This window comes from Zingiber officinale, chromosome 8A, assembly GCF_018446385.1.
Source record: "Zingiber officinale cultivar Zhangliang chromosome 8A, Zo_v1.1, whole genome shotgun sequence".
Taxonomy (NCBI): Eukaryota; Viridiplantae; Streptophyta; class Magnoliopsida; order Zingiberales; family Zingiberaceae; genus Zingiber; species Zingiber officinale.
The window spans coordinates 137,036,414-137,108,502 of NC_056000.1; the positions used below are offsets into that span (position 1 = coordinate 137,036,414).

Consider the following 72,089-nt stretch of genomic DNA (forward strand, 5'->3'; position numbering starts at 1 on the left):
TGCTTCGTCTTGATAATGTGCAGCGGAAATAAACACAAGACACACACAACGCTAACACTACAGATTTACTTGGTATCTACCTCAAGAAGAGGTGTCTAATCCAAGGATTCACACGACACACTCACTCCACTAATGAAAACCTCCTTCTCGGTCACAGCCGGAGGCGGAGAAGCCTCGTACAGTACTCACACACAAACACAAACACGAACACAAGAAGAAGAAACAAAAATACAATGTAATACACCCTTCTTCTTGCTTACTTGTGCTTGTCGTCACCTCTTGAATCTTAGAAAAACTCCCCAAGTGCCTTCAAGAACTGGCGTGAGTAGATCAGAGAAGCTCGCGAAGAATTGCTGACGAACGACGCAAAAGATCGCAAGAGATCTACTGAGAAAAGGCTCCGCCGGGACTTTATACAGTGGCTATAATCGATTGAATTCATCCCCAATCGATTGTCATGTCACATCCGGACAATCCCAGTTGTCCACCATCTGCAAACTGCGCAACGGTCACTTCCCAATCGATCGACCGATCGATTGGAAACATCTGGATCGATCGGTGGATCGATCCAGAAGTCTTCTGTGCTTCTCGCGATCACGCGAGAACACTCCTGCCCAATCGATCGACCGATCGATTGGCAGCTCCCAATCGATCGCACGATCGATTAGGAAGGGTTCTGTGCTCACGAAATATGGTCCCAATCGATTGACCAATAGATTGGGCCACTCCTTCCTTCGCAGCACACTACAATCGATCCACTGATCAATTGGACCCTGGTTCAATCGATCGCCCGATCGATTGACCAGCCTGGACTTGACTCAAACTCAAGTCCAAACTCCCAAACCGAACTCCCGGTCAACCGTGACCTGTTGGGTCTCCGTGCCTAGCATTTGGCCTCACCCGACCAACCTCGAACTAGCCTTCTAGCCTCCTCCATCAGCCTTGCGTCCCTCGGATATCTCCTATATATCCTTCACGCCTTGCCTTCAGGAGCTTCCTTCAGCTTATCCTAGTTGTCGAGTTCTCCTGCCAAGTCACACTAGGACTTACCTTGCCAAGACCACATGCTTGGACTTACAACCTTTGCCAAGATCACACTTGGACTTTCCATTGTCTGGCTCCTTACCAGGACTTTCTCCTTTGCCAAGATCACCTTTCCAATTGCCTGTTCTCACTTATCAAGACTTTCTCCTTTGCCAAGATCACACTTAGACTTTTCAATTGTCTTATCTCACTTATCAGGACTTTCACCACCAAGTCTGGTCAATACTGACCTACTTAGATTTTCACTCTTGTCAACTCTCTTGTTGGACTTACCTTTGCCTAATCTCCAAATAAGACTTTCCCAGTCAAGTCTCCTGTCAACCTTGACCTACTTGACTTCTCTCTTGCCTAATCTCCAATTAGGACTTTCCCAGTCAAGTCTCCTGTCAACCTTGACCTACTTGACTTCCCTCTTGCCTAATCTCTAGTTAGGACTTTCCCAGATGCCTAAACTCCATTTAGGACTTTCCCATTGCCTAAACTCCAGTTAGGACTTATCCGGTCAAGTCTTCGGTCAACACTGACCTACTTGACTTGTCATCTCCACAATCAGACGATTGCTCCAGCAATCTCTATATATTGTCAACCGGACGATTGTCCTAGCAATCTCCATATATTGTCAAACATCAAAACTCAAATCCTAACTCAAGCTTGACCCAACTCAAGCTTAGTCAAACTGGTCAAAATTGACCTAGGGAAATTGCCCCAACAATCTTTCCCTTTTTGATGTTTGACAATTCCTCTAAGTTAGGCTAAATCCCATAGCCTAACCTCTTCATAATTACAAAGTTAAAACTCATAGCCTTAATCTCTTCATGACAAGGCATGAATGAATGTTTCATTCATTCTCTCCATTTCCTAGAGGGCAAACTCCCCCTGCTTGAGATGAAGGTCTAACTTAACCTTCTATTCTCCCCCTTTGTCACACATCAAAACTGAACACAAACTCTTCTCCATAAGAGTTAACTCCACGTTGTTTACAACCTCATATGTTGTTAACAACCCCACAATGAAGATCTCATATTCTTCATTGTTGCCAAAGCTCCCCCTTGAGCTCTACTGCACTTCACAATGCTCATCCAAGAGCATTTTTCACTTTACCAATGAAGGTCTGATCCCCTTCATTAACCCAATGCTCCCCCTTGAGCCGTAATGTACTCCATAATGCTCATCCAAGAGCATTTATCATTTTAGCAATGAAGATAACCAATCTTCCATTGCTCCCCAATACTCGACCTTGAGTATTAATTCATCACGAAGGTTTAACCCCCTTCCAAGGTCTTTAAAAAGATTTTTATGTTTTCAAAGAGTAACTCCCCCTAAAAACATGGTCAAACTCCTATCATTGCACCAACAATGACTTGAGATTCCTAAATAATTAGGAAAACTAAAACTCGAAGTTTTGAGGTTCAAAATTTAATAATGAAACGAAACCTCAACCTAACCTTCACCTAAGTCTACATTAATCAAACCATGCTTGTTTTCATCATGAAAACTCCCCCTAAGTGTATACAAATATATTCCAAAGGGTTAATGACCCTTGAAAACCAAAACTTGAAGTTTTAATGTTCCAAAATTTAGAATTGAAATTAAACCTTATCCTAATTTCACTTTGGTTTCTCTTAACTAATCCATACTTGTTTTCAACAAGAAAACTCCCCCTAAATGTCTACAAATGTATTCCAAAAGGGTTTGGAATGGTTATTGGGACTTGAAGTGACTTAAAGTGTTGAAATTAGACTTTTCAGGCCAAAATCAGACTACCCAATCGATTGAAGTTGGGACTCAATCGATTGAAATCACTTCAATCGATCCATTGATTGATTCCACAAGCTACTGCTCGTAGAAATACCCTCTGAATCGATCCATTGATCGATCCATCCTGGGACAATCGATCGGCTGATCGATTCACTACCCTTCTGTTCACGGGAATTGGCTTCCCAATCGATCGACTGATCGATCGAACCCATCCCCATCGATCGGCTGATCGATTGGGTTTCTGATTCCCTAAAATTCAATTTCAGTGAAATTCAGAAGCTCCCCAAAAATTCTACAAAATTTTAAAAATCATGAAAATTCATGTAGACATTATTTAGGGTATACTTTATCAAGGAAAAATAGTTTTCTATGAAAATACTTTTTATTTTCAAGGATTGACACAAATTTGAAAACTTGTAAAAACTTTAGTGTTTTCTTCAAGTTTGTGTAACTATTCAATGATGATCACTATCAAAAGATAATCTTCACCAAGGTTTTCAAAAAGCATTTTGAAATGAACTTTAAAACCAATATCCAACCATGTTCTTTGGGCTCAATGCATATGACTTGTATATTAGCTTTCTCAATGATTGGAAGACACATAACTATGTGTTTTGATGAACCTAAAACTCAACAAGATGCACTAAATCAACATCTTGAGTTTTGTTCACCATCCTAACATCTCACTTGTATCTAATGTGTACTAAAACACATACAAGTCTCCTTATGGTTCTTTGTAAGATGTAGATTTGATTTTTTTTTTTTTTGCCCTAAACTAAGGGATCATGCATATCTATCCAGGCATTAGAAACTTATGATCATCCACCTAGGATGTCATTTGGTATAATCCCACTTGTTGGGATATTTATCATTCATAATAGATGTCATTTGTTCTTAATAGCAAGGAAATTAAAATAATGCATGATGCTATATGACATACATCAACATAAGCAATTTTCAAAATGAAAAGCAAGCTATAGCTACATGATGTATGTATGGCATGACATGGTATTTTTATATTTTTCATAATAAAATATGAATGCTAAATATAAATATGATGTCATGACATATGATAGGCAAACAAAGCATGACAAATTAGCAAAAATAAAATACCTAGATTACCTATCTAAGTGTCCTTAAACCTTAGCTAATCTTAAGATTAAATCCTAAATTGCCCATTTCTTGAAGAATGTCAAAACCCAACTTGACATTTCTTTTACCCTTTTCTATTTGTGCCAATTGAAATTAGAAATTCAATCCTCAAATATTTGTTTGGCACCTTTTACCCTTTCAAAGAGTAAATGAAATCAAATTAAGGCTTAAATTCGCCTTTAACCTTCTAAGAAAATGTCAAAATCCCAACTTAGCATTTCTTATCCTTTTCTAAATATGTCAATTTAACTTAAGTTCAAATCATCAAAGTTTGACACATTTTTCTCTTCCAAAGAGTAAACATCTTACATTAGGAACTAGATTTTCCTTTAATTACCCTAGGAAAATACCAACACCCCAATTTGGTATTTCTTATGTTTTCACAATTATGCCAAGTTAAATTAAATCCAATTTTCTTAGGTCTTGGCACATGTTACTCTTTTCAAGAGTGACAATTTGGATTAAGGTTTACATTTCCCTTAATTCAAAAAAAATGCTGAATTCTAAATTTGGCATTACTTTTACTTCTTTCAAGTGTGTCAATTTAAATTAGATTTAACTCCTCAAATTTTGACACATTATACTCTTTCAAAGAGTAATACAATAATCCTTGTCATTTTCAAAGGTTAACAATAACCTTGAAAATGCTCTCAAGTGTCAACCTTAACAAGGTTGGGTTAACTACCCTTCCAAATAGAGTTGACACTCTCTAAATCCATTTAGGGTGTAGAGAATATGCTCCTAGGAACCTAAAACCTATTGGTGCTCCTTGGATGCTCTAGGTATTTCCTAGGGATGACTTCCCTAGATACCTTCCTAAGGACCTTTCTAGGCTTCTTAGAAGCCTTGGTCACTTCCACTAGGTCACTTCTAGGGCTAACTCCCCTTGTGACCTTATTTGTGACTTTGTTTGGCCTTTTTGGAGCCTTAGTCACCTTTACTAGGTCGACTCTAGGGATGATCTCCCTTGTGACCTTCTTTGTGACTTTGTTAGACTTCTTAGAAGTCTTAGCCACATTGGTCTTCCCAAAAGAACCTTTAGGGATTTCTTCCCTAGTATCCTTGACTTGACATCTAATCCTAGGGTTGGTTCCATAACTATATGGAACCCTATGAAAGGAAGTTACATCCTTCTTGGCTTTAGGTTTGTATCCCAAACCTCTATAGCCATTAGATGACTCTTGCCTAGTTCTCCCTAGAGTTTTCTCATTTTAACCGTTAAGAATATTTTCCATTCTTGCTAGGGTCCTTTCTAAGTTATCAAGTCTTGACCTCAAGACTTGGTTTTCGCTCTATAAATCCCTAGATTTTAGTTTTTCATTGAATCCTTGAGCATTTCTATATTTAGGCATGTATCTGAAATCCTTAGAGTTATTGCCTAAATTGTTATCTACCTTCCTAACCTTAGGTATGGTAGTTCTAGCATGAGGAGGAATGTATTTTCCCTTAACACTATCATGCTTCCTACTTTCATGATAATTTGCATTAAAATGATAAGGATTATTTCTAGCATGCATTTTATCATGACTAGGAGGAATTGCACTATTAAAGGTTATATTGGGTTTGCTCTTAAAAGCTCCCCCTAGACTTGTGCTTCCTCCTCTAACTTTGATTGACTTCTTCCCTTTAGGGCATTGACTCCGGTAATGCCCATTTTGATTGCATGAGAAGCACACAATGTGCTCCTTGCTCTTGCATTCCATGGGACCAATCTCTCCTTGGGCTTCTCCTTGCCCTTGGGTACTACTTGGCCTTTCTTTTTGGCCAATTTTGGACACTTGCTCTTATAGTGTCCATGTTCCCTACACTCAAAACAAATGATATGATTTTTATCTTTAATAATTAAAATTTTTATACCTTTGCTTGTAGGGTTGATGCTTGATCCTCCATTTGATTTTTCTTGCAATGTAGAGATGACATCATCTTCTATTTCTTCCTCTTCACTTGAGGATGTGGACTCTTCCACTTCTTCATCTCTTGAGGATGTGGAAGATCTCTCCTCTTCCACCTCTTCCTTCTCTTTCTCTTCCTCCTCTTCCTTTTCCTCCTTGAATGTTGCCCTCTCGTCAACATCGGATTGCATCTTTTCTTCCTCCTCTTCTTCAGAGGTTGACTTCGTGTCAACATCGGATTGGTCCTTCTCTTCTTGGACCAATGAGCCCTTCTCCTTGGACTCTTCCACTCCTTGGACTTGTATAGGATCTTCATGATAGGCAATGATCTTTTTCCAAAGATCACTTGCATTTGTGGTTTCACCTACACTCAACAAAATATTAGAAGGTAGCAAATTATGCAAAATTCTCGTTACCTCCTTGTTCGCCTCTGATTGCTCTTGTTGCTCTTCGGTCCAATGCCGAGGTCGAAGATGTTTACCCTTCTTGTCCGTAGGAGCTTCAAATGGGTCACTCAAGACAACCCATTGGTTCCAATCCATTTGGAACCATGTCTCCAGTCGATTCCTCCAAAAGGCGAAGTCTTCCTTGTCGTATGGCGGAGGAATCCGGATGTCCCATCTAAGTGGACCTTCCAAGTCCATCTTCTTCCTCTAGCTTCTTGCTCTCTTGGCGGTTAGTCCGTAGAAGAGCGGCCTCACTCTGATACCAATTGTTAGGACCTTGATGTCCACTAGAGGGGGGATGAATAGTATTTTGTCGCGCTTGTCGGTTGCTTCGTCTTGATAATGTGCAGCGGAAATAAACACAAGACACACACAACGCTAACACTACGGATTTACTTGGTATCCACCTCAAGAAGAGGTGACTAATCCAAGGATCCACACGGCACGCTCACTCCACTAATGAAAACCTCCTTCTCGGTCGCAGCCAGAGGCGGAGAAGCCTCGTACAGTAGTCACACACAAACACAAACATGAACACAAGAAGAAGAAACAAAAATACAATGTAATACACCCTTATTCTTGCTTACTTGTGCTTGTCGTCGCCTCTTGAACCTTGGAGAAACTCCCCAAGTGCCTTCAAGAACTGGTGTGAGTAGATCGGAGAAGCTCGTGAAGAATCGCTGAAGAACGGTGCAAAAGATCGCTAGAGATCTATTGAGAAAAGGCTCCGCTTGGGCTTTATACAGTGGCTCCAATCGATTGAATTCATCCCCAATCGATTGCCACATCACATCCGGACAATCCAAGCGGCCCACCGCCTACAACCTGCATAACGGTCACTTCCCAATCGATCGACCGATCGATTGGGAACATCTGGATCGATCGGTGAATCGATCCAAAAGCGTTCTGTGCTTCTCGCGATCGCGTGAGAACACTCCTGCCCAATCGATCGACCGATCGATTGGCAGCTCCCAATCGATTGCCCGATCGATTGGGAAGAGCTTTATGCTCACGAAATATGGTCTCAATTGATCGACCAATCGATTGGGACACTCCTTCCTTCGCAGCACACTCCAATCGATCCATTGATCGATTGGACCCTGGTTCAATCGATCGCCCGAACGATTAACTAGCCTAGCCTGGACTTAACTTCTCTTTTACCTAATCTCCAATTAGGACTTTCCCAGTCAAGTCTCCTGTCAACCTTGACCTACTTAATTTCTCTCTTGCCTAATCTCCAGTTAGGACTTTCCCATTACCTAAACTCCAGTTAGGACTTACCCGGTCAAGTCTTCGGTCAACACTGACCTACTTGACTTGTCATCTCCACAATCGGACGATTGCTCCAGCAATATCCATATATTGTCAACCGGACGATTGTCCTAACAATCTCCATATATTGTCAAACATCAAAACTCAAATCCTGACTCAAGCTTGACCCAACTCAAGCTTAGTCAAACTGGTCAAACTTGACTTAGGGAAATTGCCCCAACATCCACTTCTTTCCCCTGCCTGCTTTTGGGTCATCGGCTTCTACATGCTGTACTGCATGTGTTCTTAGCTCCTGGTGTTGCTGGCTCCTTACCGACTGGGGCCCCTTAGGAGGCTGATGGTTATCCATTGGTCGTCATTCGAGTGCTGATTGGGAATCGACAGTTGCTTCCTTTCTCCTCGCCACTTGTGGCTCCTCTACGTTGATACACTCCGTGACTCTCCTGAGTAGGTGGTCGAAGTCCTTTGGCGGTCTTCGGATGAGGAAGCAGAAGAACTCCCCTTTCACGAGCCCCTGAGTGAAGGCATTGGCCAATATCTCTGGAGGAGACTGATGGAATATCCATGGCCACATGGTTGAATCGCTTGATGTAAGCCCTCAGCGCCTCCTTGAGCCCCTGCTTCAATGAGAATAGACTTACGCTCATTTTTTGGTGGCGACGGCCGCTGCTAGTGAAGTGGTGCAAGAACGCCGCTCGAAAGTCTTTGAAACCGCGGATAGATCTAATCAGTAACTGTCTAAACCAGTGCTGCGTTGATCTCGAAAGCGTTGTGAGGAAGACTCTACACTTCACTCTATCAGTGTATTGATGGAGTGTGGTCGCATTGTCCAACTTGGCCAGATGGTCGTCCAGATCTGTTGATCCGTTGTATTCCCCGATCGTCAGCGGGGTATAATGGCGGGGTAGCGAATCGTCCAAGATCCCTTGAGAAAACTACTCATTGATTCGCTCCTTTCTGGGTGCTTTCCCCTTGCGAATGTATCACATGGGTGCCTCGTCAAAGGAAGACCCTGCTTCCCTTTTTGCTCGATGTTGTTCTTTTGACAATGTCTGGAACAACGCATGGTGAAAGGGAATCAGGGCATTGGGAGGTTCTCCCATGGTTCTGGTCGGCCTTTTATTCTACGCCCGAATGGACGCATATTCCACCATCTCCTTGTGTGCGACCTCATGTCCCGCTGCTGATGTTGCAGGCTCGTGTGCTTGGCGCTTGGCTAATTCCTGCTGTTGCTGCTGCTCCAACATTTTCGCTGCCCTGGCTTGCACTATCATCTCCAGCTCTTCTTGTGTCAACATCACGGTGTTGAGTCATCCGGCATCCTCCATCTTCGATTTCAGATGAAGGTTACGTTCCCACAGACAACACCAATATGATCATGCCTGAAAGTCGTGAGGATGGTTGCTGAGGATGTGGATGCTAGGTTGACTACACGTGGATTTCCCTCAGATATCCTATGCTATGCAACACAATAATCGTTAGTGTTGAAATGGAGAAGGGGTCTCGGCGATGACCCTTCGACGCTCAAGTCAGTCACCGGAAAGATGTAGAGAAACAAAGCAACACTAGAGCACAAGCAAGAATAATAGATCACGCGTACCTGCATCGGTGCATGGCCCCCCCCCCCCCCCTTTAGATAGAACTCCTGTAGCTTGCAGGCTCGCTTTTCAAGATGAGCATGTTTTCCCAAGTTTCCCATGAGAAGGCCAAATAGTAAAGTGGTCCTGACACCATACATTAACAAGGCGTGCATATCTTCTGACAAGACAATGGAAGCTTCCACCGTACGATCCGCCTGTTAACCTTGCTGGTGTCGGTGGCACTGACTCCCAAAAGGATGTTAAAGCGATCCGTTGTTCGGCCGAGCGGGGTAGCCGCTTGGCGAAGCTTAAGCCATCCACTAGCCGGCCGAGCGGGGTAGCCGCTCGGCCCAGTGTTGGTCCATTCTGGGAGACTTCACTGCTGGTCGATTGGGATAGTCACTGGGCTGAGTATTCTTGGTCGTAAGAATCTACTACTGGTTGAGCGGGTCAGCCGCTCGGCCGACCCTCGCTCTGATCGGGCTTCCTTGAAGAGTTCGTTGCTGACCCGTTCGTTTATCGCGGGCAGACTCGTTGATTGCCTAAGATACCCTCTTTGACTTTGACCTTCACGCTAGTGGTTTTCGTCCTCTTTGACTCGCATTGGGTGGGCCCCCTCCTTTACCATCGCATCAGACATAATTTTTGGTTTAACCAATATAAATTTTTAAAAGAATTTATTAAATTAATGGAGGATAAATTTGAAATGAGCATAGTAAATGAACTTAACTTCGTTTTAGGCTTACAAATAAAACGAACTAAAGAAAGTAATTATATTTTTCAAAGTAAATATGCTAATGAGTTAATTAAAAAATTTAGAATGGAAAATTTTAAGGAAATTAATACACCAATGACAATAAATGTAAAAATTGACAATGATTCAGAAGGTAAATCAGTTGACTTGAAACATGTTAGGAGTGCAATAGGTAGTTTACTTTACTTAACTACAAATCGACCTGGCATATTATTTGCAATAGGTATGCGTGTTAGATATTAAATATGTGCAAAAAAATCACATCTAAGTATTGTAAAAATAATACTTAGATATATTAAAGACACTTTAGACGTAGAAATTTGGTACCTTGGAGCCATCATTTTAGACCTAATAAGATATTTTGACTCAGACTATGTAGGGTGTAAACTGGACAGGAAAAATACAAGTGACGACCCAAACTAATTTGAGTGTTTCAGAATTCTGTTAGGAACTGGTGGCGACCCAAAATGTAGTACCGTAAACAAAGTAGCTAAAAATATTCATCCCTCAATCGACTAGAATCCACCATCAATGGATTGATCCATTGTATGTTTGTGCAATCTGTGTCTCTAGTCAAGGATGACTACAATATGAATTGTATTTTGACGTTTGAAAATATGTTATTGTACGATTGTTAGAGAGATTATTGATGTAATTGAATTTTGGTCCATATTGAACAAATACTTGACAATATGAAAAATTCAAGCAGTTAAGGTGAACGAAACACTTTGCAGATGAAAGTCTAATAAGTTGACAATTAGGAAGTTCAGTAGGCGTTACCATTAGTGAAAGTTCAACCGGTATTGATAATGGAAAGTCTTTCAAGCGAGTTATCAAATGATGATGTAAGTTCAAATAGGTTAAGATGGATTGAATTGTTGTAATCAATCCATGTTCACATTAATCAAGAATTATGTTTTGATATTTAAATAATATATTGGATGGGTTTAGTGGCTAACGCATGGAGTGTTATCATAATAAGGTCTGGGGTTCGAATCTCGGCAAAGCCGAGATAAATACCTCCCTTATGTGCTAGTCATTATTCCAAAGGCTACACCCCATGCGCTAGCACATAAGGGAGGTACTCGCCTTGGGACGGGTTGGCGGGGGCGCTGAGGGTGAACGTATTCACCTTTTGCCACAAAGAATTATGTTTTGATATTTAAATAATATATATGTTGATTATGTTACGATTGATGACATACTTATTATGAAAAAGACTACATGAGTGATCCTGTCTAAAAATTATAAAGATGAAATGTTAGGTACGGTGAATTAATGATTGACTGGTAACTTTTGCTCTAAGAAGAAGCTTCCCTCTAATCTTATACACACGAAAATAATTCAACAAAACGTCAGTGCTTAGAAATCAAGGGGAGTCTCTGGGGAAGGCCTTCCGACACTCAATTTAGTTCAAGTCCGAGCGGGTGGATGAAGAACAGTAACAAATGTATGCACGAGGATGAGTTGCAAATATTCAGAGAGCGTACCTTCGTCATAGAGAGGACTCCCCTTATATTTTGAGTGTTTCAGAATTCTCTATTACCAGTTGGAAAAGGCATTGTGTCCAAGATCTCATTTGAACAAAGAAATCTTCAACCAAAACACTTAGCTAAGATTCGTGTTCGTTTGACTAAGCGCCGACCTTTCGATCACTCAGCTGTATATAACCTATTAACAACCTCAGCATATGCAATTTTTTTTCTTAACTAACGAGTTAGCTAAGACTGCAAGATAGAAATGTGGCTATATATGCAGTACTACATGGCTTAAAATATGGCTCTTGCTATCTTGTGATCGATGTTCTAGGGGAAAAAAACAATTCTTTATTATAACAGCGTTTAAGTCTCATACTAATTCTTGATTATAACATTTACATCGATGATGAAGCGTTCAAATGCGAAGCTGGATGGCATACAGCTACTATGATCGAGTATCTTTTGATTTATATAAAAAAAATATGATTGGGCGTCTTCCAACTGCTATAATTAAATCTAACCTTTCATTCACCTCAAGTAATTAGTAGTGGCATTGATAGTCACCTTAGCCAAGATCGATGAACCTCAACTTGCACTCCTCTAGTTACGATCCCTCACATTTTGCCCGAGCTAACTTACTATAATAACACATTCTGCAAAGCATATTTGATGCGATATTGATATGATCATAATAGATTTAGTGTTGTCCATGTCTAATATTGTTGGGCATGGGATGAAAGAAAGGAAAAGAAGACCCTAGAGACAAGCAAGAACCGAATGCCCTAAAAGGAAGATGATAGGATCGTTGCGGTTAGATGACTTGATCGAAATAGGCTATAATATGGAACATCTATTCAAAGGAAAATCCGCACAAAATCTAACTTCCAAGTAGATGTGAAGTGTCCTAATCAAACTCTTCACACTAATACTGTTCTACAGGAAGCACAACAAAACTGCAAGTTGAGGCATTGAACTTTATGAAATCTTGGAAGGGTTGAAAATGATTAGGATGAGAAAGGAAATACTTATGAAAGAATTAAACAGTTTTAAAGTACAAATTAAAATGTACAATTATACACAGATTTTGTTCAACAAAGAACTGCAAAAGAGTTACTAAATCCAATTTCAACCCAATTTTCTTTGCAAGTTCAGGAGGCAATGATTTGAAACACAGTGACAGTTATGAAGTATGAAAAGGAGCTTCAGAAATCATACTAAGTAGAAACTTATGAAACATCAGGATTGCTCGAGTCGATATCAGAAGCTCTCATCCGATGCACAAATAGTCTCAGTCTCTCCGCTTCACCGATCGCAGTTAACCATCCTGTAAGAACATTCATTGTCACATTGTTTGGTTTGCATCCCTGCAAATTCATCTTGTCCATAAGCTCGAAGGCTTTGTGAGACATGTTATGGTCCTTAAAACCCTTGAAAATGGAGGTGTAGATCTTGACGTCGGGCAATATATCTTGTTTCTGCATCTCATTGAAGAGGTCTACCGCGTCATCAACTTTGTGATTCTTACAATAAGAATCAATGAGGATGGTATAAATAACAGTGTTAGCTGGCACCACTGACATTTCCATGCTCCTGAAGATCTTCATGGCCTGGTCAAGTTCACCAGCCTTGCAGTAACCGTTGATCAGAGTTCCATAAGTGACAACATCAGGTTTGCATCCATCATCCACCATTTCGTCGTATATCTCGAATGCCTTATCCAACCTCTTCTTCTTGCAAAACCCACTGATCAAAATGTTATAGCTCTTTATGCCTATTCGAAAACCATTCTTTCTCATCAACAACACATTCGAATAAGCATCATCCAATTTACCAACTTGAGTCAACCCCCAGATGAGAGTGGAGTATATTGTTGAATCAGGGGAAACTCCTTCCTTGATCATCTCAGCAAACAATGCCATCGCCCTTCCTACTTTGTTGGAATGAAGAAAAGCACCAATCAGGATGTTATAGGTGATAGCATTGCCTTTAACTTCCGGCCACTTGACCTTTTTCTTTCGAAAAAAATCTAGGGCACTTCCGATCATCCCATGTTTGCACATTCCATTTACAAAGGCGGTCAGCGTAAACACATCGACGGCAACCCTTTCCTTCTCCATCCTGGTAAGCAATTCATAAGCTTTGTCTAACTCTGCAGCCTTGCAGAAGGCATCAATCAAGATGGTGTAAGTCGCACTGTCAGGATCACAAGCATGGTTTGATTTCATCCTATCAAACAAGGAGAGACCATCCTGAATCCTTCCTGCCTTGCAGAGCCCATCGATGAGAGTGTTAAAAATGATTGTGCTAGGGGTGACCTCTGAATCTGGGCTTGACATTGCGTCAAGCACATTCAGTGCATCGTCGAGGCGACCTGATTTGCAGAGGTGATTGATGAGTATACCGAAGGTGGCTACGTCGGGGCGCACGCCCAAGCCCTTCAGCTCCGAAAACAGAAGATTCATCCTTGGGAAGTCTCGAATTGCAGCGAGGCCAGTGAAGAGGGCGTCGCACACAGGGGCCTCGATGGAGCCGCCAGCATCCTTTACGGCGTGGAAGAAATCCCAGGCCCCGGAGGTGGCGCCGCTGCGGCACAGCTTGCTGATGAGCTGAGTGAACACGAAGGCGTCGGGCGGAAAAAATCCCATCTTGGTCATCTTGACGAGGATGGAGAGGGACTCGTCGTTCAGGGGATGGCTATGCTTGGCCAGGCCGGAGAAAACGATCGGCCCAGTGGCGGCGTCAGGCGGGGAAGTGGAGTCAGGGGAAAGCATGCCTCGGAGAATCGACAAGGCGGTGGAGAGGCGACCGGGAGAGGCGGAGCCGAGCAGGGAGCGGAGCTGGTAGTTAAGGTAGCCAAGTGAGGCATTGTGGGAGGGTTTATCAGTTAAGAGGTGCATCAAGTAGCTCCGGGTGCCTACGCCACCATCGCAATCGACGTCGGTGGTAGCGGCAGTGGTGGAAGAGGGGGAGGCGTGGCTGCGGGGGAGAGCCGTCAAACGAAAACACGGACTCTTCGCCAAGCATCGTCTCTTCATCTTCCGTTTAGCCACTCCGCGCGACTGCGTTGCCAAGAACCTCGTTTAAGAGCATCTGCAATGGGATATGTTAAACACCCCCTGGGCATACTCACAATAGAGAGGTTAATTTTTTAATATATTTTTTTTAATTATAAAATTTTTAATATTATATAAAAAATTAATAAAAGAGATGAATAAGTGGATAGTGAAGTTCATAAATAGTGAGTGTTAATGTTAAAAATGATGTGAATGAAAGAAATATGTTGTTATAATGAGTTTGTAGCAGTGTGTCTCATACTTTTTGATAGATGATAAATGTTATAACGAATTAATATTGTGGATGCTCTTAGAGCATCGACAACGTTATAACATCACATCATGAAAAAAAGCAGGACCATTGCCTAGTGTACCCGTTATAACATCATCTTTTTTTTTTTGCCTCATATTCGTTTTAACCTAAACGACCCATCGTATATTTAATCATCCTAAAATTAATAAATATTAAATAAATATAATTTAAATATATTTTAAAATATTAAAATTAGTATTATTATTATTAATCTTACTTTTTTTAAAAAAAAATACTCTAATAGTTTATTATCTACCTCTTTTATTTAATTTTTAATTTTAAAATGTATATTTATTTAAATAAATAAAATTTAAAAAAAATGCACTAATGGGGTGGGCCAGGGCTAGACCACCCCACCACCTCTTGAACAAGTTTAAACTCTTCAATGTGTCTCCTTCACAACCCTTTTAATATTAAAGGGGTGTTATACACCCCTTTAATGAGAACATTGTAAATGTTCTTAACTTTACAAGATGTGCATATTTATGATAGGATAGTGGAAGTTTTTACTATATGATTTGCTTGTTGATCTTGTTGGGTGTCAACGGTGCTAACTCTCGAAAGGATGTGGGTGTGATCCACTGCTTGACCGGGCGAGGTAGCCGCTCGACCATATGCCTTGCTCCGTTAGTACTCAATACTCGGTCGAGTGGGGAAGCCGCTCGACAAGGTGCTCTGCTTCCGTTAATGTTTGCCGCTTGGTTGGGTGGGGGGTCGCTCGACTAGGCCTTATTCTGTTAGGGACCTCATGATTCGGAACGGACCTAGTTGCTCTCCGATCAGCCATACATGGCTTCGCTCCGCTTGGGCCTCCTGGATGGACTTGTTGAGGATCCGGTCGGCCATCCCAGACGAGGCTCATTGACTTTGCTTCGCTCTACTTGACTTTGATCTAGACATTGGCGGTCATCACCACCCTTGACCCGAACGATGGATTCCTCTTTACCACCGTATCACAAGCATCTCCCTCAAGTCTAGTCGAAGGAGGCTGCAAATCCGACTGACTGGACAGACAGGGTACCAGGTAACTCCACGCCGATCAGGCACGTTCTAACGACCGCCTCTTTTACCCTTGCTTACCGATCAGGCCCCTATTTCTGATTGTCGTTTGGCCCCTTATAAGCGTTAAGTTTCATCGTTCTCCTAGCTCACTCGTCGATCAGATTTTTATACCAATACTCACTAGAGCGGTCTGGCGATGACACTTGTACAAAAAAATTTTCAACCGCACGAGCCCCCACGGATGAGTGTTCGCCTATAAGGGCTGGCGTCACCTCAATTACTGGGAATTGTGTAAATCTCTCCTCATGATGATCGATTCCACCATCCATGCTTTTTAATTACGCTTCATTAATGCTCCTTGTGATGTGCCGTCATGTGTCCCACTTCTTGCCGTCGCACGCTTGACATGACAGACGGATATCCGATGGCGATGAGACAGGCGACTCTTCAAATTCCATGGTTGGATTTTCTCCTTGCTTTTCGCACCCTTGATCAGACGACTAGGAGCAATTTCCCGTCGAGCTTTATAAGCCCCCTCCCTCTCGTCGCCATCTTCATTGGCGTTTCCGATTTAGCTTTCGGTTCCTCGCCTACAAAACCACCTTCTCTTCTCCGGCGATCACCTTCTGTAAGCCCCCTTGTCCCTCTTGCTTAGTTTTCTGTTGTTTTTATATTTCCGATGGCTAGTTCTTCTCAAACTCCTGTTTCTGTCCCCGGTGTTTGGTACACTTTGACCGAGTCAAAGTTCGCGGGGACGACATAGAACAAATAAGATCCCTCTACCACTTTCCTTTTGGTTATGAACTTGCAATTCTATCTGCTCACGAGTTACCCCATGAGTCTCCCGAGGGTTTTGGTACCCTTTTTTAAGGACCAGTTTAGCCTCAGCCTTCGTTTTCCCATCCACTTTTTCTTTTTTGCTGTTTGTAAATACTCCCGCCTCTCCCTACATCAGCTAATGCCGAACTCCTTTCGGTTGCTGTGCGGGATTGTTGTGTTGTTTCGTCTGCATGGCATTCCCTTGGTGCCCCGGGTCTTCCACTATTTCTACTACCCCAAATTGTCCAAACCGGGGACATTCTTGCTCCAATCCCGAGTTGGCTCTGTGTTTTTTTGACAAGATTTTGACATCCAATAAGCACCGGAAGGAGTATTATTTCTTCGTCCACTTTCCCGCTCGGCCGGACTTCCCAACCTACTGGCAGACCGAATTGATGGTGCCCCCTTCCTTAAGAAAATATCGCGGCTGTTCAGATTACTTTCAAGCAGCCAGCAGTTTGGCCGATCAGAAGTATTACATCCACAAACTGTTTTTGGAGGGTGTGCTATATGTCTTCGGGTTGAGCCCGATTAGTACGCCGCTGCCATCCAGTCTAGGTATGCTCTTTCATTTCTTCATTGTTGACTCTAACTGATTTTTCTCTCTTTTTTGTAGTCAAAGTCATGTTGTGAGCGCATATGGCTGGCAAGACTAAGCTGTTAGACGTTTAGATTAATGCCACTGTCATTGCTGAACTGGTGAGTTGTGGCCTACAGTCGGTCAGCCATTCAAGCGATCTGATCGACATCGATGAGGGGACTCACGCATAGGCGAGTGAAGAGGGGATGAGCCAAATAGTGGCTGGCGAGGTTGAGCCTGCCACCCTGGGCCCACTTACCAAACGACTGCCCCTAGCACCTGTCTCGGTGCCCTCGGATTCGGCCGCTTCAGAGGAGCCGTTAATACGCTGCAAGAGGTGTCGCGGGGAGGGTTCATCCCATTCGGCAACATCTGCTATGCGCGCTCCGCTCAACAGTCCACGCTCCTCCCCCGAACGAGTAGAGGTGGCTTTGCTTGCTCCTGAACATGGAGCTGTCGCATTCTTGCCTTCGATGTCCTCCGAGCGGACACCCTCGTTGTCCGAGATACCTGTGGGGGTCATTTGTGCGCCCTCGGTCACTTTCACACCACCGCACTCGTCGAGAGCCCAGATCTCCACCATACGTCCCGCGGACAAGTTTGTAGGCAAGGCGACTTCTAAGCCTTCTGGTTTGAGCGGTCGGAGGCACATAATGATAATCATCCATCTGCCCTCTGCCGAGTGGTGCCAACCAGGCGATGCTAGGGCCTTCTCCCCTGAACATCAAATCAAGATCCAAGGACCCTTGGCGCAACTATGGTCTCACGCTAGAGCCCGAGCGACGGTTGTGGCACTAGGGGAGCTAGCAGATAGTCACACCTCGATGGCCACTGGGTTAAGTACTCTTAGCTGCATGGGCATATCTTCCTTTTGGCACTTACCATTTTTTTCTCCTTTGTAGTACTGGGTCGAGAGTTTGACCATGTGTCAAAGGCTCATTTTTTTGGAGTACGAAATTCAGTAGCTGCGAGCTCCGAGCGCCCAGTCGGAGGCTTTCCAAGCCCAAATCGAACAGCTGACTACCGAGGCGACTCAGCTAAGGGCCGACCTACAAAATGAGAAGGCACTTAGCGCCAAGCAGGCTTCACAGCTAGAGCGACTAAGGAAGCAGGCCGACTCCTTCTAATCCAAAATCAAGTATGCCACCTCCAGGAAGAACTGTGCTATTGAAAACTTGGAGCTTAAGAACAAAGAGGCCCGCGCCCTAACTGAGAGTATGAAAGAGGCAAAGGCCCTATTGATTACTGAGCGGGATAGCCGTTTAGCCAAATAAACCATGGCGATAGCCCAACTCACCTCTAAGGATGCCGAATTAACCTCTTTGAGGGTTGAGCTGGAGGCTTCCCGGTCAGCCTTCACATTTTATCAAGAGGGGGAACCTAGTCGGTTCGAGGTCTTCAAGAAGCAATATCTCTGTTCGGACCCCTTCAACGACAAACTTATAGATTGGGCGCTCCGCTATCTCCCTCACACGCTCACTGACCAGGTGATCAGCAAAAAGAAGCAAACCGAGTCACTGCCTGATGACATGCTAGATTACCTTAAGTGAGCTCCCATTTTTCTATGAGTCATCTTTTGTAACTCTTCGCTGTACTATAAAATTCAAGTATTAATGAACACCTGTGCGAACATTTTTAGTTTTACACCGATGAGGTTATTGCTGCTCGGCACAAGAGGAACCATGTGCCTTACAAAAAATTTCAAAACTTTCCAACTAGTCGAATAGTCGTAACCCGGCCGAGCATCTAATTTGGTCAAGGTCGTGCCTAAGACCGCTATTCGGCTATCTCCGTAGCTTCTAGTGTAGAGATGATGCTCGACTTTTTTTAAACTCGCGTTTAAAGTCGCCGCTCAACTTCTAGAGCCCATGACTCTAATATAACTCAAACCCGACCAATCGGCACGGGAATCTCTGACTCAAGTGTTTATAGTCGCCACTCAACTTCTAGATCATGTGGCTCTAATGTTGGGATATGCCCGGTGCGGTGTGTGATAAAACACGTTTTGTAAACATGCACGGAAAAAAATTAAAAAAATAATAATTCATAAATTATTATATAACACGCACAACATGCATACAAGGATACAACATGCCAAACATAATTGCATAATTAAATTTTTACCAAAAGTAAATTTATGTTAGATGTACCTTACGGATGACCTGTAACGAGAAGGGCATCAACCGTAGTGATGTTGTCGAACCTTGCCTCTATTAATATCCATGCCAAGCTCCTCAAGACAACTCCTTGAGTACAAGACTCTCCTTCGAAACTTACTGGTCACGAGCGAAGAAGAGAGATTAATAGGAAGAGGAAGAGAAGGACACAAGGAAGAGATTTCTTCCTTGTGGTGGTCACGGCAACAAGGGGAGGGCTTCCCTTTGTTGGCGATGGCAAAGAGAGATGGTAGAGGGAGAAGAGAAATTGAGTTAAGCTTTTCTAAAAACCTTACAAGTCAATTAATGATCTCATGTGTTTAAATTCTTTCAACCATATCAATATATAGCCCTTATTAATGAGTTGGATTAGAAAGCCCAAATCCAACCCATTATCCCTTAACCAAAAATTAACTCATTAACCCCTTGGTTTGGTTCGCAATTAAACCAAGTTTGTTCATGACTAATTCATGATTAAACCAAATATGTTCCAACTTTTCCATAAGAGATGTGGCTCATCTACGCTTCCATTGCGACAAATATTTCCATATTTATCTTATGTATGGTCCAACCAAACATTTATCTCTTGATCTAAGAATCATATTCTTTAACTTGTTTTACGTCTTTTAGAAATTTATTAGTGCGTGTGACCCAATAGGTTTTCAGTTTATCTTGGTCGTCCATAATTAACTACTTAATTATAGAACGATCATGAGTGACACCTAGTGGTACATCATGATCCCCAATTGGTCAGAAAATCATAATTGATCTTAGAATTAATTATAAACCCTTCAGCAGCTACAGTGAGTTGTGTCTCGTTCCTTTCGCTCATCTTATACCCACTTAGTTCAGGACATGGTGTATGTGTCTTGTCCCCACTAGGACACCTATCCCAAGTAATACTTCCTCATTCTGCGGATTCAAATTACTCATACATGTGTATAAGAGTCTCACACTCTTAACATGTGATGCTTTGGCCAAAGACTTTGAGTAATAATCCTAACGAGTGGCCTAGGGTATACGTCTCCTCGCAAGGAACGGTGAATCCTTTGTAAGCTATACAAATACCTTCGGACACATCAACTTATACCCAATCATCCCAAGTCCACACCTCAATGAGATGCTTACTTAAGATGTTAAAGTATAAGTTTCCATGACCAAGATGACTTGTATACCTCAAGTCGAAGGAAACTTGCACTCATGCTGCAATAAGAACTTCACAGATATATATATATATATATATATATATATATATATATATATATATATATATATATAGAGAGAGAGAGAGAGAGAGAGAGAGAGAGAGAGTGAGAGAGAGAGAGAACCATATGAAGTCTTACAGCGAGTCACTCCAATGAATTAGTTACCATAACCAGCATCCACGTTTAACTCTTGACATCTCAATGTCTCCAGTCAGTGAGAAAAGCTGCTTGGCCGAACCAAGGACTATAACCTGTGCTAGTCTTACAGAATTGATGATGTCTGAATGCATCAATTCGATGACTAGGAAAATTTCAATATATTCATAATTACCAATATAGAGATAATCACTAGTTACGATCCAATCACAAATTCTCTCATTCTATGAATTATATTACGGATATTCAGTAAATGAGTTTAAGACAATCAGACATATAAGATGCACTCAAATAATGAATCTATACTTATCAAATAAATAGAAAAAATCGTAAGGTGATTGCCTTAGGACATCTCTCAAATTTTAACACTCCCACTTGGCCTAAAATCAATCGCCATGGTGTCATAAACTATAAGTACAGACGTGACTCTCAAACTTACTTTATAGTAGATCCTTTGTCAATGGATCTGCTAGATTCCTTTCAGTGAAAATTTTCTCGAGTTGTATTTCTTTCCTACTAATGATCTCCCTGATTAGATGATAACGGCGAAGCACATGTTTTAATCGATAATGAGACCTCAATTTCTTTTCTTGTACAATAGCTCCAGTGTTGTCGCAGTAAACATGTAATGCATCAACAATGGATGGAACCACTCTAAGTTCAGTAACAAACTTCTTGATCCAAACTGCTTCCTTTGCTGCTTTCGAAGCTGCAAATTCCGTCTCACAGGTAGAATCTGCAACAATATCCTGCTTGGAACTTTTCCAACTAACTGCACCTCCATTTATATGAATATGAATCCAAACTGAGACTTGGAGTCATCCTTGTCCATCTGGAAACTAGCATATGTATATCTGCGTATGGTCATATCACTATCTCTATAAACTAAGAACATATCTTTAGTTCTTCTTAAGTACTTAAGGATCATCTTGACAGCCACCCAATGATCTATTCATGTATCAGACCAGTATCTGCTCGTACTCAGAGCATATAATACATCATGTCATGTACATAACATAACATAGCATACATTATAGATCTTATTGCGGACGCATAAGGTATTGATAACCATGATTTTGCTACACTATTTTGATTCATACATGCATGATTTGATGTTTTGTTCATAAATGAAACTCATATTTACATCACATTTCATGCATTGCATTTATTCTTGGGCCTAATTGCAAACTATCTTATTAATACGTTATTTGATGCTGATATTTGATTGTTATTTTATAGGCATCAAAGGATCTTGAACTCTGATTAATTTGAACCAAAATTGTGCTCAAATTGAAGTTTAAGCAAGATGATAAAGCTTTGGAGCAATTTGGACCGTCCATCCAAGATTAAGAGAGATATGAGCTATTCATCGAAGATTTACTCCATCCGAGCCATATGGAAGTAGATCACAGTCATTGATGAAGATCCAGAGCTTTTGATCCAAATCTGAGATGTTTGGACCATCGATCAAGATGGAAAAATTCTGGACCGTCCGATTAGATTGGAAGTTTATTTAAAAGGCGTGAGAAGCTATAGTGATCTTAGGGGCTCGGGCATTTTTCTTTCCTCATAATTTTTCCACTGTTCATCTTCTTCCTCCCGATGCTTCCATCCACATTCAAGATCTGAGAGTAAGTTCTATCACCGACGGCGATCTTTGAGCTGTCGGCGTTCATCATCCAATGTTAGAGAGCAGCAGAGGGTGGTACCCCAGTCCATGATTTAAATTTCTATTCATTGTCGCGTTCTAGATCGAGGGAGGTTCCCGATCTGTGAATTTCGCCATCCATGGAGCTTGAAAGGAGGTACCCAAGAGTTTCCGATTCCATTCCTATCTTAATTCCATAGTGATACTAGATCGATTTGATCAATCGATCTGGTTAAGCGATTCACATAGTTCATCCTCTGTTCTTTGGGTGATGTGATTACCAACCGATCGTGAGCTTGAAGGGAGGTACCCAGGAGCCGTGAACGTCATCTGATAATAGCCAGGAGCTTGGACATTCCTCGTCGGATGCTTGAAGGGAGGTTCCCAAGAGTATTTCTGTGTCATGGCAGAGTGAGTGGCTAAATCTTGGTTTTGAATGTGGAATGTGTTTTATTTTTTTATCTGCTTTGATTTCTATCCACTTGCTCAGATCTGATGATCTGATTAGCTTAGTTTGCAATGTATCTGTCTATTTTGAATTTGCCATTTCATTTACTGTAAAATTGCTTAGTTTCGGTTATTGAGTTAGCAAACCACTATTCTATTCAATTAAGCTGTTGTGACTGTGATTGAGCTTAAATGTTGAATGTTACTTGAGTTGTTAATTGTTTGCTTCTGTAATATGTTGTTGATTGTGATTGTGATTTGATGATCGGTTAATTGTTTTACTTGATTTAATGATGCATTAAAATCCAAACTTTCTTATTGCTAATCTGATAATAAGATAGTGAATCATGAGAGCTATTGCTCAAGTTTTGTGGATAGAGAGATAGGGTTCTGAATTTATTCTGTTTGATTTGTAAGATTAATTCAAAGTTGATAAGAAAACCTAAAAATAGATTTGAATATAGAATTCACACACATGTAATAGTTATTCCTGGAAAAAAATATGACTTCGGACTTCTTACTACAACTCTTCTTTTTAGTTTAATGAGTTTCCAATCTTTATTAATTTTGAAGTGCCTAGTGACATGCGAAAAGTCCAACAACAAAATTTTGGAGCTGTTGCCGAGGAACCATAACTAGTAATGTATGTTTATTTTAGATTGTGCATTCGTTGGTTTTCTTTGTTTAGCATCTTTATTTACTTTATTGCTTATCTTTTTGTATTTTCATGTTGACTTATTCTTGAATTGTCAAGTTCTTTAATGTTCATATATCCATGTGTTTGAAACTATATACTCCTGAGTTTTCTAATATTGATTGTTAGTGTTGTAGTATAAGAATAGGAGATTTCTTTTAGCATGGATCCATATTTTCAGTATTTTGGAGGTGGAATAGAGAGTCAGTATTTTCATCCTGAGCATTAATTTTATCCAACCATGGATCAACAAAATAGGTATGAGTCATTTTCTAATATTTATAATTCTAATTGGGTGGGTCATTCACATTTCAGATATGAAAATGCACAAGGACCATTTATTGAGCCAAATTCAGCCTACCAGAATTCATATAGGTTTCAGGAGGTTTCAGCATGTACTTGACCATACTCTTTTCAACAAAACGATCCTCAATATGGAGAGTCAACATGGAAAGTCGATGAGATTATGCAACAAATGAGAGAATATCAAGATCAACAATTTGCAAGGATACAGAATATACAGATTTAATTAGATCAAATTGCCTCATCCATCAACCAGCTATAAACACAAAACTCCAATGGGGAAATGGAAAGTAGAGATTGTGTCAGGTCTGACCCTACTTCCATCACTTCACAAGATTTTTCTAGTATTTTTTGTGATGATGATGTAGATGTATAGATTTTTGATTCTACTGATATTGTTACTGTAGATGTTGTGAATGATGTAGGACCTGAACTAGATGTTGATGATATAAGTGTAGGGGATTGCACATTGGAAGCAATACCTTAGGAATCACCTGAACTAGAACTTGAACCATTACTTGATGAGGAGGAGGTCACAGACACCATTTTAGAACCCACATGTACCTTTGAACATGACAAGGTTAGTGTTTCTTATGATTTTTCAGAAAATTTCTTTAAGGTACCAATTTTTGAATTTATAGAATGTGATGCTCATTTTGATACATTTAGTGTGTAAAATACCGAAAATAGGCGAATATTAATAAGGGAATTTTCTGAAATTTTTAGAAATTTTTCGGGAATTTTTCGGAGCTCGTACGGACGAGTTAACGGGGATAAAAATGGGGCTCGGAAAAACCTGTTTAGGCTACCCCGCTTTAAAGAGGAAAAGTTTTATTTTTATTTTTCTTTTTCTTATTTCCTCCGCAGTTTTCTTTCTTCCTCCCCGCGTGTGCCGAACCTGAGCCCTAACTACTCGGAACAGTTTCTCCTCCTCTTCATTTCTTCTGCTCGAGCCGCTAACCCTTCTCCCCTCACCTCGCGACAGCGTCGGTTCTTCCGCCTCCTTCCCAGCGCCAAGCGCCGCCGAGTTTCCTCCTGCCAAGGCTACGCCCTAGCTTCTCCGTCGTCCCCAGCACCGGCCGCCGTCAACTGTGCCCTAACACCGGCCTCATCTTCACTTTCTTCCCGAGCCGCCCCATGCCCTAGCCTCTCCACCTCCGCACACCCCTGAGAGCCGACCCTTTCTTCTGCCTTGGGTTCTGCCGAGCCTTCCTTTCTTCCTCTACCCTCTGCCCCAACGTCCACCGCCAAGGTCCAGCAACCTTCTGCCATGCTTTAGACTCCACTGGCGGGTCTTCCTTCTTCGCCACCAGTCGCCGACAGAGAGGAAACAGGGGGTGACGAGTAGGTAAGGCATGTTAGGTATTTGGATTGTTGATTTGGGATCTTATGTTAGATTTGTTGGCTGATAACAGTGGTATTTGTCACTGATTTCTCACAGCAGCTTCTCCGGATCTCGGCAGTAAGTTCTTCAAGATTTGAGCAGTGTTGAGGCATCGAAAAATTTGGGTAAGATTTGTGTTAAGTTAAATACTGCATTTGGTGAAGTTGGGTTTAATTGGATCAGGCTAAGTTGTGGCTTTACTGGTGGTTCTCTTGATTTCGTTTTGAGGGTATTGCCCTAATTTAGGCAGGTCGAGGAGGTTGGTTTAGGGTTTTGCCCTAAATAATTTTAAGAATTTTTGTTTAGCTATTTATGTAAATTGTAGCTAAATAAAATATATTTATTAATATGTGACTCAGGGTTGTGACGCGAGACGAGTATCTCGACGTCGGAAATTGGACCGGATACAATCCTTTCTTATTGGAGGCGAGTACTTTGACTTATGTCTTTTGATATGCATAATATTGTGTTTAACATATAGCAATAATTGTGTTATCCATTTGTTTCAGTTGGTCACTACATGATCTGTTACATGTTTACTTGTTTACTTATTGTGCACTGCATGTTATTATTTACCTGATCATACATGCTTTAGGTAGTGACCCAACCACAAGATACATTATGTTCAGGACCTAGGGTTTATTTGATACCCTATCTGTTTGTGTACCTTCCATTTGATTCATTATCTTGTAGTACACATTTTATATTTATGTATGGAGCATGCTATGCTATTCGTGATATTGCCATGTTTAGTGTCATGCATCATCTTGCATGATTGCATGCTGTGCGATTGTCTGCTCCATTATTGTTGAGCACATCGCCAGTTACATGTATCTGTACACACCACCACTCATGGGTTAGTGGTATATCAGACAGGTGTGTGGCAGTTCTGCTGTTTGGCTGGTAGCCGGCAGACAGTTCCGCTCTGTTTGGCTCCGTTGGTTTAGTGTAGCAGCGTTGTAGGCGGCAGACAGTTGGACTTTGTTTGGCTCCGTTGGTCCACTCATGGGTAGTGTGACTCAGCGTGGTAGCCGGCAGAGAGTCCTCCCCGTCATCATGTACCGGGAGATGAGAGCATTGCGCTCCCCCATTTATTATTTCGGGGTAGGAGTATGTGTATGCTCCGACAGCATCCCGTCCACTCGGTCACGCATCAGGGGCAGTGATGTCAGAGTGCACGGTTGTCACAGCTCTACCCACTCGGACTCACCATTGTGTGTGAGATGGTTGACTGGCGTCATGGGTGACCATGTCATTGGCATCTTATGCATGATTCATTTATTGTTTGTGTTTGCTGCATTTACTTGCTGCATTTATATGGATGCATATGATTGACATGCATACAGGATTATGACACCCTCGGTTTAACGACCCTGTTACCTTTATACCTTGGTCCTGGTTAGTACAGTTTTCTCCTGTTTTTGTTTCAGTTGCATTTATTTTTCTCGTATTCAGGAGACTGTTCGCATGATTAGTGTTGTCTATTATTTACTTTATTATGCATATCAGTTGTTACCCGCTGAGCGTTGGACTCACCCCCGCCTCCGTTGTTATTTTCAGGTTGATGCTGTCAGGACGCCGTTCCAGTCGCTAGTCCCCATTACACGTAGTGCTAGTCCTCTGCTGATCACGAGTCGTTATTTTAGTTTTCTCTATTAGACTATGGTTTGGTCTTGTAATGTTTTACTTATGAATCTTGTATGGATTCTTATCGTTGATGGATTTTTGTATGATTTGGATATGTTTTACTCCATGCCTGCCTGGACGGCAGAAGAGGTGAGTTTGTCGGATTTGTGTTTTATGAGTGTAGTGGATTAGGAAAAAATCAGATTTGAGCTTTACGAGTGTAGTTGAGTAGGGTTGTTTTTGTGTCATCGTATTACTGTTCTATTTGTTTACTATTAACTGCGTGGTGATTGTTTTATTATTGTTATTATTCTAGCCGCATGTGGCTGAGATATATAGTGATTGTAGAAAGTTTCAGATTGTCCGCCGTACAGGGGAGATGCTGCCGAAATTTCTTCGGACAGGGACTCCTCCGGGGAGTGACAATTTAGTGGTATCAGAGCAGGTATACGATACTTGCTATGTATTTTGGATTTTCGAGATTTAACTGATTCTAATTTATTTGTATCAGAGCGGGTTATGATACCTGCTTATGGTGTTCTGGATTTTTGGAGTTAGCCCGAGTTTACTAGTAAACTTGGGTATTTATTTGGGAGCTATGAATTTCCATTATGTTATGTTTCAGACTTCCGTTTCGGATTTATATAGATTTCCGATGATTTTCATGTTCAGAATTTTGAGGTCAGAAGTTGGGGACTGGACAGCGATGGAACATCTCCAGACGGATTATAGGTATGATGTTTAATTTTATAGTTTATGACATGTATTAGCATTCTTTATTTAATACTTGTCTGGTTGTTGTAACACATATTACATGTGATAGGTTAGCCATTGAGCATGATCGACCTTAATAGAGATCAAGGATTATAGTCTCTGGTGATTTTTCATATCATACCATCAGTAGTTTTAGCTTCTGTTACTACTAGTAGGAGATGGAGGCACATACCAGCGTCTGCTATTGTTAGCTGGGTAATGGATGATACCTACATATTCCTGTTGACTTAGCCTGTAGAGTTTTTATACTCATATCTTTTGGATATTAGGGTGCCCGATACGATGAAAATTGGTCATTGGGGAGTTATCATGTTTGATCATTGTTGAGAATGGTTTGAGGTTGAGGGATATTGTGAGATCAGATATTGTGATGTGTTGATTTCTAATGATTTATGAGAGTAAATGTTATATGGTTGTCTGATGATCTATTACTAGATATTTGTTTTGATGATCTATTAGTGGATAACTATATTGATGATCTATTATTTGGGTTCTCGTTGATGGTGACATAGTGAGTGTCATGTATGATATTCACAAGTTTGATAATTATAGCTGGTGATTGGATTATAAATCGGGTGCTAGAGAGTTTACGGTTAAGTGTGCCTATGAGATTTTAATAAATCTGGTTAGTTGTGGTTAGTTAACAGGATGATAAGATTGATATTTGCTTCCTATGATATTGGACAATGTGGATAAATAATGATTTGATGTTTTGAATGCTAACTTGCTCTTATGGGGAGTAGAGATTTATTCATCTGATATTATGTGGGCTGATATTTTTGAGGATAAAAATGAGAGTGTCTTGATGATCTTGAATTCTGACTTTTTCTTTTGGGTCGTACACATTTATACATATGATATTATGTGGGCTGGCATTTTCTAGTTTGAGTTGATGTAAGTAGTGTTGAATTGACCCATGAACTGATTTAGTTATTTGACAATTTATTTGGGGGTCAAGTTGTTACTTGCTCTGGTGTCTATAAAGATGGATCCCTTCGGATAGTTCTGTATGGATTATGGATCAATGAACTAGTAGGATTTTTGTTGTGCTGCCTTTGGTTATCATAGTTGAAAATCTTTCTGGGGCTGCTGAGTGGATACATGTATGGAACATGATATCCGGTTGATTATGATTGGATTGGTTTGTGAATCCTGGCAAAATTTTTGATCATATAACTCCATATGAATGATTAGTAATGGTTTCAGATATTGAGGATATAAATTTGATTGAAGTGTTAAATGTAACCAATTTTTCATCAATGTCAAGGCTGGATGAAAATGGTTGAGTATTGTGTCGGATTTGGATAACATAGAAGGTAAAATAGGGAATGTCAGGTTGATTGGATTAAATATGATGATTAGGTATATCTATGTGGTGTATACTTGTCCAGTTATGATTATTGTGGGTGTCTAGTAGATTATACCCTAGTGGTTAGGCATACGTGTCTGATTGTTTATTTGGAGGTATCTTATCGATTTAATATGAGTTCTGATATGTGCAGATGTGTTCGGTGTAATATTCGAGGTATTTTATTGATTATATTTGATTTGTGGATGCACTTGTGTCTATTAGGCTTTGTTGGAAGTATTACGTTGATTATACTCTTGGCATAGGTGTATATATGCCATGTGAGGTTGTTTAATGTGTATTGTCGATTATACCTATGTTGATATATGCACACGGGTTCGGTAGGTATTGTTAGAGGTATCACACTGAATTATACCTGTGTTATGAGTGTGTTTGGTGTACTAATTGGATGATTATGTCGATCATACCTATGTTGTGTGTGCACGTGTGCCAGGTGTATTGTTGGTAGCATCATGATGATTTTACCTATGTTGAATGTAAAATATTCAAGTGTCTACATTATGTTATTGGTTGTATTACCCTGTCAACTAATTCTCCTATTAGTGGGTGACCGATCCACTAGGATGATGATAGAGTTGACTATGGATTCGATTTGCTTACTAGGTTGTTATATCCTAGGCTACTCATAGTGATCTGTGGCAGAGAGATCTCGTGCAGTCTCTAGCCGGATAGTTAGGTGCCTTGGGCACTTATGTATTGTTTGTGGTAGAGCGTTGCTCCCACACATGTTATGTATTGTTTGTAGTGGAGTGTTGCTTCCACCTATTGTGGATTTCTTGTAGCGGAGTATTGCCCCCATATATATATTGTAGATACATATTACGGATTTAGCTGTGGTGGAGCGTTGCTCCCACATATTGAGGATTTCTTGTGGTAGAGCGTTGCTCCCACATATGTGGTATTTCGTGTGATGAAGCGTTGCTCTCACACTGGAGGATCTATTCTTTGGTGATTTATATCGTTGGTGATCAGATCTGTTTATTCTCGAGGATCTTATGGTTAGGAATGTTGTGATACGGACATTATGTGTCTTGGTTTTACCATTAGGGCTTGCGGAGCCTTAGATGTTTTCATGGACTCGATGATTTGGGTATCCCTAGGATATTGGATCAGAATTCGTTATCGTTATTGACGACGTGGTGTTTTATTCCTGATCTGAGGTGTATCACGTACACTATCTTCGCATAGTTCTAGAGATGTTTTGACTGAAACGTCTATATGTGAAGATCAGTAATGCATATTTTGGTTGTCTTTTGTGAGATGTTTGAGACACACGGTCACCAGTAGGAGTATACCGTGGTTCCACAGGAGATAGAGGTAGTTACCGTCAGAAATAAATATCCTCTACCACGGATCGAGGATTTATTTGATCAGCTCAGAGGTACATCAGTGTATTCTAAGATTGATCTGCAATCCGGATATCATCAGTTGAGGGTCAGAGACTCAGATATCCAGAAGACAGCTTTCCGTACGAGATACGGTCATTATGAGTTTTTGGTAATGCCATTTGGGCTTACCAATGCTCCAGCGGTGTTTATGGACTTGATGAACCGTATTTTTCTGGAGTATCTGGACTAGTTTGTTATCATTTTCATTGATGACATATTGGTCTACTCGCATTCTGAGGAGGAGCATGTACATCATCTTCGTATAGTCTTGGAGACTCTTAGACGACATCAGCTGTACGCGAAGTTCAGCAAGTGTGCATTCTAGCTATCTTCAGTCGGTTTTCTAGGACACGTGGTCTCTAGCAGAGGTATTTCAGTAGACCCTCAGAAGATCGAGGCTGTCACCAATTGGGAGCAGCCGAAGTTAGTTCAGGAGATCCGCAGTTTTCTGGGATTGGCCGGATATTACCGACGTTTTGTCGAGGGTTTCTCGCGTATTGCTATACCGCTGACACGTCTTACCAGGAAAGGCGTGAAGTTCACGTGGTCCGAGGATTGCGAGACCAGCTTTCAGGAGCTGAAGCGGAGATTAGTGTCGGCTCCAGTTTTGGTTTTACCTTCTGGAGAGGACGGATTTGTACTCTACACCGACGCTTTTCTACAGGGTTTGGGTGCTGTTCTGATGCAGCACGGCAGAGTAGTCTCTTATGCTTCTCGTCAGCTATAGGAGTATGAGAAGAACTACCCAGTTCATGACCTGGAGTTAGCCGCCATCATATATGCTTTGAAGATTTGGCGTCATCATCTATACGGTATTACATTTGAGATTCTCACTGATCATAAGAATCTCAAATACATTTTTACTCAGAAGGAGCTTAATTTCCGACAGAGGAGATGGATAGAGCTCCTGAAGGATTACGATTGTACCATTAGCTACCACCCGGGGAAAGCTAATGTGGTTGCCGATGCACTCAGCAGGAAGTCCAGAGGGACTTTGGCTTGCCACCGAGTTTCAGTTACAGACTTGGTTAAGGGTTTCTCCGAGTTAGACCTTGAGGAGCAGGGATCTACAGAGCAGGGTATTCTGGTTACCATGGTTGCTCAGTCGTCGATCAGGACGAGGATCCGAGAGGCCCAGGCTGGTGATCAGCATTTGCAGTTCATTAGCAGTCAGATAGCATCTGGGCAGCAGACCGAGTTTACATGGGACGAGGAGGGTATTATATACTTCCGAGGCAGATTATGCGTACCTCAGTCTCATCCGGTCTTACAGGAGCTACTTCAGGAGGCTCATCACTCTCGATTTGTGATCCATCCAAGCGGGACCTGTATGTATCAAGACTTGAGGCGTTCCTATTGGTGGAACGGTATGAAGAAAGACATCGCGGATTTTGTAGCTAGATGTCTTGTCTGTCAGTAGGTGAAGGCTGAACATCAGAGACCTGCCGGGTTACTTCAGCGGATTCCTATTCCTGAGTGGAAGTGGGATCACATTACCATGGACTTTGTGGTGGATTTGCCTAGGACACGACGAGGTCATGACGCGATTTGGGTAATCGTTGATCGATTAACCAAATCCGCGCACTTCTTAGCGATCCGGAGGACTGATTCCCTGGACCGATTGGCAGATCTGTATTGCTGAGAGATCATCAGATTACATGGTGTTCCGTTGAGTATCATTTCAGATAGAGATCCACGGTTTACGTCACGTTTCTGGCAGAGTCTGCAGCAGGCCTTGGGCACGCAGCTCCGTTTCAACTGATGAACAGTCAGAGCAGACCATTCAGACTTTAGAGGACCTGCTGAGGTCGTGTGTTATGGATTTCGGAGGCAGTTGGGAGGACCACTTGCCGTTAGTAGAGTTTGCTTACAACAACAGCTTTCATTCGGCTATCCAGATGGCACCGTTTGAGGCGTTGTATGGTAGACCTTGTCGGACACCCGTCCTCTGGGATGAGGTTGGAGAGGCCCAGATATTGGGACCTCATAGAGCTCAGCAGGATGCAGAGTTGGTCTGTACTATCAGACGGAGGATGTTAGAGGCGCAGGACCGCCAGAAGAGTTATGCTGATCGGAGACGCAGATCACTAGAGTTCTCTGTTGGCGACCATGTATTTCTGCGAGTTTTACCCACGAAAGGGGTGAAGAGATTTGGCCTCAGAGGTAAGCTAGCTCCGCTGTACATTGGCCCTTTCGAGATCTTGGAGAGGATCAGAGCGGTAGCTTACCGGCTAGCACTACCACCGTCCCTGTCAGGCGTCCACGATGTATTCCACGTATCTATGCTGCGGAGATACGTGCCCGACCCGACGCATGTGCTGACAGATATTCCAGTTCCAGTTTAGCCTGACATTACATATGAGGAGGTTCCAGTACGGATTCTCGACCGAAAAGAGCATCAGTTGCGGAACAAGATTATCTGGCTGGTTAAAATCGGATGGCAGCATCATTCAGACGAGGAGGCTACTTGGGAGCTCGAGGATACTATCCGAGTACGTTATCCACATCTTTTCACTTGAGGTATGTGATTTAGTTTACCGTTCAGCATTTATACTTTCTGTCTATTGTTAGTACTTGCTGATGGTAGATAATGAAATTTGGGGATCAAATTTTTATTAGTGGGGGGAGAATGAAAAATATCGAAAATAGGCGAATATTAATAAGAGAATTTTTCGGAATTTTTGGGAATTTTTCGAGAATTTTTCGGAGCTCGTACGAACGAGTTAACGGGTATAAAAACGGGGCCCGGAAAAGCCTGTTTAGGCTACCCCGCTTTAAAGAGGAAAAGTTTTATTTTTATTTTTCTTTTTCTTATTTCCTCCGCAGTTTTCTTTCTTCCTCCCCACGTGTGCCAAACCCGAGCCCTCGCTGCGCGCCCGACTCCTCCTCCTAATCGCCGCCCCACTTCTTCCTCGCCGAAACCTGAATCCTCGGCCACTACTCCTCTCCTCTGCCTTCCTCCTACCGATGCTGCGCCCTAGCTTCTCCGTCGTCCGCCGCCGTCGAACGGAGAGCGCCGGCCACCTTTCCTCTGCCCTAGACAAACCCCAGCACCGGCCGCCGTCAACTGTGCCCTAACGCCGGCCTCATCTTCACTTTCTTCCCGAGCTACCCCATGCCCTAGCCTCTCCACCTCCGCACACCGCTGAGAGCCGACCCTTTCTTCTGCCTTGGGTTCTGCCGAGCCTTCCTTTCTTCTTCTACCCTCTGCCCCAACGTCCACTGCCGACGCCAAGGTCCAGCAACCTTCTGTCGTGCTTTAGACTCCACTGGCGGGTCTTCCTTCTTCGCCATCAGTCACCGGCAGAGAGGAAACAGGGGGTGACGAGTAGGTAAGGCATGTTAGGTATTTGGATTGTTGATTTAGGATCTTATGTTGGATTTGTTGGCTGGTAACAGTGGTATTTATCACTGATTTCTCACAGCAGCTTCTCCGGATCTCGGCAGTAAGTTCTTCAAGATTTGAGCAGTGTTGAGGCATCGAAAAATTTGGGTAAGGTTTGTGTTAAGTTAAATACTGCATTTGGTGAGGTTGGGTTTAATTGGATCAGGCTAAGTTGTGGCTTTACTGGTGGTTCTCTTGATTTCGTTTTGAGGTTATTGCTCTAATTTAGGCAGGTCGAGGAGGTTGGTTTAGGGTTTTGCCCTAAATAGTTTTAAGAATTTTTGTTTAGCTATTTATGTAAATTGTAGCTAAATAAAATATATTTATTTATATGTGACTTAGGGTTGTGACGCGAGACGAGTATCTCGACGTCGGAAATTAGACCGGATACGATCCTTTCTTATTGGAGGCGGGTACTTTGACTTATGTCTTTTGATATGCATAATAATGTGTTTAACATATAGCAATAATTGTGTTATCCATTTGTTTCAGTTGGTCACTATATGATCTGTTACACGTTTACTTGTTTACTTATTGTGCACTGCATGTTATTATTTACCTGATCATACATGCTTTAGGTAGTGACCCAACCACATGATACATTATGTTCAGGACCTAGGGTTTATTTGATACCCTATCTGTTTGTGTACCTTCCATTTGATTCATTATCTTGTAGTACACATTTTATATTTATGTATGGAGCATGCTATGCTATTCGTGATATTGCCATGTTTAGTGTCATGCATCATCTTGCATGATTGCATACTGTGCGATTGTCTGCTCCATTATTGTTGAGCACATCGCTAGATATATAACTCACCAACCTCATGGGTTAGTGGTATATCGACAGGTGTGTGGCGGACTCTGCTTGGCTCCGTTGGTCCGTGACTCAACGGTAGCCGCAGACAGTTCTGCTCTGTTTGACTCCGTTGGTTTAGTGTAGCAGCGTAGCAGTGGACTTTGTTTGGCTCCGTGGTCCGCTCATGGGTAGTGTGACTCAGTGGTAGGTAGAGAGTCCTCCCGTCATCGTGTACTGGAGATGAGAGCATCAAGGCTCCCCATTTATTATTTCAAGGTAGGAGTATGTGTATACTCCGACAGCATCCCGTCCACTCGGTCACTCATCAGGGGCAGTGATGTCAGAGTGCACGGTTGTCACAGCTCTACCCACTCGGACTCACCATTGTGTGTGAGATGGCTGACTGGCGTCATGGGTGACCATGTCATTGGCATCTTATGCATGATTCATTTATTGTTTGTGTTTGCTGCATTTACTTGCTGCATTTATATGGATGCATATGATTGACATGCATACAGGATTATGACACTCTCGGTTTGACGACCCTGTTACCTTTATACCTTGGTCCTAGTTAGTACAGTTTTCTCCTGTTTTTGTTTCAGTTGCATTTATTCTTCTCGTATTCAGGAGACTGTACGCATGATTAGTGTTGTCTGTTATTTACTTTATTATGCATATCAGTTGTTACCCGCTGAGCGTTGGACTCACCCCCGCCTCCGTTGTTATTTTCAGGTTGATGCTGTCAGGAGGCCGTTCCAGTCGCTAGTCCCCATTGCACGTAGTGCTAGTCCTCTGCTGATCACGAGTCGTTATTTTAGTTTTCTCTATCAGACTATGTTTTAGTCTTGTAATGTTTTACTTATGGATCTTGTATAGATTCTTATCGTTGATGGATTTTGGTATGATTTGGATATGTTTTACTCCATGCCTGCCTGGACGGCAGAAGAGGTGAGTTTGTCGGATTTGTGTTTTATGAGTGTAGTGGAGTAGGAAAAAATCGGATTTGAGCTTTACGAGTGTAGTTGAGTAGGGTTATTTTCGAGTCATCGTATTACTGTTCTATTTGTTTACTATTAACTGCGTGGTGATTGTTTTATTATTGTTATTATTCCAGCCGCATGTGCCTGAGGTATATAGTGATTGTAGAAAGTTTCAGATTGTCCGCTGTACAGGAGAGATGCTGCCGAAATTTCTTCGGACAGGGACTCCTCCGGGGCGTGACATAGTGTAAAGACTAATTGTGTTTCACTATTCTCTTATTATGAAAGTGTTCGGGAGGGGTTGTTTTTATTTGCTTTTGTAGGACACAACAGATGTTTAAAATGGTTACTTAATCTGAACCGCCTTCGACCTCTAGAAAGAATTTTCAAGGGAAAAATGATGAATAAAAAGGATTTGATTGTAACCATAATTACTCCACTACCGGCGTGGCTTCTCTTACTAAATCTTCTTCAACCACCAGGAATAAAGGGGAGTTGGTTCCAATTTGGTTTTACATTTTAATTCATGCTTTGTGTTTAGTCTTTTCTTCAATAAATTCCTTGTGTGCAAATGTTGATTTTGGTTTTGAGAAATTAATTCTTTACTGTAGGAAGTTTTCTTATTGCATTTAATTTTAGTTTTGAATAAGAAAATGACACCCCTTAACATTTTCCTATGATATGTTAGAAGTAGAGAAGGTGAGCTAGATTTGAATATCTTATTTTGGGCTTAATGTCATAAATGGACTTTTAATTTTCTCAAGGTTGCTACTTAATGATGGACACTTGATTGATAAATTTAGATGATATATTTATACCTAGTGAGGATGACCCTTAATTGAGTGATGCACTTATGTTATTGCTACTCTAGAACTTGTTTTGATTCTTTCAAAACTATATTTCCATGGATGGGATCATACTTATGAAGGTGTATCCTTTGTTTTCCACTCTTCCACATGTTGTAGGTGTTAGAGTGTATACTAAAAGCCTAGCTTTTGGTATAAACATTTATCTAGAAATAAGAATCACATTGGTCAAATGTCTACATTTATGATAAATGAAGTTGTTCAATTAATTTATATTGTAGATAACATGGTGTGTGGTGTCACACACAGAGGATCATGTTATCAGTACATTATAAATTATAAACAGTAGTTCACGACCATAATGGAAAGGAACAAACCATTGGAAGGTCGTAGTGTAATTAGGTATTAGTTTATCTTAACTATATAATTACACTAGTACACTTAGAGTGTATTGAGTAGGACCATTAGAGGTCGTTTCTTTTATACTGACTTTATAAAGAAACAAAGACCTCAGTTATTATGGAAGTGTGTGCTCTTAATCCTAATATAATAACAAGCACATATATTTGATATTTATTTCTTTAATTTATCAATGGGTGAGATTTAGTTCGATGAATCAATAAGCCCGATAAGTTGGGAAATGATATCGCTTATAGTGTGTGTTGTTGATTATAGAAGGAAACTGTGTCCTAGTGATCTAGGTTGAGAATGTCCCCAAGAGGAGCTCATAAAGATTGTCATGTTAAACCCTGCAGGTGGACTTAGTCCGACATGACGATGAAGTTGAGTGGTACTACTCTTGGAGCTAGATATTAATTAAGTGAGTTGTCAGTAACTTACTTAATTAGTGGATATTTGTTATCTTAAACACAGGGAGACTAACACACTCATAATAAGAAGGAGCCCAAAATGTAATTTGGGATTGGTGCAGTAGTTCAATAATAGTCCTTTAGTGGAATGAATTATTATTGATGAAATTAAGTTGTGTGTTCGGGGCGAACACGGGATGCTTAATTTCATCGGGAGACCAAAACCAATTCCTCCTCTCGGTCTCTATCGTAGCCTCTAGTATATAGAGATTTATACCCACCGCATACCCACCTTCTTACCCATCCAATGGGGCCGGCCAAGCTAGCTTGGAACCCAAGCTAGGGCCGGCCAAGACCAAGTGGATGAGTCATGTAGGTGGCCGGCTAAAGCTTGGGTCCCAAGCTTAGGGTGGCCACTAGAATATTAAAAGGATTTTTATTAAAATTATTTCTTATGTGGATATCATGATTTTAAAGAGAGTTTAAAAATTAAAATTTCCTTTATAACTTTCTACAAAAGATTAAGAGAAGAGATTAATCTCTTTCCTTATTTGTAGTTTAAAAGGATGGTTTTAATTTTAGGTAAAAACTTTCCTTATTTGTAAATCATCTACATGTTTAAAAGAGAGTTTAAAATTTGAAATCTTTCCTTATTTGTTGATTAAAGGAGGATTTTAAATTTTAAGAAAACTTTCAATTTTAATCATGTTCATGATTTAAAAGAGAGTTTAAAATTAAATATTCTCTTTGATAAGTTTCTACAAAAGATTAAGAAAAGATTTGATATCTTTCCTTATTTGTAGATTAAAAGATATTTTAATTTTTTAGAGATAACTTTCTTTTTATCCACATGTTTAAAAGAAATATTTTAATTTATAAAATTTCTTTTTTATTAACCACCATGAAGGGAAAAATTATTTGAGAATTTTTTATAAATTTCCGGAAGCAAATTAGGAAGTTTTAATTCTTGTGTGAATTAAAATTTCCTTGATTAAAGGGATTAAGGTGGCCGGCCATTAACATGATGAAAAGAAAATTATTTTTAATTAAATAAATTTTCCTTTTCAATGGCAAAAGAATTAAGGAAGTTTTTATTAAATTTTCCTTATTTGCCAAGACTAAGGATTATAAAAGAGGGGGTAGAGGAGGCTTCATGGTGAATGTCCGGGTGTGGCCGGCCCTTTCTTTATTAAGTTTTTATTAAATTTTCCTTTTCTCCCTCTTCTCTTCTTTGGGTATGGCCGGCCCTTTCTTTTCTCTCCTCTCCTTTGTGTGGCCAAAACTCTCTCATGGTGGAGATAGCTTTGGTGGCCGGATCTAAGAAGGAGAAGAAGGAGAGAAAAGAAACCTCTTTTCTAGCATCCCTTAGAACATGGTGGTGGTGGCCGAACCTCTTCATCCTAGAAGAAGAAGGTGCTTGATGGCCGAAACTTACAAGGAAGAAGAAGGTGCTTGGTGGTTCTCATCTCGGAAGATCGTTGCCCACACAACTGTTGATACAGTCTGACCTGGCTGTTATTTTGATGCTGACACTGATTTAAGTTTGTATCAGATGTTAATTGAACTCGGATTGATTACAGATCAAGGTTGATCAAGTGGAAGGGAAAAGTCCAAGTTGGAAACTTGGCACGTGAAGTCGGAGGGGCTCGGTAGCTCGTTCTCCGGACTAGGTCAGAGAGGGCTCGGTAGCTCGTTCTCTAGACCGGACGAAGTCGGAGAGGGCTCAGTAGCTCGTTCTCCGGACTAGGTCAGAGAGGGCTCGGTAGCTCGTTCTCTGGACCAGACGAAGTCGGAGAGGGCTCGGTAGCTTGTTCTCCGGACTAGGTCAGAGAGGGCTCGGTAGCTCGTTCTCTGGACTGGAGAGGGCTCAGTGGCTCGTTCTCGAGTCAGAGAGGGCTCGTGAGCTCGTTCTCTGGACCGGACAAGGTCGGAGAGGGCTCGGTAGTTTGTTCTCCGAATTAGGTCCGAGAGGGACCTAAGTGGACATTCCATGGTACATTGGATCGGTCGGCAGACCGACCGATCAGACGGCAGGTGGATCGGTCGGTAGACCGATCCGATGGTAACTGACCGAAGTTTCCATGGATCGGTCGGTGACCGATCAGAAACACTCAGTAGCACATCGAGTGTAATCTGATCGGTCCGTAGATCGATCGAAAACACCCGCAGCACATCGAGTAATCTGATCGGTCCTTGGAGACCGATCGGAGAGGGTATTAAGAGAAGAAGGCGGGATCCGGAGACCGATCCACTGCACCGATCGGCTCCCGACCGATCAGACAAGCTTCGGACCGATCAGGATATGTCCTGATCGGTCCATGGATCGGTCTGGTGACCGATCCACACACAATCAGAGTTGTTCGTTGTTTCTGCGATTCCTCCACTGCATTTGATCTGCCTGATTCATGTGATATAACCCTCTGTGCTATTAGCTTTTGAGTTTGCAGGATCACAGGTATCATTCCAAGCCTAATTTCAAATTAAGTCCATAAGAGGAATACGACAAATGGCCTTTCTGCTGTGATTCGCGACGCATGGTGCATTTGAAGCATCAACGGCTACTGGTGTGATCTGGCTGCGATCCGCTTGACTCCTGGTGATTGGTTCGAGCTCAGAAGACACCAGTGAAGACTGTGATTTCATTGGTGTGAGTTCAGAGAACCAGGTAAGGAGGAAGAGGGATTGGCTGCAGCGATGATTCTGTGCAGTTTGACCATGATCCGTGACAGCAGAGAACAGGGGCTTAAGACGCAGTAAAAAGCGAGAGGAAAGAACAACGAGAAGCAAGAAAAAAGCTGTGTGTTTCGGTTGAGAGCTTGCTGTGTTCTTGGACTCTGTCTTCATCATCTTCGTGGCTGTGAGCTTACTTCGATTTTCTTTGAGCCACTGTGATCTGTAAGTCTTGTGTGCTTCATTTTAAATCTGTTCGAAGACTTTGTGGAGAGGTTTCTCCACCGAGAAGGAGAGCTTCATTAGCCGGAGTCATCCGGGGTGTGATCTACCGAAGATCAAGGACTCGTCCACCTTACGGACACGCCGAGGAGTAGGGGCAAGTTATCCCCGAACCTCGTAAATCCGTGTGTTAGTGTGCTTGTTTCCTCTTTGTTTTAGTTTCCTAATTCCGCTGTGCTAACAAGTTTCTTTGTAGAAATTTGTGTTTAAGTTTTTAAGGGGCTATTCACCCCCCTCTAGCCATCTAAGATCCCAACAAGTGGTATCAGAGCTTGGTGCTCTTCATCTGGACTAACATCCTAAGGAGCAAGAAGATGGCCATGAAGGAAGGATTCAGCACCAACAGACCACCCTTCTTCGATGGAGCAGATTTCTAGTATTGGAAGAGCCGCATGGAGTATTACCTCAAGACTGATATCTCCATGTGGTTCTCGGTCAAGGAAGGATTCACACCACCGAAGGACGAAGAAGGTAAGGAACTCGATTCATCAAGGTGGTCTACCGAACAAACTCGTAAAGGGCAAGCCGATGCCAAGGCGATAGTCACCTTACAATGTGGGATTGCCAAGGACTAACTCGTCAAGGTAGGTCCATTCTCGAGTGCAAAAGATTTATGGAACAAGCTTATCGAGCTCCAAGAAGGAACTCGAGATTCTCGGATAGCCAAGAGGGACCTATTTTTGAATCAACTACAAAATCTCACCATGAAGGAAAACGAAACGGTAAGTGAACTACATGGGAGGTTCAAGGAAATCATCAATGGTCTACATTCCGTAGATGAACGCGTGGAGAATCGCGATCTAGTAAGGTACGCTCTTAAAGCCTTTCCAAGGAATGCCTTGTGGTCATCTATGGTAGATGCCTACAAGGTTTCCAAGGATCTTTCCATTGTTAAATTAGACGAATTCTTTTGTGAAATGGAACTTCATGAACTTGCTAACAAAGGTCAAAGAGAGAAAGGTATTACCTTAGTTGCAGGACCAAAGAACAAGGATGGAAGAAGAAAGAGGGAAAAGAAGAAGGAGAAAGAGATTTCTTCATCTACATCTTCCTCCGAGTCTGATGATGAAGGCGGATCATCATCAAGCGAGATGGCCAACTTCGTGAGGAGAATTATGAGAAGAAGCCGAAGATACAAAGGAAAAGGTAAACCTAATGATCAAAATATCGATAAGACTAATGTTACATGTTATGAGTGTAGCAAGAAAGGCCACTACCGGAGTGAGTGTCCAAAACTCAAGAAGGAGGAACGGGCCAAAAAGAAGGAGGAAAGAGCCAAGAAGAAGAAAGCTCTCAAGGCCACTTGGGATGAATCTTCCTCAAGCTCATCGGAGGAGGAAGAGAAGAAGGAGAAGAGTACTCGGCAATTGGCACTCATGGCAAGGGAGTGTTGGTGCAACCTTAGGTCAAGGTTGACCTGGTTGACCCGACTCAAGTTGACTTGACTCGAGTTGTATTTTGATGTTTGACTTGGGAAGATTGTTGATGCAACTTTAGGTCAAGGTTGACCTAGTTGAGTTGCATGTTGATGTTTGACACTCGTGAGGGAGTTCTATTCTTGATATGGGACAAGAATAGATGTTTGGGAGATTATTGGTGTAACCGTAGGTCAAGGTTGACCTGGTTGACCTGAAAAGTCCAAGTATGGAGACTTGGCACTGGAAAGGTCCAAGCAGGGAGCTTGGCATGCGAAAAGTCCAAGTATGGAGACTTGGCACGGGAAAAGTCCAAGTATGGAGACTTGGCACTGGAAAAGTCCAAGTATGGAGACTTGGCACGGAGAAGTCCAAGCAGGAGCTTGGCACGAGGGAAAGTCCCGTGAGTGAAGCGGCAAGGGGAAAGTCCTAACTGGATGTTAGGCGGTGGAAAGTCCTGTGAGTGAAGCCAGCGGTGGTGAACCCAGGCAGTCGGGAAAGTCCCGGTGAGTGAAGCGCAGTGGAGAAGTCCCGTGAGTGAAGCCAGCAATGGAAATCCTGGTGAGTGAAGCCAGGTGAAAATCCTAGTGAGTGAAGCTAGGTGAAAGTGGAAGTCCTGGTGAGTGAAGCCAGGCATTCGGGAAAGTCCTGGTAAGTGAAGCCAGGCAGTTTGGAAGTCCTGGTGAGTGAAGCCAGGCAGATTGGAAATCCTGGTGAGTGAAGCCAGGTGAAAACCCTAGTGAGTGAAGCTAGGTGAAAGTCCTGGTGAGTGAAGCCAGGCAAGGGAAAATCCAGATGGATCAGGGATGATCGGACATCTGGTGTTGAGGAAAGTCTAAGTGGGTCAAAGGGATTGACCGGACACTTAGCGGGGAGTTCTAGCAGGTCAAGGGAGTGACCAGATGCTAGGGATGAAGTACCAATAGGTCAAGGTTGACCGGATATTGGTTTGGAAGACTTGGGACTTGGTTTGGGCAAAAACCAAGCTCTGGATCGGTCACCAGACCGATCCAGTGATACTGTTGCTTCGATCGGCCCGGTGACCGATCGATACCGAACAAGCTTTACGTTACGATCGGTCCCGTGACCGATCAGAAGAAAACAGAGGCGAAAGAAACCGATCGGTCCACGCATCGATCAAAGATGATCGATGCGTAGACCGATCGAGACGCAGCATCGCGAGAAGGAAGGAAGGATCGGTCCGTGGACCGATCCATTTTCCCCGATCGGTCCATGGACCGATCGGGGACGGAACAGAAGGAATGGATCGGTCTCTGGACCGATCCACATGGAGCTGATCGGTCCACGCATCGATTCAGTAAGCTGCCGCGACGCAACGCCAGATTTCTTCTGTTTTCTTCGCTTTCGCAGTTATAAAGGAGGGCTACGCGAGCCAAGGGCTTCGCTCTTCTTCGCTGAATCTTTTCTCGCTGAGCTTTGGTTGAGCTCTCATTGTGCTGAGTTCTGTTGAACTCGTCGAAGCTCTGCGTGAGTTTCCTGCTGGTGTTCTAGCTGCTGGATCCGAGAAGCTGCTGCTTCATCAAGGTTCCAGTCGACAACAAGAGGCAAGCAAGTGTATTACAATTTCTATTGTTCTTGTTTGTTTTCTCCATTGTTGTACTCCTTTGTTTGCTGTTGCAAAAGATTGTGGCGAGGTTTCTCCACCCATAAGGAGTTTATATTAGCCGGTTCTCCGGGGACTCATCCACCGACGGATTGACCGGACTCGTCCACCTTACGGACACGCCGAGGAGTAGGAGCCCTAATCTCCGAACCTCGTTACATCCATCGAGTTTGAGGTTTGATTTCTTTCTTTGTCGCTTCTATTGTGTTATTTCCGCTGCGCTAACTCGACATTGTAGAAAGAATCGAAAGAATTGGGGTCGGCTATTCACACCCCCCCTCTCTAGCCGTACGAAGGATCCTAACAAGTGGTATCAGAGCGAGGCCGCTCTTCGACGGATCAACACCCGGGGGAGCACGGGCTAGAGATGGATCTCTATGGAGAAGACATCACCATTCAACCCTTCTACGAGTCTCACGACAACTTCACATATTGGAAGGTAAGGATGATGTATTTTCTTAGAACTAATATGTTAAATTGGTTTTGTGTACAAGAAGGGTTTTCCCCTCCGATGGATAAGGAAGGAAAACCTATCAAGAAGAAGGAGTGGACGAAAGAGCAAATCCGACAATCCGAAATCAATGACGAGGTAACAAAAATTATTGAATTTGCTTTACCTAATAATGTTTTGTGCAAGATAGATAGGTACAACAATGCCAAGGAGTTGTGGAACAACTTGGACAAACTCCATGAGGAGAGCTCCACTTCAAGCCATGAAGAGGAGCCTAGTGAGTCAAGTAGCTCACATCATGGAAGAAGCGAATTGGGAGTTGAGGGCTACTCAACATCCAAGGAAGAAGAGGAGGAGAGTTCTTCTTCAAGTTCGGAGCAAGAAGAAGAAGCTTCTACCTCCGGGAGGGATGAAGAAGAGAGCTCGCATCCACCCTCAACCCTAGGTAACTCAAGCAATTTAAGTTCAATTAAATTACATATTATGTGCTTTGAGTGTAGGGAACATGGACATTACAAGAGTAAGTGTCCAAAGAGGGTAAGAAAGACTCCACCGGCGCCAAAGGTCAAGGAAGCCGGAGTCCCGAAACGCAAGGGCAAGGAGCACATCGTGTGCTTTCAATGCAAGCAACGGGGACACTATCGGAGTCAATGTCCGAGGGGGAGGCAACCTCACAAGGGCAAGAAACCGAGCACTTCTATAGGGGGAGCTAAGGCAAACCCTAAGGTATCATTTAAGTCTCATTCGTGCAATACTAGTAAGATACATGCTAGAAATTTTATTGCACTAGTCAATAATGATAAGCATGATAACATTAGAAATCAATACACATGCTTAGGTGCCAAACATGTGAGCCTAGATAAGGATAACCCTAGGAAAGCCAACCCTAGAATTACCTCATCTAAGGTTAAGGAGAACCTAGGTAGGAATCCCAAATCAACTAGACACATGCCTAGGAATGCCTCAAAGAAAAATGACAAATCAAAAATTGAGGTATTAGAGAAGGAGAATCAAGTCTTGAGGTCAAGACTTGATACTTTGGAAAAGGCTCTTAAGAACTTGGAGAAGTCATCTCTAGGGTTTAAGGGTCAAAAACCAATGTCCAAGGACAAAAAGGGTTTGGGTCACAAACCTAAGTCCCAAGTGGTCAAGCCCACTTATCATAATGTTCCATTCAATTATGGAACAAAACCTAGGGCTAGGAAGACCATCACCAAGGTCACAAGGGGAGTCACCCCTAGAGTTGATCTTGATGAGTCCCAAATGACCAAGGCTTTAAAGCCTAAGAGGGTCATTAGGAGAGTTGCTAGGGAAGTCATCCCTAGTGAATATTTAGTGAACCCAATGAGCTCTAATAGGTATTGGGTTCCTAGGAGCATCTTCTCTACCCCATAGATGGGTTAGAGAGTGTCAACTCCAATTAGAAGGGTAGTTAACCCAACTTTGAGGAAATTGACACTCAAGGAGCATTTTCAAGGTCTTGATAACCTTTGGAAATGAAAAAGAATTATTATTTACTCCTTAAAGAGTAAAATGTGCCATTATGGAAAAGAATGATTTTAATTGGCACAATTTGAGGAAAACCTAGAGAAATACCATAATTGGGATTTTGGTTTTCTTAGGGATATATGGGCAATCTAGGGTTAGATTTTAAGTTAGCTAAGGCTAAGGATACTTAGATACGGATTTAGGTATTTTATTTGAGCTAACTTGCCATGATTGGTTGCCATATGCCATGCCATGACATCATATTTATTTTATTATCATTTGAAATGTCATGATAATACTTAGGCTAGTTTATATGTCATGTGTTAGTTTAGTTTCAAACTTTATGCCATGACATCATGACATTGGCACATGTTCTCATTTATGATACCATTTTATGCCATGTCATCATCTCTTGCATTAATAATCAATTGAATTGATTTAAGGATGAAAACATATTTTGATATTGAGATCAAATTTGTGTTTAGAAAATGCATGAGACCTTAGCCTAAGATACCTAAACCCATATCTCACATCAAAATTGACATGGATGTGCTTGATACACTTTAGATGTGTGTGAGATATTAGGATCATGAATTAGGATCAAGGTGCATAGTTCTTGTACCTAGATGAGCCTAATTCAAGATATGGAGGATCATAGGGAAAGCTTGTGTACAAGTTATGTGCATATAGCCCTAAGATTATGGTCCTAAATTCAAATGGTTTTAAAAGCATTTTAAAATTGATTTGAAAACCTTGATGAAGCTTTCCTAGTGATAGCATTCATCATTGAACATTGTGATACAAAGTTGAGTTAAACTTGAACTTTTTCAAAGTTTTTGAACTTTGTATCAAGATTGAAAAATGGAAACTACTTTCATAGAAAACTATTTTTCCATGGTAGTATATGTTATGAGGAATGTATCCTCAGAATTTCACATTTTTTCGAATTTTTGGAATTTTCTAGGAGTTTCGAATTTCGGAAGGAAATTTCGAAATCTGCTTATCAGAGTCTGGATCGGTCTGGGGACCGATCCAGGTAAGTCCTGATCGGTCTGCGGACCGATCCAGTGAAGCATGGATCGGTCTGCAGACCGATCCAGTAGGTTCCAGTAGCACGGGTGCGATCTGGTGAAGGCCTGATCGGTCTGGGGACCGATCCATGGGGTTTCTGATCGGTCTGGGGACCGATCAGAGCGTGCCTGATTTCAGTCCTTGGACAATTTCAGCTGGAAGTTGGGTTTTGTAGATTTCTAAAGGTTTGGAACTCCCAAAGACATTGTTGGTGCAATGGTCAAGGGGGAGTTGGCTTTTAGGGGGAGTTTTTACTCCTTAAGATTTTTAAGGATTAGTGATATGGGATTATCACTAAGTTGATTGTTGAGTTTAGTATCAAGGGGAAATTAAGAGTTTCAATGAAAGGTATGGGACTTTCATTAGGAAGAAACTCTTGACCTTGATATCTCCTTTCTTTTGATGTGTGTCAAAAGGGAGAGTGCTCATTGGAGAGTTATTGGAGAACCCAAGTTAGGTTATCGGTTTAACCTAAGCTAGGGAAGAATGTCAAGGAATGTTCGAGGAAGAACATTGGAATTCTTTTGATGTGTGTCAAAAGGGGAGAATTATTGGAGAACCCAAGTTAGGTTATCGGGTTAACCTAAAGGGAGAATGTCCAGAGAATGTTCAAGGAAAGAACATTGGACATTGGAAGATGGTTGGAAAACCTAAGTTAGGTTATCGGGTTAACCTAACTTGATTATGATTTTGTCAAACATCAAAAAGGGGGAGATTGTTGGTGCAACCTTAGGTCAAGGTTGACCTGGTTGACCCGACTCAAGTTGACTTGACTCGAGTTGTATTTTGATGTTTGACTTGGGAAGATTGTTGATGCAACTTTAGGTCAAGGTTGACCTAGTTGAGTTGCATGTTGATGTTTGACACTCGTGAGGGAGTTCTATTCTTGATATGGGACAAGAATAGATGTTTGGGAGATTATTGGTGTAACCGTAGGTCAAGGTTGACCTGGTTGACCTGAAAAGTCCAAGTATGGAGACTTGGCACTGGAAAGGTCCAAGCAGGGAGCTTGGCACGCGAAAAGGCCAAGTATGGAGACTTGGCACGGGAAAAGTCCAAGTATGGAGACTTGGCACTGGAAAAGTCCAAGTATGGAGACTTGGCACGGAGAAGTCCAAGCAGGGAGCTTGGCACGAGGGAAAGTCCTGGTGAGTGAAGCCAGGCAGTGGGAAAGTCCTAACTGGGATGTTAGGCAGTGTGGAAAGTCCTGGTGAGTGAAGCCAGGCAGTCGGAGAAGTCCTGGTGAGTGAAGCCAGGCAGTCGGGAAAGTCCTGGTGAGTGAAGCCAGGCAGTCGGAGAAGTCCTGGTGAGTGAAGCCAGGCAGTCGGGAAATCCTGGTGAGTAAGCGGTGAAAATCCTAGTGAGTGAAGCTAGGTGAAGTGGAAGTCCCGGTGAGTGAAGCGGCATTGGGAAAGTCCTGTAAGTGAAGCCGGCAGTTTGAAGTCCCGTGAGTGAAGCCAGATTGGAAATCCTGGTGAGGGCCGTGAAAACCCTAGTGAGTGAAGCTAGGTGAAAGTCCCGTGAGTGAAGCTGGGCAGGGAAAATCCTGGATGAGTGATGATCGGACATGGTGTCGAGGAAAGTCTAAGTGGGTCAAAGGATTGACCGGACACTTAGCGGGGAGTTCTAGCAGTCAAGGGAGTGACCAGATGCTAGGGATGAAGTACCAATAGGTCAAGGTTGACCGGATATTGGTTTGAAGACTTGGGACTTGGTTTGGGCAAAATTGCTCGATCGGTCACCGCATCGATCCAGGATACTGTTGCTCGATCGGTGACCGATCGATACCGAAGCTTTGTTGATCGATCGGCCCGTGACCGATCGAAGAAAACAGAGGCGAAGAGGACCGATCGGTCCACGCATCGATCAAAGATGTCCCGATCGGCCAGACCGATCGAGACGCAGCATCGCGAGAAGGAAGGAAGGGATCGGGACCGATCATTTTTCCTGATCGTCCATGGACCGATCGTGACCAATGCGGTTAGGGAATGGATCGGTCTGGACCGATCCATGGAGCTGATCGGTCCACGCATCGATTCAGTACCAGCTGCCGCGGCCAGATTTCTTCCGTGTTTCTTCGCTTTCGCAGTTATAAAAGGAGGGCTACGGCGCAGCCAAGGGCTTCGCTCTTCTTCGCTGAATCTTTTCGCTTCTGCCGAGCTTTGGTTGAGCTCATCAGGCCGAGTTCTTGAACTCGCCAAGCTCGCGTGAGTTTCTGTGTTCTAGCTGCTGGATCCGAGAAGCTGCTGCTTCATCAAGGTTCCAGTCGACAACAAGAGGCAAGCAAGTGTATTACAATTTCTATTGTTCTTGTTTGTTTTCTCCATTGTTGTACTCCTTTGTTTGCTGTTGCAAAAGATTGTGGCGAGGTTTCTCCACCCATAAGGAGTTTATATTAGCCGGTTCTCCGGGGACTCATCCACCGACGGATTGACCGGACTCGTCCACCTTACGGACACGCCGAGGAGTAGGAGCCCTAATCTCCGAACCTCGTTACATCCATCGAGTTTGAGGTTTGATTTCTTTCTTTGTCGCTTCTATTGTGTTATTTCCGCTGCGCTAACTCGACATTGTAGAAAGAATCGAAAGAATTGGGGTCGGCTATTCACACCCCCCCTCTCTAGCCGTACGAAGGATCCTAACAGGGAGGAGTCCGAGTCCGAGAGTGATGACGCAAGCACTTCAGTCGCGGCTTCATCATCTTCGGATGATGAAGAGGTAACCTCTTCTCACTTAGAAAAATGTTATAAGACTATTACACATTTGTCTACCTTGCTTAAAAAATCAAAAACAGAAAATAAATCATTAAAAGAAGAAGTAGAAAACTTAAGGGCCCTTAGGGAAGATGAGGTTGATGACCTACATCTAGAGGTCCTTGAGGATGAGAACAAGGCCTTGAAGGGTGAGGTTGAGAAACTCAAGAAAATGCTTGAAAAATTCTCAACTAGCTCTAAGACCCTAGACATGATTCTAAATGCCCAAAGGGCGGTCTACAACAAGGCTGGATTAGGATACCAACCTAAGGAGTCTAGCTTTATTTCCTTAGTGTCAAGAACCCAATTTCATAGATCGCATGTTTCTAGGGTTCATGAGACTAGGAAGAAGGTAACAAAGGCATGGGTGCCTAAGTCTTTCATTGTAGATTCATTAGGTCCCAAGATTTGGGTACCTAAAACATCTATCTTTCGTGTCTTGTAGGCATTGGTAAAGGGGGAGCGTCTATCAACTTGGTTTGTTGATAGTGGATGCTCCAAGCACATGACCGGGGACAAGTCACTATTTTCTACCATTCAAAACAAAAATAGAGGTAATGTGTCCTTTGGTAATAATGGTAGCCTTAAAGTTATAGGGGTTGGAGACATTCATATATCCGAATATCTCCAAATCAAGAACGTCCTTCTAGTCAAGGGGATGACTTTTAATCTCCTAAGTGTCAGTCAATTATGTGATACGGGTTACACAATTGAGTTTCATTCGAGTCAATGTCTAGTCAAAAACATTGACACACTTGACACGGTACTAGTAGGCACAAGGGTAGATAACATTTATCAAGTTTCTTTTAAAAGTGCTACTAATGCTCTTGCTAAGTGTTTCATGTCAAAAGAAGAAGAATCGTGGCTTTGGCATAGGAGGTTGGCTCATGTGAACATGAAGAATATTAGAAAGCTGGCCAACAAAGGATTAGTGCGAGGCTTACCAAGCATCAAGTACCAAAAGACAAAACTATGTGATGCATGTCAAAAGGGTAAGCAAACAAAAGCAACTCATAAAGGTAAAAGCGCTGTAAGTACCTCTACTGTTTTAGATTTACTGCATATGGACTTGTTTGATTGTAGTAGTGTCATTTCTTTGAATGGTAGTAGATATTGCTTAGTGATTATTGATGATTTTACTAGATATACATGGACTTTCTTTTTGAAAAATAAGGATCAAACCATAGATATTTTTATTTCTTTTTGTAGAAGAACTGAAAATGAAAAATCAACAACAATTAAAACAATTAGAAGTGATCATGGTGGAGAATTTCAAAACCATAGATTTTTAGAGTTTTGTCAAGAAAAAGGATATAGGCATGAGTTCTCTACTCCAAGGACCCCACAGCAAAATGGGGTTGTGGAGAGAAAGAACCGAGCTTTGCAAGAGGCCACACGAAGCATGCTCAATGAGTACTCACTACCGAGCTACTTGTAGGCTGAAGCTATGAATACAGCTTGCTATGTGCAAAACCGAGTCCTGATACATAGGTTTTTAAGAAAAACTCCTCATGAACTTTGGTTTGGGAAACCCCCTACAATTAAACATCTTAGGGTGTTTGGTTGTAAGGTGTTTATCTTGAACACCAAGGATCATCTTGGAAAGTTCACGGCTAAGGCTGATGAAGGGATACTGGTCGGGTACTCTCTCTTCAGCAAAGCCTATCGAGTCTACAACAATAGGACTAAATTGATTGAAGAGTCCTCAGATGTAGCATTTGAAGAAATCCCTAAATCGAATGATCAATCAAGGGATATAGGAGAAATTCAACTTGAACTTAGAAATCTAAGTTTGAATGATCAAAATGAAGAAAGAGTCGAGGTTGACTCTGATGACGATGAGCAAAGGCAACAAAGGGCTCAGGCTGATCATTTGCCTGATACTGAGTCTCTGCCTATGCCTAGTGAGACCATTCATGAGGCACCGCCAACACCAAGGCAATCTAGGATAGTCTCTAGTCATCCCCAAGACCAGATTGTGGGAGACATCCAACAAGGGGTTAGGACTAGATCATTCTTTAGAAATGAGTCTAATGAGGTCGCCTTGATCTCAGAAATTGAACCAAAAATAGTTGATGAGGCATTGCACGATCCTGACTGGATCATAGCTATGCAAGATGAGTTAGGTCAATTTGAAAGGAGCCAAGTGTGGGACTTAGTTCCTAGACCTAAGAAGACCACCATTATTGGAACTAAATGGGTCTTCAAAAATAAGTTAAACCAAAAGAGAGAAGTCGTAAGAAACAAGGCGAGACTTGTAGCCAAGGGCTATAGTCAAGTCGAAGGCCTCGATTATGATGAGACTTATGCTCCCGTGGCACGATTAGAGTCCATTCGTTTAATGCTAGCTTTTGCTGCACATAGAGGTTTCAAGCTCTATCAAATGGACGTTAAATCGGCCTTCTTAAACAGATTCATCAAAGAAGAGGTCTATGTTGAACAACCACCAGGGTTTGTGAATACCGAAGCTCCAAACCACGTGTACAAGCTCAAGAAAGCTCTTTATGGGCTTAAACAAGCACCTCGAGCTTGGTACGAAAGGTTGTCAACTTACCTACTAGAAAAGGGTTTTGTGAGAGGTCAAATAGATCCAACACTATTTCTGCGTAGGGATGGTGAAAATATTTTTGTAGCCCAAGTGTATGTCGATGACATAATTTGTGGCTCAAATAATAAGGACTATTTGAATGAATTTATCACTCACATGGAAAGTGAGTTTGAGATGAGTCTGGTGGGAGAATTGACATTCTTCCTTGGACTTGAAATCAAACAAACTCGAGATGGAATTTATGTCCATCAGACGAAATACACTCAAGAGATGCTCAAAAAATTCAACATGAGTGACTCTAAGGAAGTATCCACTCCAATGGCGACAAACACTCGTCTTGACAATGATGAGAGTGGGAAACCAGTTGATCTAACGCAATATAGAAGCATGATCGGTAGTCTTCTATATCTCACAGCTAGTCGACCGGACATACTTTTTGCTGTGGGCATGTGCGCTAGATATCAAGTTTGTGCCAAGGAATCTCATTTAACTGCAGTTAAGAGAATTCTAAGATATCTCAAGGGCACAATTAGAGTAGGACTGTGGTACCCTCGTACGGAGTCTTTTGATTTGATAGGCTATACCGATTCCGATTATGCTGGATGCAAATTGGATCGGAAAAGCACTAGTGGGGGTTGTCAATTTTTAGGATCATCATTGGTTAGTTGGTCAAGTCGGAAGCAATATTGTGTTGCTCTCTCCACAACCGAGGCTGAATACATTGCCATGGGAGAGAGTGTATCACAATTGTTGTGGATGATTCACACTCTAGAAGATTATGGACTTTCATATAAGGGAGTGCAAGTGTTGTGTGACAACATTAGCACAATAAACCAAACGAAAAATCCAGTCCATCATTCTAGGACCAAACACATTGAAGTGCGTCATCACTTCATTAGAGATCACGTAGCTAGGGGAGACATTGCACTCACATATGTTGAGTCAAAGTCAAACTTAGCCGACATTTTCACCAAACCCCTTCCGGAAAATGAATTTAGTCATTTAAGGAGAGAATTGGGGATGTGTTTGGCTCAATAGGCCATTAGGATTTCATCATGATCAATAAGGACAACTAAAATGACAAGAGAAATTGGGAAATTAATTTGGGCAACTTGGGGATATCTCACACAAACTATAAGGTTTAACAAATTGTTTTTGTTTGCTAAATATGGGGTGAGATGCTAGGATCAACCAAATTATTCAAAATGTATCATGCATCCCTTGAATAATTAGGTTGAAGAGACATAAATTGAGTATGGGGAAGGCCATTACATAATTCATGTGTATTTGGCTCCTAGATCTTACTTATATATTCCAACCAAGAAATCTTGGTTGGACCTGTGTCTAGAAATCATCTAACCTTGTTGATGTGTTGATTAATACCCTTGATTGATACCTTCCTAATTTTGATTGAAAATAGGACAAGTTGGTGAAGAAATTTTGACATATTTTGACAAACTTGTAACTACTCATAGCAAGGATATATTTTGAACCGATAGCCTGAGTCAGATTTATTACCTTGGTTCACTATAGACCATGGTTTCAGCAAACAAACAAAACAAACTTCTCTGTTTTTGAAACTTTAAGATTCAACACATTTGTTATGAAGTGTCTGAAACTTTTAAGCCCTAAATAATTCCAGATCATTAGAGCTCATCATTAGGAAATATTCATTGGTATCACTGAATATAATCTGTGGGTTCTTCAAATCCTAGGTTCTGAACTTGGAAGTTGTTGAACCAAGTTTCAGAGCTTTCGATACGAATTTCAGAGACTGAAATCACTGATTATCAGACACTGATCGGTCCAGGGACCGATCAGGATGATGCCTGATCGGTCTCCACGATCGATCAGGAGTCATTTGACCTCTCTGTTCGATACCTGATCGGTCTCCACGACCGATCAGGACATTCCCTGACCACAGAAGGTTCACTGATCGATCCAGGGATCGATCAGGAGACACTGGCACCTTACTGATCCACATCTGATCGGTCCAGGGACCGATCAGGAAGCTCCCTGATCGGTCTCCACGACCGATCAGGACAATCCCTGACCGATCAGGACGTTCCCTGATCGATCAGGATTTCTCCTGATCGGACAACCGTCCGATCTTATGATCTGCTCACCCTCTTTAACTTCCCCCAACCCTTTCTCCTCTCATTTCACGCCAAAGAACCCTAGCCGACATTCTCCTCAGCACTCTCCTCAGTCCCGATTCTTCTCTCCACCTTCTCCGAAAGCTACAAATGTCGCCCAGGTAACTCCTTTTTCCTTCCCGAAATCTGTTCATTGTTGGCACTTTGATTTCATTTCTCACTAAATCTCTGTATATTGTCTCTTGTCTCGGTTCTTGATTGTTTGGTGCTCCCGTGCACTCTCACTTGTCCCGGCCATGTTCCATTTTTGACCTATTTAGGAAGAAATCAGCCGGTGAGGGTACTTCTAAGTCATCTGCTGAGAAATCCAAGTCCCAGGCACCCTCCCGACCTCAACCTTCCACTTCTTCGAGATTCCCGAACCGACAGTTTGAACAAGCATTTCAATATAGGACATTCAAGCTACTCCCATGTCGATCTGTGGATCGAAAGTACATGGATGAGTTTTGTCCCTTTGTATCCGAAACACTGGCATATTATAAACTTGACTCGTTAGTCTACCTAGAAAGGGACATCAACTATGACCTAGTATCTGAATTCTACAACAATCTTCATCAGACCAGTGATGGTGCTTATAAAACCAGAGTCGCTAAGAGAACTATTGATTTCTCCGTCGTAGGATTATTTGGGTATCTAGGTTGCCGAATGTGTTCAGGAGATCCTTTTCCCATTTATTCTGATTTACCAGAACAATTACCTCCTCCACTTGATGTATCACCTGACACTATCTATGAGTATTTCTTTGGACACCCTAGACCGGATGGACTGGATGAGTTGGATGTCGAGTTTCCTACTTTTGCGGCTCTGAGACTATCTCCTCCTGACTATATTCTTTTTAAGATAGTCATAAACTGTCTTCTTCCAATCACATCCAAACCTCTAGCAGAGATCCGACCATACCACTGCCTGATGCTTTATGGTTTGCGTTGGCGTCTCGATTTTGATATCATGTCGAGCATCTATTCTTCGATCATCTCATATACTCAGCCTAGCAGCTCCACTGTTTATATGCCTTATGGGCATATAATTACATATTGGCTCGAGACCCTTCAGATTGATGTCTCTAAGGGTAGAATAGTCAAGATGGTCAGACAGGATTGCAGACTTGGGAAGCGGGCATTTTCCAAGTCTGGAATCATAGGACAAAATGGGGATGTTCGGTGGAAAGATGGGAGAGCTTTAGGTGAGTTACCACGGGGACCTCCACGACAGGTTGCAGCTGCTCCTGTTGCTCCTCCTGCTGCTGATGAGGCCGATCCTGATCTGCGCTGGCAGATCGCTGAGCTAGAGAGCCGCTTCGATCAGCATGATGAGCTGCTGTCTGCTGAGCTCCATGGACTGCGTGTTCGGATCGACCAGCGCTACGATGACTTACGCAGTCAGCTGGGCTGGATGGCCAACTACCCACCTCCGCAGCGTTTCTCGGGCCATCCACCTTCGAGCTCCAGCATGCCGCCTCAGGGTTACGTGCCTCCCGCAGATGATGATGATGTTCCTTATGTTGAGGACATTGATTGATACATTCTGTTTGTCACTTTGATTGTCTGTATTTTGGATGCTATTTTGTTGGATATTTTTGTATGACCTGGATATTTGCTTATTTCATCTATTTATGCTCCTCATTTTCCTGTTTTTCTTTATGTGTCATTTCCTATTGGCTATTGATATGCTGTTCATATGCTTTATCTTGACTGCCTCTTATTTCTTTATTACTGTCTCATAATGCACTTAGAGAGAATTCTAGGTGCATTAAGAAAAAGACAGTATGGGTTAAGGGGGAATCTTTTGAGTCTTACACCCCATTCGCACTTTTTCGGTGTTTGACAAAGGGGGAGAGGATATCTAAGTTTAGAGATGTATGAAGATTTGATTTTAGGGGAGAAGATAACGGGGAGGATCTTGATTCCCGTTATTGACTTCCTTACATCATGGTGTATTCATCTTAGGGGGAGGATCTTGATTCCCCTAAAATTATGAAAATAAGAACATTTCTGATCTAAACTTAAATTGTGTTGTCAAACAACAAAAAGGGGGAGATTGTTGATACAGTCTGACCTGGCTGTTGTTTTGATGTTGACACTGATTTAAGTTTGTATCAGATGTTAATTGAACTCGGATTGATTACTGATCAAGGTTGATCAAGTGGAAGGGAAAAGTCCAAGTTGGAAACTTGGCACGTGAAGTCGGAGAGGGCTCGGTAGCTCGTTCTCCGGACTAGGTCAGAGAGAGCTCGGTAGCTCGTTCTCTGGACCAGACGAAGTCGGAGAGGGCTCGGTAGCTCGTTCTCCGGACTAGGTCAGAGAGGGCTCGATAGCTCGTTCTCTGGATCGGACGAAGTCGGAGAGGGCTCGGTAGCTCATTCTCTGGATCGGACGAAGTCGGAGAGGGCTCGGTAGCTCGTTCTCCGGACTAGGTCAGAGAGGGCTCGGTAGCTCGTTCTCCGGACTAGGTCAGAGAGGGCTCGGTAGCTGTCCTCGGACTAGATCAGAGAGGGCTCGGTGGCTCGTTCTCCCGACAGGTCGAGAGGGCTCGTAGCTCGTTCCGGACTAGGCCGAGAGGGCTCGTAGCTCGTTCTGGACCGGACGAAGTCGGAGAGGGCTCGTTAGTTTGCTCCGAATTAGGTCGAGAGGACCTAAGTGGACATTCCATGGTACATTGGATCGGTCGGCGGACCGATCGATGACATAAGATGGATCGGTCGGCCGATCCAAAGGAAATGGCGGTTTCCATGGATCGGCGGTGACCGATCGAGAAACACTCGAGTGTAATCTGATCGGTCGTAGATCGATCGAAAACACTCGAAGCACCGAGTAATGTCGATGACCCGATCAGGAAACATTCAGTAGCACACTGAGTGCAATTTTATCGATCTTGGAGATCGATCAGGAGAGGGTATTGCGAAGAGAAGAAGGCAGGGGATCAGTCGTGGAGACCGATCCACCTGCAGTCTGATCGGTCTCCACGACCGATCAGACAAGCTTCGGACCGATCAGGATATGTCCTGATCGGTCCATGGATCGGTCTGGTGACCGATCCACACACAATCAGAGTTGTTCGTTATTTCTGCGATTCCTCCACTGCATTTGATCTGCCTGATTCATGTGATATAACCCTCTGTGCTGTTAGCTTTTGAGTTTGCAGGATCACAGGTATCATTCCAAGCCTAAGTTCAAATTAAGTCCATAAGAGGAATACGACAAATGGCCTTTCTGCTGTGATTCGCGGCGCATGGTGCATTTGAAGCATCAACGGCTACTGGTGTGATCTGGCTGCGATCCGCTTGACTCCTGGTGATTGGTTCGAGCTCAAAAGACACCAGTGAAGACTGTGATTTCATTGGTGTGAGTTCAGAGAACCAGGTAAGGAGGAAGAGGGATTGGCTGCAGCGATGATTCTGTGCAGTTTGACCACGATCCGTGACAGCAGAGAACAGGGGCTTAAGACGCAGTAAAAAGCGAGAGGAAAGAACAACGAGAAGCAAGAAAAAAGCTGTGTGTTTCGGTTGAGAGCTTGCTGTGTTCTTGGACTCTGTCTTCATCATCTTCGTGGCTGTGAGCTTACTTCGATTTTCTTTGAGCCACTGTGATCTGTAAGTCTTGTGTGCTTCATTTTAAATCTGTTCGAAGACTTTGTGGAGAGGTTTCTCCACCGAGAAGGAGAGCTTCATTAGCCGGAGTCATCCGGGGTGTGATCTACCGAAGATCAAGGACTCGTCCACCTTACGGACACGCCGAGGAGTAGGGGCAAGTTATCCCCAAACCTCGTAAATCCGTGTGTTAGTGTGCTTGTTTCCTCTTTGTTTTAGTTTCCTAATTCCGCTGTGCTAACAAGTTTCTTTGTAGAAATTTGTGTTTAAGTTTTTAAGGGGCTATTCACCCCCCCCCCCCCCCTAGCCATCTAAGATCCCAACAAACGTCCGAGGTTAGAAGAGGAATACGGTAGAAGATCAAGAGGTTTTTCTAAAAGGTATAACTAGTATTTTTCTTTTCGCATCATACTAGTTATTTTTGGAAATAATACTAAATACAAGAGGCATACGATTCTAGTATTTCGAATTTGTTTTCGATATAGTGTTCTTTTATTTTCCTTTTCCTTGTGATTTGATTGTTCTTTTCGGTTAACCTAAAGTTATTTTAGGAAATTAAATATTAGCTTTCCATAAAAGGTTTTGTCTAGTCGGTGGTGGTTGCTCCCATATCCAAGAAGGTCATGTGCCTCGCCACGTCAGTACTGGGAACCAATTATGGAAATTAATATTTAATGGAATTAATAACTTAAGGTGATTTGGGTCGAACGTGTTAAGTTCCGCAGGAGATCCAAGTCTAAACCTAAAAGAACAAATAGATTAGGTTTTGGATCAAACGTGTTAAGTTCCGCAGGCGATCCAAAATTTAATTTAAAAGAACACATGGTAGCTAGGAAAAGGTTCAGACCTTTGTATAAAATTTTTGTACAGTGGAACCTCTAGGTTTTCCGAGTAGCAACCAACAGTAGGATCTAAAAGAATTTAGATATCTCCACAATGGTATGATATTGTCCACTTTGGGCCTAAGTCCTCATGGTTTTGCTCTTAGGCTCTACCCAAAAGGCCTCATGTCAATGGAGATATCTTTTTCTTATGAACCCATTATCTTTCCCATATGTTTTTAATGTGGGACTATGCTTGCAATTTTGCAACCCCAACAATCCTCCCCCCCTCAAACAAAGAACCACAGGATCCCCCTCAAGTATTGGGTCACTCTTGACCTACTCAGGGCATCCCTTCAAGTATCAGGTCACTGACCTGCTCAGGGCCTCCCCTACTTCTTCATTCAAGGTTTCACCCACATGGTTCAATCTTGGATCATGGCTCTAGCTCGTGCTTCTTCCGGCGGTTAGTCCGGTGAAGAGCGATCTCGCTCTGATAGCAATTGTAGGATCGAAAAGAATTTAGATATCTTCACAATGGTATGATATTGTCCACTTTGGGTCTAAGCTCTCATGGTTTTGCGCTTGGACTCTACCCAAATGGCCTCATGCCAATAGAGATATCTTTTTTTTATAAACCCATGATCTTTCCCATGTGTTTTCAATGTGGGACTATATTTGTAATCTTGCAACCCCAACACATGTTTCTTGCTAATCTTCTTGTTAATCATCATATTATTTTATTTTATCTTAATTCTTAATTTTTCTTTGGATGTGGATACTTTGAATGTTATATGATGAGTGATTTGGCCAAGAGGACAAAGTTTAAGTGTGTGTGGGGGGGGGGGGGGGGGGGGTTTTGTGTTTTTGAGTGCTTGGAGTAATTGGATGCATTTGTTTATGGCTTGAATTCATATTCAAGCTAATGATGATGGAAAGTTGGAATGATGCAATGAAGTTTAATGTTATAGGCTATTGAGTTTGAATTATGTACAATTCAGGAATGGTTCAAGGTTTGGAAAATAGTTGAGCAAGGGCTGGTTTTGGGAGATGTTTCTTGTGCAAAAATGCTGTAAAATCTTTTGTGAATGAATGACTCTTATCATTCTATGGTAAAGGTATCCATTCCCTGAGTTTGAACATGTCAAGAGCAAGCTTCTATAGCCTTGAATTTTGGAAGTTGATAATATGGTGATACATTCAAAACACCATAGGTAAGTTTGGGAGAAGGTTTTGAAATTACTGAAATCTGAATGATGAAATCTGACCATGCTGATCACTACTATTCAGGAAAACCATAGAAATCTGCACTGCTCAAATTTGGAAGCCACAACCATTTTGAACATCACTGATTTCGAAAACATCACTGATTTTAAACATTTCTATTTTGGAAACATGGAAGCTGATCACTGTTAGGATGCTATGAGAATTTCAATGAGAAATAGATTGAGAGTTGGTGTAGAAGCTGGAAACATTGCTGTTGAGAAATTGGATTAAAGGTTGGCTAATTCGAGAACTTAAATTGAAGTGGAGAAAAACTAGTATGGATTTATAACAGAAACATGGAAAGGTAGAAATTTGCAGATGCAGAAACATGAATATGCAGAAGTATAAGATCAGCATAAACATGAGAAGTGCAAATGTTGTATAAATTGCGTGCCAGAAATCAGTAGTAAATTTAAATAACTTGAGTTTGAGCTCTTGTTTATTCAGTACTAAATGAGATCTTTTAGTAAGCTGAGTTGCAGAAATACTTCAGCTTAAATCTGAAGTTGATATCAGGATTTCTGAAACCCTTATAAAACAAAGGTTTTCTGGTTATCTTTGTACCATAGTGTCCTTGATGTTTTTGATATGAAATGAATGGAATTCAAGGTCTTCACGATTCAATATCAAATGAACTATCTTCCAATGCTAAACTTGCTGAAAATTTTACTGAAATGTCCTTACAATCAGAATCTGGAATTTTTGAGCTGCAGAAACAAACTGTGAATTGTAAGCTATTTTGCTATTTTTGCTATATTGAACCAGAGTTGGTTCTCTATCAATGCAACACGAGTGCATCTTCCAATTGGTTTAATAATGAGTGTAGTGAAAAGAAAGTTAGAACTAGAGAGCTATTGGATTGTAGAACTCAATTAGTTTTGGCTAATCAACTCCAATTCAGAAGCTTATAATAATTCTGTGAATTTGAATGTTTAAACCTATTAGAGCTGAATGTTTGAAAGGTATATGCCATACCAAAATAAGGATGATACAGAATAGTGTAGGGATTAACTAGAAATGAAGAAGAGATGATAAAGTGGCTGAATTTGGATATTGTTGTTGAGTGGTAATGGAATGCAAGTGAAGAACTAAAATGACTTCAGAAACTGAGTATTGCCCTTGAGCAGCCATTGCATAAGTCAAAATTTGCAGAGATGAATCTGTACACTAAAGAATATAGAAATGAGATTTGTAGAGATGGATTAAAGGGACTACTGAATCTGGGAATTGGACATTGATATTGTGCAGTAATATCAGAAGTACTACTTGTATGAACTTGTATTAAATTGCTGATTTAAGGTGCAAGAAATGCAGAACTGTAAACTTGCACATTGTTGTGAGCAGTAATTTTAGAGGTTGTTTGTTCATTTGACTTGCCAATGACATATGTCATTAAGAGATATGGAATGTTAGTGAAACAAAGATGATTCTGATCATTGCTGTTGAAATTTGTAAGTTTTTAAGAGACTATGGGATGCTAAGAAGATTGTAGGTAATCTATGGATAAACAGAGGTTGAGTTGAGTTGAAGAGGAAATGTAGAAACATGAAACTTAATCATGTTAGTGCTAAATGATACTTACTTTCAAGTTGAATCTTATAGGAGTTAAGCCGAAGCCACTTTCAATTCTCATGAAGCCTAAGCCTTAATTCTGTAATCCAAGGCTGATTACTGGAATTGAAATGAAGTAGTTGGTCAAATCTTAACAACTCCTGCATATGAGTAACAAGAAGTCGTCTCTTAACAGCAAGCAAGGAAGCTTGAAATTTTAGTAACTAGAATTATGAAGCTAGAACTTTCCAACTTACAAAGCTGCCAATTAGTAATCCGATTTAGTGGGAATTGAATTCAAGTTTGTATTGATTGAGTGTTAAATAAGATAGATTTTGGAGATTAAACCTCAAAGTTCGAAATGGGATTCCAAGGAGATTATAACCAAGGAAGGCTGCTGGATTTGAGATGCACATTGCTACAGAACAGGAATTCAGTTTAAGGTGTGGTATAAAGTATGTATCAATTTTTATAACCAACTTTCAAAATAGTGAGGGAGAACAAATAAACTCTTGCATTATCTATGACAAATGGATTTCATATCTCTCTACGACTCCTCAAAACAAATGGCACTAGAAGTTGTGATTTTTTATTTCAGAAGTTGCTGAAATGCAGAAACAGTGAACTATTTGATCTGCTGGTAACTTAATCAAGGATCAAAATTTGAACTACAATTGGGGAGTACCATTCTATTCATGAAGCACTTCAAGATGGTATCATTAATTCTGAAAAGTTGAAGAAAAGGGCAAAAATTGATGCTCAAAATAGTGAGGTGAAAAGATGGAAAATAGAATTTGATTTTGAATATGATATATCAAGTTTGTACTTCAATCCTATTAGCAGCCCTCAAATCAATGAGAGCTAAGTGAAGATCATATATTTTTCAGCAACAAATGGAGTTCATTTGTTTCCAAAGTCTTCTACAATTTGGATGATATTGATTTGTGATTTTTAAAACTCCTAAATTGCTGGAAATGAATTTGCTGGAAACAGATGTATGCTAACAATGGTTGCTGTGCTAAAATTACATAGATGGTGTAGTGTAATCAATTGAGAAGCTATGTCAATTCAAAAAAATGAAATGGAGAGAGTTGATGGCACATTGGGCCTGATATTGTGCATATCAGGACCGCATTAGGCCTGATATGCTAAATATCAGGCCCAAAGGAAACGAAATCTGTGGGCAACATTCGAATCATTTAGGAACTCAAGTGGAGCTCCTGTATTTTCAATAACAAATGTATTCTCGGTAACAAGTTAGATGAATAAGTTTCAGAAATTCTAGAATTCTTAAATATGAAATGATGAAGCTGTGAACCAGTGAAGGCAAATGTTGGAACTCTAATCACTATTGTTAGGATTCAAAATTCAAGTGATATTTTTCAACTAACCAAGAAACAAGTGTTAAATACAAATGATGAGACAAGTTTAATTAGAATGCTATTAGTGGGAGTGAGCTTCAGAAATGCGGTAAGACAACAAGAACAAACAGAAATTTAATTTGAAATATTGTATCAAGTGTGTACCAATCCCTTATCATCAGTTTTTGAAACCAATGGGAAATTAAGTGAAGCTCTTGTGTTCTCAAAAATAGATGTTATTTACTTCCTTTCCATGTTTTTCAAAAACCTGATGGACATATTTTTGAATTGTTAGGACTGCTGAAATGGAAAATTGTGAGATGATTGAAGAGTAGGATTGGAAATTCAATTGGTGATTGCCATTTAGTTCGAGAAGCATTCCAGATGGTGGTTTAAATTTTTAAAAATGAAAGATGATGATAATGGCAACCAATTGATACTGAAAACAATGATAAGCAAAGATGGAAAATTGTTCCTATGCAAGATTAAATTTGAATGGTTTCTCTAGAAGATTAGTTTTAAACTAACTAGAAGAGGACTACTAGCTATGAGTAAGGAAGAGTTACTTGAAGTCTAAGTGTTTAAGCTGGAAATTGGAAACTGAAACAAAATCTGTTCTGTAGTTTGTTTGTTGGTTATTGAAATTGAAGTTAGTGAACTCAATTCTTTTTACTGCTGTTGTAGTTAGTGAACTCAATTCTTGGAGACCTCAAACTTTTAGGATCTAGCTTACTCATCAAATATCTCACGAATATGATAGACAATATCATAGGCATTCAAATGCTCATGCTGTTTCTGTAATTCAGGAGTCATAGCGGTTAGCATGATGCAACTATCAAGTACAAAATCATCCTTATGTTCTAAAGGCCAACAGTTGGTCCGCTGTTGCATCGGCATCAAGAATGGTGGGAAGAGGCTGATCAATGACATAAGCTAGCTTCTTAGTTCTGAGAAAAATTCTCGAATTTCGAAACCAGTCCAAGAAGTTCGGCCCAGTCAATTTGTTTGAGTCCAAAATAGAACACAAATTAATAGAAGTCATAATTAAATGATTAATCTAGAAATAAAAAAATGAGAATGTATAAGAGACATGAATTTATTTATGTAAATAATTTACATAAAATCTCGTTTATTTATAAAATTCAAATATCCTTATTTTGAATTCAGGAGATGGTAGTTTTTCTCTAAGTGGGTTGATATCTACCATAGATAAGAATAACCTTGACTTTAGCCAACGAGTCATTCATAGCTATAGCGGTAGGTAACATATTTACTGATTGCATATCACTTATATGCAACTATCACAATATGCTAGTAACTAATTGATCTTCGCATAAATATCAGGTTGTTAATGTAAGACCGATGCGACCGGCTAGAAGGGGGGTTGAATAGCCCTGAGTAAAACACAACCCTTTCTCGGACAATTAAGCTAACACTTGAAAAAAATAGATTAATCAGAAAATAAAACATAAAAACGAGGCACCGGTTTTGACTTGGTTACAACCGGGGAGGTTGTTAATCCAAGAAAGATTGTTGCACTAAAAAACTCCTTCAGGCGGAGAAGCCTCGTTTACAGCAGTGTAGGCACAAAAAGAAAGAAGCTAATCAAAGCAATGGAAGCACACAAGTGTTGTTACAATTTCTGAATTGATGAAAAGCTTCTGGACCAAGGCTATATTTATAACCTTGGTCGGGGCGCCTGGAAAGGTTCCGGGCGCCCTGGGGGGGATAAATTTTATCCCCCAACGTTCAGATCGAGATAATTCTCGATCTGGTCAAAATTACTGTTCCGGGCGCCCGGAAGGATTCCGGGCGCCTCGGACCCCGAAAGTCAACACAGTTGACTTTTTCATCCGGGACCGCTTCTCTGATTCAGTCCCGCTTCGGTCCGGTTCTTCCGCTCCGGATCTGCTCGTTTGGGTGATCTCTGCCTTCCGGAAAAGGGCTCACCCGAACCCAACTTTCGGTCTTCTCGAGCATGCTTCCCTCCGGCTTCTCGTCCCTCGGAATTGCCACGTGTTTCCTTCTCGTCCGCCAGCGTACTCATCCGCAGTCTTCGTCCCTCGGTCGTCGACCTTCTCGCTAGCTGCGTCTCTTGCTTCCCGAGCAATCTTCCGCTCCGGCTTTCGTCCCTCGGAACCACCGCGCGCTTCCTTCTCGTCCGCCGGTGTACTCTTCCGCAGCGCCTCGTCCCTCGGACGCACAGCGTGCCGTCCTTCTCGCTAGCTGCGTCTTCCGCTCGACTACCTGTGCTCCTAAGCTCCTGCACACTTAGACACAAGGTTAGAAACACACAGGACCTAACTTAACTTGTTGATCACACCAAAACAACCTTGGGGTTCCAACAATCTCCCCCTTTTTGGTGTGATCAACCCAAGTTAAGCTAGGGTTAAAATAGACATAAAATTGAATTAAGTAAATTAACTTAAATGCAATTTAAGTGCAAAAAAGATAGAAAAAAATTAAATCTATCTACCTCCCCCTAGACTTATACTTTCCCTTCTCCCCCTTTGATCACAAAAAAATGGGGTTCCAAGAAAAATAATCTAAGGGTTAAAGACTTAGAAAAAATATTTCTAAAAAAAATCTAAGTTTTTAAGAAATTTAGAAAAATTTTCTAAGTAATTAAAGCTGAGATTTCTAGTTTCAAGAAAAAAAGTTCTTAACTTAGGAAAAAATAATTTTTGAGAATATTTCTAAGTATATAAAAAAATCAAAAAAATTCTAAGTAGGTAAATTGAAATAAAATGTTTTGAATAACCTTTTTCAAGCACTAATTAATTCTTGTATTAATGCTTCATTAGTAAGTTAATTAAACATTTATTTCAATATTTTGGCTTCTAGGTCGTGGCGAGGCACTAGGCCTTCTTGGTTATTGGAGCAACAACCACTTCCTTAGACAAAGCCTCATAAAGAAATTCTTTATTTAATTTCCTCACTTAAAGCACTAATTTTACTTTTAAAATTAATTTAAGCATGATTTAGGAACCCAATATAGGTTCCAACCTACTGGATTAACTAAAAAGTTTTTAGGGACATATTTTCTAGAGATATTTTTAATTTGTCCCTGGTGATATCTATAATACCAATTCAAATTATTGAACCTTCTAAAATTGGTTTTAGATGAGCAAGCAGAGTTTTTCAAATTTTCTACTTGAAAAATTAAATTTTGAATTTCTAATTTTAATTTTTCATTTTCTAAATTTGATTTATCTAGCATTTCTAACGGACAAGATGTAGCTAATATTGCTTTTAAATCTTTATTTTCATTTTCTAATTTGCAGCAATCTTTTGTTAAAATTTTAATGAATTTAAACATTTTATTAGGAGGAAGAGATCGTACCTCACTTACCTTGTCGATCTCGTTGTCGGTTTCTCCCCCTGAACTGCTGCTCTCTTCGGACGTGGCTCCCCCTTCATTGATGCTTTCGATGCTCATTTCGGAAGAGCTTGATTCGCAGTCGTCGTCTTGATGACTCGCCATTAACGCGAGCCCGGAGAACTCCTTGACTTCTGATTCCGACGACGTATCGCCCCACGTCGCTTTTAGGGCCTTGCGATTTTGGATAGGCTTCTTACCCTTGTCCTTCCCGTTGTTCTTCAATTTAGGGCAATTGTCCTTGACGTGCCCTTCTTCATCGCAATGGTAGCAGCGGATGGTTCTTTTCTTTCTTCCCTGCGGATGGTTAGATTTCCTAGATTTACAAATATTTTTAAATCGTCTTACCATCATTACCATTTCCTCGTCGTCGAGAGAAGATTCTGACTCGGGTTCTCTCTCGCTTTAAGAGCGACATTATTCTTGGGCTCCTTCGGACCTGCACATCTTGACTCATGCACTTCAAAAGTTGAAAAGAATTCGTCTAATGAAATTTTTCTAGATTTTTGAAATGTAAAGGCATCTACTAGTGATGCCCATTTTGAGTTTCTAGGAAAGGAATTTAGGGCATACCTTAGCGAATCTCGGTTACTTACCTCTTCTCCGAGATTCGTAAGTCCGGTGATGAGTTCCTGAATCCTCGAGTGTAGATGTGCAATTGTTTCACCTTCTTCAAATCGGAGGTTTGTAAGTTGGTTACGAAGTAAATCCCGTCTTGCAAGTTTGGCTTGGATGTTCCTTCGTGTAACTCAAGGAATTTATCCCAAAGCTCCTTTGCCGAGTTGTAGGTACCGACTCGATTAACTTCTTGTGTTGGAAGTACACTTAGCAGATGAAATTCGCTTTCTTGTTTGCCACGTGGTCACCTGCTCCTTCTTTGACCATTGATTTCATGCTTTGCCCTCGGTGCTTCATAGCCAAATTCCATTGTTAGTAATAAATCATAACTGCTTCAAGAAATACCTCCATTCGCTTTTTCCACTAGCGAAGTCCCCTTCAATTTTGGTGCGTGGATGTTGGATCCGGCCATCTTGTTGCTTCGTTCGGTTAGTCCTCCTGGCGCCTCGGCTCTGATACCACTTGTAAGACCGATGCGGCTGGCTAGAAGGGGTTGAATAGCCCTGAGTAAAACACAACCCTTTCTCGGACAATTAAGCTAACACTTGAAAAAAATAGATTAATCAGAAAATAAAGCATAAAAACGAGGCACCGGTTTTGACTTGGTTACAACCGGGGAGGTTGTTAATCCAAGGAAGATTGTTGCACTAAAAACTCCTTCAGGCGGAGAAGCCTCGTTTACAGCAGTGTAGGCACAAAAGAAAGAAGCTAATCAAAGCAATGGAAGCACACAAGTGTTGTTACAATTTCGAAATTGATAGCTTCTGAACCAAGGCTATTTATAGCCTTGGTCGGGCCTAAAGGTTTCGGGCACCTGGGGATAAATTTTATCCCCAACGCAGATCGAGATAATTCTCGATCTGGTCAACATTATTGTTCCGGGCGCCCGGATGGGTGCCTGGCCGATTCCGGGCCCCCGGACCCGAAAGTCAACACGTTGACTTTTTCATCGAGACCTCTTGGTTCAGTCCCGCCTCGGTCCGGTTCTTCCGCTCCGGATCCGCTCGTTTGGGTGATCTCTGCCTTGGAAAAGGGCTCACCAACCCAACTTCCGATCTTCTCGAGCGTGCTTCCTCCGGCTTCGTCCCTCGGAATTGCGTGTTTCCTTCTCGTCCAACAGCGTACTCATCCGCCGTCCCCCGTTCCGACCTTCTCGCTAGCTGCGTCTCTTGCTCCCCGAGCAATCTTCCGCTCCGGCTTTCGTCCCTCGGAACCACCGCGCGCTTCCTTCTCGTCCGCCGGTGTACTCTTCCGCAGCGCCTCGTCCCTCGGACGCACAGCGTGCCGTCCTTCTCGCTAGCTGCGTCTTCCACTCGAGTACCTGTGTTCCTAAGCTCCTGCACACTTAGACACAAGGTTAAATACACAGGACCTAACTTAACTTGTTGATCACACCAAAACAACCTTGGGGTTCCAACAGTTAACACATTAACAAGTATATATCAAATGTACATCACCCAACTTCACCTCTATCCACATTGATCATGGCTTTAATACAACAAATCAACGCTTCAAGTTTAAAACCAACCCGTTAATCATGAGATTGCATCTCTATTGTTTGAACATATTTAATTTCAAGTTGAGCTTGACTTTGGCCAATAACTCAAACAAGAACTTAAACTCTGGTTCTTACCATATTAACGGAAGGTGTAGGTTTTAATATTGAGTAAGGGATTTAAGTCTCATCTACATTATGAAAAATTCTATCTACATGACATTACACACATGACATAAATGATAACATGACAAGTCGCACGCATGGCATAAATGATGACATGACACATCACACGCATGACATAGCATGACACATCATACATATGGTAAGATCTAATCACATCACACGCATGACAAAATCTAATCATGTCATAATTAATGCATCTACATGGCTTACAATATGGTATGTCCATGACATAAATTTACATATGTTGTAATTCTATTTTTAAAATAAAAATATATTATAAATCTGATTTTAATAAATCAAGATTTATCTAATCAAATTAGGAAACCAATTTCGAAATTTAATTAACATATCGCATTAGAATCTTTCTATCAATCAAGAATCTTTAATTATTTTAAAAATAAAATTTTAAATTAATTTCCTAACCATTTAAGAAAAAAATAATTAATATTTCATAATTTATTATAGTATAATTCAAATCTAGATTTTTGGTGATTTTTCAAATCTTTCCAAATTTAATATTTTCTCACAATTTAGGGAACTTTCCAAAAATGGAATATTTTAAGTAATCCGAAAATTTCAGAAAATATTAATTCCATAATTTAATTTAGAATATCTCAAATTAGATTTTTTATGATTTTTTAAATCTTTCCAAATTTGGTATTTCCTAACAATTTAAGAAATTTTCCAAAAAATAGAATATTTTAATAAATCTAAAAATTTTAGAAAATATTAATTCTATAATTTAATTTAGAATATCTCATATCTAGATTTTTTAAAAAAAAAAAATAAAATCTTTCCATATTTGATATTACTTAACAAATTAGAATTTTTTTTAAAAATAGAATATTTCTTAAAATTTTAGAAAACTCTAGAAATGATAATTTCTAAATTAACAGAATATTTCTAGATTTAATTTTCAGAAATTATATGTCGAAACACGATCATACTCTGATATCATTGTTGGGATATGTCTGATGCAGTGTGTGCTAAAACACATTTCGTAAACATATGCAGCGGAAAATAAAACAATAATAATTCCTAAATTAGTACATCACACACACAACACGATACAAGGATATAACATTCCAAACATGATCGCATAATTAAATTTTTACGGAAACTAAATTTATGCTAGATGTATCTTTTGGATGACATGTAATGAGAAGGACATCAACCGTAGCGACGTTATCAAACCTCGCCTCTATTTGTATCCACGTTGAGCTCCTTAAGATAACCCCTTGAGTACAAGCCTCTCCTTCAGAAGTTACTAGCCACAAGCGAAGAAGGGGGATCAAGAGGAAGAGGAAGAGAAACACACAAGGAAGAGATTTCTTCCTTGTGGTGGTCACGGTAACAAGGGGAGGGCTTCCCCTTGTTGGCGGCAACAAAGAGAGAGGGGAGAGGGAGAGGAGAAGAGAAATGAGTTAAGGTTTTCCAAAAATCATACAAGTCAATTAATGATCTCTTGTGTATAATTTTCTCTCAACCATATCAATATATAGTCCTCATTAATGAGTTGGATTAGAAAGCTCAAATCCAACCCATTATCCCTTAACCAAAAATTAGCCCATGAACCCCTTGGTTTGGTTCACAACTAAATCAAGTTAGTTCATAACTAATTCATGATTAAATTAAATATGGTCCAACTCTTCCATAAGAAATGTGGCCCATCCGCGCTTCCATTGCGATAAATATTTCCATATTTGTCTTATGTATGGTCCAACCAAGCATTTATCTCTTGATTAAAGAATCTTATTCTTTAACTTGTTTTATGTCTTTTAGAGACTCTTAAGTATGTGTGACCAATAGGTTCCCAGTTTATCTTGGCCGTCCATAATTAACTACTTAATTATAGAATAATCATGAGTGACACCTAGTAGTACATCATGATCCCCAATTAGTCAGAAAATTATAGTTGATCTTAGAATTAATTTTGAATCCTTCAGCAGATACAGTGAGTCGTGCCTCGTTCCTTTCACTCATCTTATACCAATTTGGTTCAGGGCATGGTCTATGTGTCTTGTCCCCACTAGGCTGATTACATCATACCTAGCCCAAGTAATACTTCCTCGTTATACGGATTCAAATTACTCGTACATGCGTATAAGTTTCGCAATCTTAACATATGATGCTTTGGTCAAAGACTTTGAGTAATAATCCTAACGAGTGGCCATAGGATATACGTCTCCTCACAAGGAGTGATGAATCCTTTTTGAGCTATCTAAACACCTTCAGGCACTTCAACTTATATCCAATATAATCATCCCGAGTCCACAACTCAATGAGATGCTTGATTAAGATGTCAATGTATAAGTCTCCATGACCAAGATAACTTGTATATCTCAAGTCGAAGGAAACTTACACTCGTGCTGCAGTAAGAATTTCATAGACATGTCTATATATATATGTAGAGAACCATATGAAGTCTTACAGCGAGTCACTCCAATGAACTAGTTAACATAACCAGCATCTACGTTTAACTCTCGGCATCCCAATGTCTCCAGCCAATGAGAAAACAGCTGCTTGGCTTAACCAAGGAGTATAACCCGTGCTAGTCTTATAGAATTGATGATGTCCGAATGCATCAATTCGACGACTAGGAAAATTTTAATATATTCATAATTGCACATATAGAGATAATCACTAATTGCAATCCAATTACAAATTCTCTCATGCTATGAATTATATTACGGACATTCAGTAAATGAGTTTAAAACAATCAAATATATTATGCACTCAAATAGTGAATCTATACTTATCAAATTAATAGAAAAAAATCGTAAGACAATTGTCTTAGGACATCCCTCAAATTCTTACATCTAATATAACTCAAACCCGACTGATCAGCACGGGAGTCTCTGACTCAAGGGCTTAAGTCGCCGCTTGACTGTTGACGTAGACAGGGGTTTATAGTCGCCGCTCGACTGTTGACGTAGACAGGGGTTTATAGTCCCCGCTTGACTGTTGACGTAGACAGGGGCTTATAGTCGCTGCTCGACTGTTGACGTAGACAGGGGTTTATAGTCACTGCTCGACTGTTGAACTCGCCCAATCGGCCCCTGAATCCGACAAATTTTATTCAGTTTCCCTGTATATAGGGTATATTTGTACAAGATATCTTAATTTACCCATGCACCTCTCATCCAACTCGATAGGGCTGGAGATGGTTTGCACTCGAAGGCCGCCCTAGTTTTCTTCCCTTTTCGTATTGCAGATAATAAGCTCCCGACCGGAGCTTCTGGATAACTTTATAGGGTCCTCCCCAGGGGCTTCTAGTTTAGTGATGTTGTCGACCGGCTTCACTCTTTCCATACCAGGTTGCCTATCTGAAATGATCTCAGGATCACCCTCCTATTGTAATTTTGCTTCATTCACTGCTTATAAGCTAAGAGCCGGGCGACGGTCTTATCCCTCACTTCATCCACTAGGTCAAGCTCCATGAGTCTTCGCTCAGGGTTTTCATCGTCATAGAGCTACACTCGATCGAATTCGACTCCAACTTCTACTGGAACCACTGCTTCCCTTTCGCACACTAGGTGGAACGAGGAAATGTTGGTTGCCTCTTTTGGAGTGGTTCGATGTGCCCATAACATGCTGGGGAGTTCAACGACCCAGCTGCCTCCCGCATGGTCGAGCTGAGCCCGCAACCCTCTGAGAATTTCCCTATTGGTTACTTCCCCTTGTCCATTGCTCTGGGGTAGGCCATTGAGGTAAAGGCATGCGTTATACCATAACCTTCGCACCATTCCCTGAGCTTCCGTCCTGCGAATTGCCATCCATTATCTGAGACAAGCCGATAAGGGATGTCGACATATGAGGTTTTGCCACAAAAATTTGATGACCATGTGCTCGGTTATCATGGTCAGCAGCTCGACTTCCATCCATTTTGAGAAGTAATCGACTGCCACGAGCAGGAATCTCCTATGATCAGTCGCTATAGGGAACGATCCGATGATGTCCATGCCCCACTGGTTGAACGAGCAAGATATTGTGGATGCCTTCATTTCCTTGGTAGGTCGGTGTGAGAGGTTATGATACTTCTAACATGATAAGCAAGTGGCCACCTTCCGAGTGGTGTCATCTTGTAGGGTCGGCCAAAAATATCTTGCCAACAGAATCTTTTGGGGAAGTGATCTACCGTCTGGATGACTACCATAGGACCCCTGATGTACCTCTTCCAGGATGTACTCAACGTCCTCTGACCCTAGACATTTGAGTAATGGCCTAGAGAAGGTCCTTTTGTATAACGGATCCCCTATCATGGTGAAACACCCGACCTTCTTCTTCAGCAGCCGC

At 41.5% G+C, this 72,089-nt stretch overlaps 1 protein-coding gene across 1 annotated transcript; it reads right to left on the reverse strand.

The window, feature by feature from the left end:
- Nucleotides 1–12,602: 12,602 nt before the first annotated feature.
- Nucleotides 12,603–17,726, reverse strand: LOC122011321 (pentatricopeptide repeat-containing protein At3g61520, mitochondrial-like). Its single transcript, XM_042567708.1, has 2 exons — nucleotides 17,403–17,726; nucleotides 12,603–14,435 (listed from the first exon to the last, which is right to left on the reverse strand). Exons 1-2 carry the CDS (start codon nucleotides 17,724–17,726, stop codon nucleotides 12,603–12,605), a joined length of 2,157 nt encoding a protein of 718 aa, XP_042423642.1.
- Nucleotides 17,727–72,089: the final 54,363 nt, after the last annotated feature.

Bases quoted from the DNA above. Each gene is read 5' to 3' on its own strand.
- LOC122011321 (XM_042567708.1), bottom strand. From the start codon at position 17,726: ATGGTGGAGATCTGGGCTCTCGACGAGTGCGGTGGTGTGAAAGTGACC. The intron at 14,436-17,402 runs GTAAGTGGGCCC...TTGGCAACGCAG, and splicing joins GTGCTAGGGGCAGTCGTTTG to TCGCGCGGAGTGGCTAAACG.